Source organism: Cucurbita pepo, chromosome 10 (genome assembly GCF_057944985.1).
Source record: "Cucurbita pepo subsp. pepo isolate OVF chromosome 10, ASM5794498v1, whole genome shotgun sequence".
NCBI lineage: Eukaryota > Viridiplantae > Streptophyta > Magnoliopsida > Cucurbitales > Cucurbitaceae > Cucurbita > Cucurbita pepo.
This window is the reverse complement of record NC_141807.1, coordinates 8,557,393-8,629,481: the sequence shown is the minus strand read 5'-3', so window position 1 is coordinate 8,629,481 and position 72,089 is coordinate 8,557,393. Positions and strand designations below refer to the sequence as shown.

Here is a 72,089-nt window from a genome sequence, read left to right as displayed (position 1 = left end):
TATCTAATAAGACTTCTATTTAAGGAACTTTTCACTATAAAAGATGTAAGACTTGAGGTTTATTATTAAGGAATTTCAAATGAGTTATTTGATATATCATAGAGGACAAAATATTTATTTGTTTCAAATATCTTAAGTTGACCATTCTTTTTTGCCAAGTATTTTGAATATTATCATTGTGAATTACTAATGGCATTAGATTGAATCTCATTAATAACAATATCCCAAAACTCAGGTAAAGATTACATCAAAATTAATACTTTAATTTCATCTTCAAAATTTATTTCCACTTAACTCAGTTGACTAATAATCATAATAGTCACCCGTGCACAAATATTTACAACCTTAAAAGGTAAAATTATAAGGAGTACAAGAAAAAAGTGTTTAAAATAGTTTCAAAATATAGAAAAAAAAAATAGTAGGAATTGGTCAAAGTCAACATCCATTGATCACTTATGGCACAACACTAACACATATGAGGGTAACATTTTTTCATTTCTCTACTATATTAGGCCCTTTGGTTTATTGGCTTTACAAGATGGAGACATGATTGTTTTCTGGTTAGCATTGGTACCATCAAAACTTGTTTATTTCTTTGAAATGTTTGAGTTTACAATTTACATGTTTTCATTTTTCTACTTTGTTTGCTTGCATTTAGAAATGAAGCAAAATTAGTCTGAGGGTTTTAGGCAGATTGTTATAATTCTAATTTTTAACTAAAAAAAAAAATTAGTCTCGTTGTCACGCTTAAAACTACCCTATAGGTATAATCGACCTATTATCCTTCCACCAATAGGAGAAAAAGGCAACGTTACTATGTGAAACTAGTTTCATGTCATTTATTCAACAATAAGGGTGTTAGCATGCATTTGGAAATGAACCCATCTTTAAAAAATTTATATAAAATAGAAAAGAATTGGTATCTCAAAGACAATGATACTATGTGAAACTAGCCTCAAGATGCTTCCTTAACTCTTAAGGGCGGTAAACCAACGGTTCCTTCACCCAAGACCCATGGCCCGACTCCAAACATAGAAGGGATAATCTAGAGAATCATTCCAAGAACCCTAACAGATGGGTTACAAACTCACATTTCGGTGGGTTCTCCAACCACGGATTGCAAGTTAAAAGAGGTTGAAAACAAAGTAAAATGATAAAAGAAACCAACCAAATTCGAATGGGTGACCTCTTGATCTGCCGTCAAATGCTTTACCACTGAGCTATGGACCCATTTTGCATGATTTCAACCTTAATGACCCCTTCTACAGAGTGTCAGTCTAAAAGTGTAAAAAGTGTCTCTCCAAAATAAAAGGGCCCAACCAAGTTCAAACGAGTGACCGGTCAAATTCTCTACCACTGAGCCATAGATCCATTTTGTAGGATTTTAACCTTAGTGACCCCTTAGGCATAGTGTCGGTCCAAAAAGTGTAACAAATTTCTATCCAAGATAGAAGGGCCTGTTAGGATCGCACAACAACGCACACGCTCGATCTAGATGAACACAAAGAACAGGATAGAGAAAAGTGCAAGGAGAACTCTGGCTAAAAGGATTTTTCTACTGATGACTTCACATATGTACAGTAAGAGAGAATTACAGAGAATAGAAAGTACTTTTCAAAGCTCTGGCGGACGGTATATATATATAGTTCAGTTTACTATATATAGGTTTACCACATTTAATCATCTACTATATATAGCCATTTACTATATATAGCTTTACCCGATTTAACCATCTACTATATATATCTATTTACCATATATAGGTTTACGGGATATAGTTTTACCAAATATAGTTGTACCGGATATAGCTTTACCAAATATAGCTTTACCAAATATAGCTTCACCATAACCTAACAATTCTCCCACTTGGAGACTGATCTAGTCAACCAAGAATTTCATTCTCAAACGACCATGAGCATCTTCATGGTCTTCATGGCACCATATCAATTGAGGCTTTGCACAACCTCAATATTCCAACATCAACACATTTTGTCAACATGTTTGCTGGATTCTTTGCACCCTCTATCTTCTCCAAACACATCACCATCTTTCACTAACCTGCAAGTGAAATGGTATCGTCTTATGTGTTTTCTCTTTAAATGATAGACCGGGTTCCTTCGCCAACTGTATGACACTATGACTATTTATGTTAAGAATCTTCGTGCTGCTTCTTGCCCATTCTTCCAGATAGTCAGTCATCCATATCATCTTCTTTCCAGCTTCAACTATTGCCACGTACTCAATGTCAGTACAATGCATTTTTGAAGTCTAGACGTCCCATCATCCATGGCTTGCTCCTACTTGGTTGTATCCTCCAACTGTAGGGTCTCATCAAAGGGTTGTGGTTCTCTTTCATCAGCAACCGATAGTGTAATGAAGGTACATACATATCTGGTACTTTGATAGTACAGGATGATCTTCTCAACACCAGTTCAAGTGTCAGTTGCTCCACTGCTGATTCCTCCGCAATAACCTCAGGAGTTTGTTGAGTATCTTCTACAAGATCACTTGGTGATTTTCTCCGCAACTCAACCTCAACTCCCACTTGTTTTGTTGTCTTGGAACCTTGCTCCACATCTGGTTCCTCAGCAGTAGTCTCAGGAGTTTCTTGAGTATCTGCTACAACATCACTAGGTGAGTTTCCCTGCAACTCAAGCTCAACTCCCACTGTCTTCGTGGTCTTGGAACCTTGCTCCACAGCAACAGCAGCTATGTTCATACACCCTGCAGTTGTAGACTTGAATTTGAAGCACTCTCAGCAACAGCAGCTATGTTCATACACCCTGCAGTTGTGTATAAGGTTCCAGATTGTGAGCCACGTGCTACCACCGTAGCACCCTTCATAATTTTCCACGAACTCTTCCCTAACTTTGTTGCATAACCTGTGCTGTCCAACTGACCAATAGAGATCACGTTCCTTCAGAGACTAGAAATATATCTGACATCCTTTAATGTCCACTGATTTTCTGCTGGAGTTTTTATGCAGACATCTCCTTTTCCTTTAATCTCCAAATCTTTGTTGTCGGCAAGATACACCTTCTCGAAATTTCCAGACTTGAAATTTCAGAACAACTCTTTATTTGGAGACGAAAGAAAAGATGCACCTGAATCCAAAATCCAGGATTCAATCGAACTGTCCACGCTAAGGATTATAGCATCCCCAATGTCTTCTGCTGAATTTATAGAATCATCACATCTCCAGATTTGTGATTCTGCTTTCTCTTTGGTCTTGTACAACCTGTCCGAAAGTGACCTTTTTCTCCACAATTCCAACACGTTACGTTTGGTCAATTTGGAGATTTTTCTCGGTTCTTTGATTTTGATCGCCCTTTGTTTGGGCCCTTCGGTTTACTTCTTCCCCTTCGATCAACACTGAGAGCATTGCCTGGTGAATCTCCAGTTTCCCGTTTGCAAATACTATCGCTGAGAACTACATCTCAAATTTCATAAAACCTCAGTTTATCAGATCTTCGGGAACTGCTAGTTGCGGCAACAACAGTATCCCATGACTCGGGTAAGGATGACATCAAAATCAACGCTTTCATTTCATCTTCGAAATTAATTTCAACCGAACTCAGTTGACTTAGGATCATATTGAATTCATTTATATGATCAGCAACAGGTCCACCTTCAGACATCTGTAGATTGAACAATCTCCTTATCAAATACACCTTGTTCATAGCCGATGGTTTTTCATACATATTTGACAGCGCCTTCAATAGATCTGACGTTGTCTTCTACTTGATAATGTTGAACGCCACGTTTCTAGATAGCATCAACCGAATCAGCCCCAAGGCTTGTCGATCCTTGAGCTTCAACTGTTCCATGGTCATGGATTCCGACTTCACTCCCAACAGAGGTTCGTGAAGATCTTTCTGGTACAGATCATCTTCAATCTGCATCATCCAGAAACCGAAATCGGATCCATCGAACTTCTCAATTCCAATCTTTGAACTTTCCATCTTCACAGATCGTGGTGAATTTCGCCTAGCTCTAATACCAGTTGTTGGGACCGCACAACAACGCACACGCTCGATCTAGATGAACACAAAGAACATAATAGAGAAAAGTGCAAGGAGAACTCTGGCTAAAAGAATTTTTCTATTGATGACTTCACAGTATTTAGTGTTCGATGCTTTTTGACTTAACCCTAGGGTTCTATTTAAAGTGAACTTGTGATAATTTTTGTCAAATTATATATTTGAATACCTAATACATTAAGATATAATATCTTATTTCAATAATATTAAAATGTCGTAGAATATCATAATATATGTTTAATTAATATGAATCTCATTCAAATTTCAAATATATATTTTTATTTAATGTTTATGATACACATCAATTATTTTAATATTTAACATATCAAATACGCTAATATGTTTTGATATTATACTTCAAGACTATAGGAACTTGCTCAGAGGACATGAGAGTTACATTGGCCTACAATGCATCTCATGGACGATGCAAAACTATGGTGGCGCTTGAAGGTGAATTGTATAAAAAACTTGTCATGCACCAAAAAATCATGGGAAGACCATTGATGGAATTGACGCTCCCCTGTATGGGTTTCCAATCAAAGACCTAATGTTTGATGTTGACTCTTTTGAATAAAGAGCCACATGATCAAACAACAAGAAACGTGGCGGTATCTCTGAGAACTCTATCACACACATAAAAAAAAACGTGTCGAAGAGTTAGACATTACACAGAAGATCTGGCTTTCATCGAGGAGACCCGAGTTTGATTCTCGAAAATGAAATTTTATGTTCTTATTTCGTTTATTTTATAGTTTCATCTTTTGTCACCAATTATATTTAAACTTTACCTAGGTTTGAGAAGCACTATAATGGATGAGTTCAATAGTATCTTAAATTCAAAAAACTTTTATGAACTTGGTTTGAGAGGCACTATAGTGGTCAAGTTCAATAGTATCTTAGATTAAAAAGACTTTTATGAACTTTGAACCTTTAATAGTGTTATGTCATAGATATTTGGTTCAATTTAAACAAGTGAGGTTGAGGTCATTCAAATGGTTAATGTGATAATCCGGTCATTTTCAAGGTCTCTTTTGTTGAACGCCATCATTGGTGAGATGACTGAGATGAGCACCAGAGTGAGTTTGACAAGGAGGGTCGTAGAGAACCACACCCCGAGCCAAGCTCATGTTGGGCTTAACAAACTAAAAATCCAAAAACACAAACCCTTAAATGGAACCAGGATGCTAAGGAATTAAAAAACTTTATTTTTGACGTAGAACAATACTTGAAGGTTACAGGAACTTGCTCATAGAACCTAAGAGTTACGTTGGCCACAATGCATCTCATGGACGGTGGCGCTCGAAGGTGGATGATATAAAAAATGGGTCATGCACCATAAACTCATGGGAAGACCGTTGATGGAATCGATGCAATCGACGCTCCCCTTCATGGGTTGCCAATTAAAGACCTGACGTTTGATGTTGACTCTTTTGAAGAAAAAGCCACACGATCGAACACCTCGAAATGTCGCGGTAGCTCTAAGAACTCTATCATACGACCTGAGAGTTGAGGGCTACAGGAACTTTCTCATACGACCTGAGAGTTACGTTAGCCGCAATGCATCTCATGGACGATGCAAAACTATGGTAGTTCTCGAAGGTGAATGGTATAAAAAATGGGTCATGAACCATAAACTCATGGGAAGATCGTTGATGGAATCGATGCAATCGACACTCCCCTGGATGGGTTGCCAATCAAAGACCTAACATTTTATATTGACTCTTTTGAAGAAAGAGCCACACAATCGAACAGCTTGAAACGTCGCGGTAGCCCTGAGAACTCTAACACACACAGGGAAGGGTGTGTTGAAGAGTTAGACATTAAGCAAAAGATCATGCTAAAACTCTTCAGCGATATGAGAAAAGACTTCAGGACATCTACACCAAAAATCCATTGTTGTCCAGCGGTAAGGATATCTGGCTTTCACCCAGGAGACCCGGGTTCGATTCTTGGCAATGAAATATTATTTTCTTATTTCATTTTATTTTACAGTTTCTATCTTAGACTAAAAAGACTTTTATGAACTTCGTACCTTTGTTAGAAGTTATGTTATAGATATTTTGTTTAATTTTAAATGGTTAATGCGATAATCCAGTCGTTTTCGAGGTCTCTCTTGTTGAACGACATCATGGTTGAGATGAGCAGGTAATTCAAATGGTTAATGCGATAATCCAGTCATTTTCGAGGTCTCTCTTGTTGAACGACGTCATGGTTGAGATGAGCAGGTGATTCAAATGGTTAATGCGATAATCCAGTCGTTTTCGAGGTATCTCTTGTTGAATGACATCGTGGTTGATGAGCACCCGAGTGAGTTTGACAAGTTGGGCTGTAGAGAACCACACCTCAAGCCACGTTCATGTGGGCTTAAGAAACTTAAAATCCAAGAACACAACCCCTTAAATGGAAACCGGGATGCTAAGGAATTAAAAAGCTTTATTTTTGACGTAGAAAAATACTTGAAGGTTACAAGAACTTACTCATAGGACCTAAGAGTTACGTTGGTCGCAATGCATCTCATGGACGATGCAAAACTATGGTGGCGCTAGAAGGTGAATGGTATAAAAAATGGGTCATGCACCATAAACTCATGGGAAGACTGTTGATAGAATCGATGCAATCGACGCTTCTTCTTATACAAAATTTGGATCAACCAAGAGATAAAGCTAGAATTAGATTATGGAACCTTTTTCTAAATCGAGTAACTCCACAATCGAACTTCATCGAGGCTTGATTGAATGACTCAGATGCAATCTACCACAAGAATTGCATAAAACTTAGAAATGACAAAGATATGCTCGAATTTCTACATGAGGGGTCATCTCAACTTGAGAGATCAATTTCATTGATCACAAATATGCTTTTACATAATAATGTGTGGGTATTTATAGTCTCCCCACAAAAGAAGTTAGTGGCCGTGATTTAATCTCGATCCCTTTAGATCTCCACAGAAGACGAAGTCAATTTGAGCATTACAAACTTTATGAAATTAAAATAAGAAATAAAGTTTTCTAACCACTCATGAAATGATGCTTGCAACTTCATCCGCTACTTCAACCATGCAAATATTTACTTTTGAATCTCCAAATGGTCTTGACTCAAACGACTCAACTTGTCACACATGAAATGATGGTTGAACCTAGCCTATCCAATTTTGTAGATGAAGTATGAATGCTTGTTGAATCTTCTTGGCCTTGGGTTGTGTAATAGGTCTAGTTGGAACACCGTGATTCTTATCATCATCCCCCTATTCAAAAGGATTTTTCCTCGAATCAGAAAAATCATCACCTACATCAAAAGGACTCAACTCAGCAACATTGAAAGTAGAATGTACACTGTGATTCTTATCATCATCCCCCTCTTTAGGATTCGTCCTCGAATAAGAAAAATCATCACCTACATTAGAAGGACTCAACTTAGCAACATTGAAAGTAGAATGTATTGACAATTCTAAGGGAAGATCAATTTTATTGTTCCATGCAATAAAATGAGTCATTTTACTAAATGTCTTATAGAGCATTTATAGTCAAATAAAGAATTAGGAATCCACGCTATCTACAAACGCACTCCCAATTGAGCTATCCACGCTAACGTTAAAATGAAAATTCATCAGTAAAATTATTTACGCTAACTCATTGAAATTTTAAAAAGAAATCATCTTTAAATTTAGATAAGATAGTAAGTTATATTACTTGAATCAGGTGTGGTGAAGGTCCAACAACAACCTGACCTTCAAATCTTCAATATTAAGCTCTCCCAACTAAGCTATCCCCTATAACATTGAAAATGAAAATTCCGAAATTTTAAAAAGAAATAATCACTAAATGTAGATTAAATAGTCAAGTAATTTTAAAAAGAAATAATCACTAATTTTAGATTGAATATTTAGGTTATGCAAGTTAGTCAACTTGAATTAGGTGCGGTGAACGTGGATCAAACACGTGACTTTCAGATCTTTAGTGATGCTCTAACGTGACTTTCAGATCTTCAGTGACGCTCTCCAAACTGAGCTATCCCCGCTAACATTAAAAATAAAAATTCATCGGTTAAGATGTTTTCACTACTTCATTGAGATTTTAAAAAGAAATAATCACTAATTTTAGATTGAATAGCCAGGTTATGCAACTTAGTCAACTTGAACGCTCTCCAAACTGAGCTATCCTCGCTAACATTAAAAATAAAAATTCATCGGGTAACAAGATATTTTCACTACTTCATTGAGATTTTAAAAAGAAATAATCACTAATTTTAGATTGAATAGCGAGGTTATACAACTTAGTCAACTTGAATCAGGTGTAGTGAACGTGGATCAAACACGTGACCTAATCACTAATTTTAGATTGAATATTTAGGTTATGCAAGTTAGTCAACTTGAATTAGGTGCGGTGAACGTGGATCAACCACGTGACTTTCAGATCTTTAGTAATGCTCTCACTTGACTTTCAGATCTTCAGTGACGCTCTCCAAACTGAGCTATCCCCACTAACATTAAAAATAAAAATTCATCGGTTAAGATATTTTCACTACTTCATTGAGATTTTAAATAGAAATAATCACTAATTTTAGATTTTATAGCCACGTTATGCAACATAGTCAACTTGAACGCTCTCCAAACTGAGCTATCCCCGCTAACATTAAAAATAAAAATTCATCGGTTAATAAGATATTTTCACTACTTCATTGAGATTTTAAAAAGAAATAATCACTAATTTTAGATTGAATAGCCAGGTTATGCAACTTAGTCAACTTGAATGAGGTGCAGTGAACGTGGATCAAACACGTGACCTTGAGATCTTTAGTGACGCTCTCCCAACGAAGCTATCCCGGCTAACATTAAAAATGAAAACTCATTAGTAAAGTATTTAGCTAATTCATTGATATTTTAGGAAATAATCACTAATTTTAAATTGAATAGTCACGAGTGAAGTTATGTGACTTGAATCAGGTGCGGTGAACGTGGATCGAACACGTGACCTTCACATTTTCAGTCTGACGCTCTCAAAACTAAGTTATCTTCGCTAATATTTGAAAAAAAAAATCCTAAGTAAAGGTATTTCCGCTAATTCATTATATTTTAAAAAGAAATAATCACTAATTTTAGATTGAATAAAGTTATGCAACTTAATGAACTTATTCAACGTAAACCAAGTGCGGTGAACGTGGATTAAACATGTAACCTTCAGATATTCAGTCCGAACTAAGCTATCCCCGCTAACACTAAAAATCAAAATTCATGTGTAAAGGTATTTCTGCTAATTCATTATTCGTTGAAATTTTAAAAATAAATAATAACTAGTTTATTTTTTATGCAACGTAAACCAAGTGCGGTGAACGTGGATTAAACATGTAACCTTCCGATATTCAGTCCGAACTAAGCTATCCCCGCTAATATTAAAAATCAAAATTCATGTGTAAAGGTATTTCCGCTAATTCATTATTCATTGAAATTTTAAAAATAAATAATAACTAGTTTATTTTTTATTGAATAGTCAGCTTATGCAAATGGAAACAGGTGCAGTGAACGTGGAGATTAAACGCGACCTTCAAATCTTAAGTTTGACACTCTCCCAACTGAGGTATCCCCGCTAACATTAAAAATAAAAATTCATAAAACTATAAGGTGCAATGGATGCAAATTGAACACAAGACCTTCCAATACTCAATCGGATGCTCTCCCAACTAAGCCATCCTAGATAACATAAAAAATAAATAATCACATGTTTTAGATTGAATAGTAAAGATATGCAACTTAGTCAACTTATGCCAGTTGGATAAAAAACGTGACAGATCTTCTGCTAATTCATTGAGATTTTAAAAAGAAATAATCGATCTTCTGCTAATTCATTGAGATTGAGATTTTAAAAAGAAATAATCGCTAATGCAGTGAACGTGGATCAAACGTTACCTTTAAATCTTCCTTCTACTAATTCATTGAGATTGAGATTTTAAAAAGAAATAATCGCTAATGCAGTGAAAGTGGATCAAACGTTACCTTTAAATCTTTAATATGTCGCTCTCCCTGAGCTATCCACGCTAATATTAAAATTAAAAATTCAAAAAGAAATAATCGCTAATGCAGTGAACGTGGATCAAACGTTACCTTTAAATCTTCAATATGATGCTCTTCCTGAGCTATCCACGCTAATATTAAAATTAAAAATTCAAAAAGAAATAATCGCTAATGCAGTGAACGTGGATCAAACGTTACCTTTAAATCTTCAATATGACACTCTCCCTGAGCTATCCACGCTAATATTAAAATTAAAAATTCAAAAAGAAATAATTGCTAATGCAATGAACGTGGATCAAGCGTTACCTTTAAATCTTCAATATGACGCTCTCCCTGAGCTATCCACGCTAATATTAAAATTGAAAATTCATAAGTAAAGGTATTTCCACTAATTCATTATATTTTAAACATAAATAATCACTAATTTTTGAAAGAATAGTCAAATTATACAACATGAACAAAGTGCGGTGAACGTGGATTGAACACGTGACTTTCACAGATCTTCAGTCTGACGCTCTCCCAACTGAGCTATCCCTGCAATCATTGGAAATGAAAATTCATCAGTAAAGGTATTTTCGCCGATTCATTGAGATTTTAAAAAGAAATAATGACTAATTTTTTATTGAATAGTCAGGTTATGCAAAAAGAAACAGGTGCGGTGAACGTGGAGATCGAACACGTGACCTTCAAATCTTAAATCTAACGTTCTCCAAACTGAGCTATCTTTGCTAACATTAAAAATGAAAGTTTTTAAGTTTTAAGTAAAGGTATTTCCACTAATTAATTGAAATGTTAGAAAGAAATAATCACTAATTTTAGATTGAATAGTCAAATTATGCACCGTGAACCATGTGTGGTGAACATGGATCGAACATGAGACCTTCAGATCTTCAATCTAGCGTTATCTCAACTGAGCTATTCACACTAACATTAAAAATGAAAATTCATCAGTAAAGGTATTTTCGCTAATTCATTGAAATTTTAAATAGAAATAATCACTAATTTTTAATAAGATATTCAAGTTATCCAACTTGTATAAGGTGCGGTGAACTAGAACACGTTAGGAATTTCCGATAATTCATTGAGATTTCAGAAAGGAATAATGTCTAATTTTAGATTGAATAGTTGGGTTATGCAACTAGAATCAGGTGCGGTGAACGTGGAGATCAAACACGTGACCTTAAAATCTTCAGTCTGAAGCTCTCCCAACAGAGTTATCCCTGCTAATATTATAAATGAAAATTCATAAGTAAAGGTATTTCCGCTAATTCATTATATTTAAAAAAGAAATAATCACTAATTTTAGATTGAATAAGCAAGTTATGTTTTTAGATTGTATAGTCAGGTAATAAACTTGTATTAGGTGCGTTGAACGTGGATAAAACACGTGTGACCTTTAAATCTTCAGTCTAACAATCTCCTAACTGAGATACTCTTGCTAACATTAAAAATGAATATTTATCAGTAAAGGTATTGGGTACGCTTCTGCTAATTCATTGAGATTTTAAAATGAATAATTACCTACCCCTTATGAAATTCACTTATAGTAATACTTGCCAAGCCACCATACAAATGGCCACATACGAGGTTCTTTATGGACGAAGATTTTGATCCCTTATCTTTTGTGAAGAAGGTGGGCAAACGACAACTATTGGGCCACAGTTGGTGCAAAGTACCACGCCGCAGTCCAAAAGATTATAGCTAGGATACAAACCACACAAAGCTGAGAGAAAAGCTATGCAGACCTAAGGCGCAAGAACATGGAATTGTAGGCAGGGGATCATATATTCCTAAAGGTAGCACCCCATGAGAGGGGTGCTCAGGTAGGGTAAAAAGGGGAAGCTAAGCCCTAGGTTTATCCGTCCCTTTGAGATATTAGAAAGGATTGGATCTGTGGCCTATAGAATCGGGCAATGCCCAAACTTGTCTGCAGTACATAATATCTTTCATGTATCCAAACTACGGAAGTATACCCTAGATCGTTCGCACGTACTGGCTCATGAAACTCTCTTCTTGAGAGATGACCTAACGTATAAAGAAGACCCGATTCAAATAATAGACAAGAAAGTCAAATGATTGAGAAACAAGGAAATCTCTCTTGTTAAGGTCATATGGAAGAATCATAGAGTAAAAGAAGCCACTTGGGAAACAGAAAGCAAATAAGAACCTTGTACCTTGACCTATTTTAGAATAAACACTTTCGATGACTGAAAGTTTTCAAAGGAGAGGAGAATTTGCAACACACAAGGTCTCCAATAAGAGACAGTGTATAATCCCTACTAGGTTGTATCTAGAAGTAAAGAACAAGTAAAATTGAAAAAATATTGAGAAAACTGTACTTTTTCTAATTTGTATAAACTTCCCGAATCATTAAATTTTTTATAGAATAAGAATTACAAGTTGCTTAAAAAAGGAAGGCTCCGATCGGAGAAGACTTTTCTAGTAGAAGATTCAAAAAAATCAAGAATGAAATTATAGAAATTCTAGACGTTTCATTGATAGTGGAAAATCCGTCTATAAATTATGAATAAGGGTAGACTATTAGGGGCAAGAAGCAAGCTTAATCGAGTACCCAATCGAGAGATACAAGTTTTTTGTTTTGGGGTATCGTGTTCATGGGTTTACCTAGAATTCGAGAACTATAGTCCACTATTCATGTCCAAACTTGTTCCTGCATCTTCTAAATAAGTTTACCCATAAGTTTGGTGAAGGAAAGAGGTCCTCAAAGTGCTAGTAGGTTTTCACACGAATTAGTCCACGTTAGGTTACCCTTTAATGTTTTCCTAAGCTAAAACCTCAACTCCTAAAGCCTAATCCATTACATTATGTATAAACCTAGGTTCATCAATAATCCATGTATCAAGTACCTAGAACTATGTGAATAACATGCTAAATAAGTTGCTAGGATCCATACCCATAAGTAACCATTATCTGCATTACGATGTGTACTAAAAGGCTCCTATTCCTCTTTAGGTAGGATGTCGTACAATATGTACCAGGAGCTTAATGTTATGATAGGCCTACCTTTCCCATCAGCTAAACGAGATGCCCTGCACCACGATTTACCAGTAGGATTACATGATTATGACGACACCACTCATGTGTTCATGGGGAGAAAATTGAAGGTTATTTTAGCGGAAGGTTTTCAGGATCAGTATATGATACATGACACGATGACCTCTAAGTTCTAAGATCCTGAAAACATAACAAGAAGTAATATCCTAGCTTAAGGTCGCGATTAAGCACCTACGAGTAGGCTACTTACTAAGTTTTACTCACTCCATGTTTATCATTTTTTTTCAAGTAACTAAGAGTTGGTCGTGGATGAGAGTGGACTTTGGAGTGTGGTCCATGGACTAACCTCTATTTTTAAAGTATTTTTTGTTCTTCTCTAGATTCAAAATAAGTGGAAAATGATAAAAAAGCGATGAGGAATTTGTAGAAAAATTATGGATTTTTCGAGAAAAATAATAATAAAATATTCGGAAAGTGGCAAATTACACAAATACCCTAGAAGAATGGATAATTACAGAAATGCCACTCTAATTAGAATCAGAGCATCTACCGTGACCATCCGAGCAAAATCCTTCGAACACAAATTTCAACTGTCGGATCTCCTCTAAAATTTGATATGATCTAGAACGAACACACATGGATCATCACATCCAATGACTAGTATTCAAAGCCAAGGTCGGTAAGGCTATGATCGGAGTTGATATCTCTAAAAAATTATCCAGAAAGTTCGATCTCTAAATAACGAAGATTCTAGAGCTCTCAATGTCTGTTTAAGCTCCTCCTATAAAGTCTGAAGTAGGAGCAACAATACGGAATAAGAATCGAGAAAGGTCGATCCCCCAATCGAAGGCAATAAGCGTTTAGATTGTGGGTCTCTTACTCTCAGATTTCTTCCAAATTCGAGAGAAATCCTCCACCATTTCTCTTCAAACTTCTAAATAACGAAGAATCTGGAGCTCTCAATGTCGGTTTAAGCTCCTCCTATAAAATCTTAAGTAGGAGCAACAATACGGAATAAGAATCGAGAAAGGTTGATCCCCCAATCGAGGGCAATAAGCGTTTAGATTATAGGTCTCCTACTCTCAGATTTCTTCCAAATTTGAGAACAATCCTCCACCATTTCTCTTCAAACTTATTCCTACCGTTTCTAAACAAGATTACCCACAAGTTCTATGAAGGAATATAGTGCTGAAAGAGCCTAGAAACCATTCCTCCAATTCAATCAACCATTGAAGAACTTCAAGAAAAACTTGAAAATCCAATCTAAGGATACATGATGATTCGTCGAGCAAGAATGATTCCAATCAGTTTCTACACCTCCAAGGAATGCTTCCATAGAAGACCACAAAGAAAAGTAACCTCGAGAGCGTGTCGAATTGAAGGAAATAGGTTTCGAAATTAAATTGGGGATAAGAGTCGAATTCCTATCTACGATCTCTTTTCCTTCAAATTAAGGATCCTCTAGCTTCAGAGGAAGAAGTTGAGTAAACTTGATGAAGGAATCGAGAGAGGAAACATCGTAAAACAAGCTACCCAAGAGATCGAAAAATCTGGCGTTTCGAGTGAGTTGCATACTGAGAACGATTTTTGAAAATTAACATCTTACATTCAAAGACATTCCTCCAAACCAATTCCTTTAGCCTGAAGAAAGGATATGGAAGAGGTTCGATAAAGAAATAGGGCCTTGAAACCCCTAGAATCGGCTACCCAATAAGAAATCCTTTGTTTTATCTCCAGCGATAAATCAGATTTTGGATGAACTTTGGAAGCGAATATCTTAGGCTACGATCCACGAGAAGGTATCAAATCAATCACTAGCCCTTCCTTGTAATACCCATCTTTAAGTTTCACGAAGAAATCGAGGAGAGAAACGCTGTAAATGTGGCTGTACAGGCCGAGTTTCAGATGGCGGCGACGCGAAAAATGCGCATCTTCTTCCTGTTCAGAGGAAGAAAACGATGATATGGCCAGTTCAACTGAACTGTCCAAGTCAACTCAAAATTTGACCTTTTCTCGGGTTTTCTCAATTTTAACCCCATTCCAGACCGATTCTCATAGAAAATCTTATGGTTTCAGAAACTAGACACAATAAGGAGTACGTGGAAGGAAATTTTGAAGTAATTTAGATATTGGAAGCTCAAGAATGGACGTCCCAAACGTCGATGACGAGGCAAGTAGCCACCTTGGACTTTTTGTTAAGAAACACTTGTAGAAATCGCTTGGATTTTCATATGAACCCTAAACCAAGTATGAATTAAGGATATATGAAAGAAAAACCCAAAGAACCGTGAGTGAAGACCCTGAACTGATCAAATAGCTCTAGATTTAAGTAACGTTAAAATAACCCACTATATGAGCTCCGCTGCCTATCAAATTTTAATACAGAGCATATTATAGTATGTTGAGGTCAGAAGTGAAATTTGGTGGTCATTGGATAAGGATAAGTAGGTAAACGAAGAAACGGTGTAAAATGACCATAGTGCCCCTAAGGTAATTTACCTTCGGTTCATGACCTAGATGACCTTCAAATGCTATGAAATTCATCAGTAGATCTTATTTTATGAAATGTTACATGAATCCTTATCCCAAGAGGTTATATAACGTAATGAAGTTTGGGAGTTATTGGAAAACTTTAGTTAGCGAAACTAAGATATGGGATAAAATGCTCATCACGATCCATATGACCTTTGCCATGAAGCACGATGTTTATAAGTTTTGTAGTCAATGTTGCCAATGTTTGCTGCACACAAAAAAAAGATAGGGATGTTAAATTTTTAAGCCACTTTTGGAATATTAAGTCATAAATTGGGTAAAGAAAATTTATTATTTTAAAGAAAATTTCTTTCTCCATCTTATTCCTAAAAACTTTGCAACTAAATTCATATGATGCCAAGAAACAAATTTTTTACTGCAAGAAGTAAAATATGCAACTTTAACTAAAATTTCATCTAAACAAATTTTATTGCCATACAACATAGATGACAATTATAGCCTTCAAACAAAAACTAGAATAGTTGTGGTGAACGGGATAGAAACTCTAGTGTTCATCCATAATATACAACCACTACCTAAATTATGACCTAAAAATTTGAAAACATAAGTTGGAGTTGAAAATTACATAAAACAATCCCCTAAATTCAAGAACTCTGTCCAATTAGTAAATCCTAAAGATAGTAGCTAACATAGAGTAATTGAAGCTCCACATGAAGTAATTTAAAGTTCCAGTTACTTAACTAAAGTTTATCTTGTCTTTAATGAAGCATGAGTTGCACTTATGTTCATGAAATGTTTATAGACTCCAACTATTAGTACTATTAATGCAATTATATTTCATATGAGTTTGTCATAAATCAAACTATGGTACATTCAATACAACTTTATTTTCTTGTCATACGAAGCAAAATAGAAGAATTAAATCAAACAAACTGATGAACTGAGCCGAATAAATCCAACCCAACCCAAACTGATTAGTTTGATTCATTTGGTGGGTTGTAGTTTATTTGATAACACTTGCATATTAGAACAATTCAATATTACAAGCCTTACTTACAAGTAAAATACTAGACCATCAACTTTTTGTTTTATAGTCCAACAACAGCTCAAGAAAATAGATTTCAAACTTGAGAGAAAAAAATATATTGAGTAGGAGTTAAAAATGTTGCATTGTTTTTTGAAAGGTCATTTGGTCTAGTGGTATGATTCTCGCTTAGGGTGCAAGAGGTCCCAAGTTTAATTCTCGAAATGCCCCTATTTTTATTAATATCATTTACTTGTGTACTCCACGATATATATCTCAACCTGTGTATTATCATTTAATGATAATGCTCTTTTAATATCATTTACTTGCGTAATATATGTCTCAAATGTAACTATCAAACTAAAACTTACACGAGAAAATAAAAAAGAAAATAAAAAATAAAAAATAAGAACTCCAAAATAACTTCTATTCTTTTTTCTTCTCTCTAGTAATTCTATTCTTTTTTCTTCTATCCCTACCGTAATTAACTTCTAGAAAATAAAAATAACTTCTATTATTTTTTCTTCTCTCTACAGTAATTAACTTCTATTCTTTAATTAACTTCTATTCTTTAATGAACTTTTATTCTTTAAATAACTTCTATTCTTTTTTCTTCTCTCTACAACACTAATTATCGCAAACCCTATGTCAATAATTTAACAGCGGTCTAGATCTAAAAGATATAATAATAATTGCTCATGGATTTAATTAACAAAGAAAATAAATGAAATAATGATGATACATTCCATAAACAACTTAATATATAGTCATTAATAAGGGCATTTGGTCTAGTGGTATGATTCTTGCTTTGGGTGCAAGAGGTCTCGAGTTCGATTCTCAAAATGCCCCTCCAAAAGAAAAAAAGCACATTTTTGAAAGAAAAAAAAAACAAAAAAAACAAAATAGTTATCAATGGGGCCCAACCCAAAGGAATGCGTGGCAAAAAACTACAATTTTGAAAGACAAAAAAAATAAAATAGTTATCAATGGGACAAAAAAATGGGGCCTAACCCAAAGGAATGTGTGGCAATGCACCTTCAACTTCTATAAATTTTTCATATATTGAGGCACGGAAAATATATAGACTAGCAACTAAGAATTATAAATCTACTACAAAGGCATTTGGCATTTGGTCTAAGTGGTATGATTATCATTTTGGGTGTGAGAGTTCTCAAGTTCGATTCTCAAAATGCCCCCAACAATATTATATCAAAATGAATTATGCAAGATAATATGATTTAAAATGTTGTTTTTAAACATTGAACCAAGAAGATGAGAATGCAGAATGAAACATATTCTTGGAAGGGACGGACTTCAAAAAGAGCATTACAGAAATTGTTCTATTGTATTCTTTCTAGGAACTTTTCATTATGTTGTCCGCTTCGTCAAATAGATCATCTGTTGTCACAATCCTTTTAAAGAAGATGCGCTCAAATAACCGATAAAGAAGTTTCAAAGAGCCATAGGTTCGAATCCTGTCACCTTGATGTGGTATTCTCAGGGGCCGAAGTGCAAAGCCCCGTAGTCTATCCGTTGTCAGGAAGGCAGGCATGTTGTCCGCTGTCGTCACATAGGTCATCTGTCGTCACAATCCTTTTAAGAAAGATGCGCCCAAATAACCGATGAAGAAGTTTCAGAGAGCCATAGGTTCGAATCCTGTCACCTTGATGTGGTATATTCTCAGGGGCCGAAGTGTAAAGCCCCGTAGTCCATCCGTGTTCAGGAAGGCAGACATGTTGTCTGCTGTCGTCACATAGGTCATCTGTCGTCACAATCCTTTTAAGAAAGATGCGCCCAAATAACCGATGAAGAAGTTTCAAAGAGTCATAGGTTCGAATCCTATCACCTTGATGTGGTATTCTCAAGGGCCAACGTGCAAAGCCCCGTAGTCTATCTGTGGTCAGGAAGGCAGGCATGTTTTCCGCTGTCGTCACAATCTATTTAAGAAAGATGAGCCAAAATAACCGATGAAGAAGTTTCAGAGAGCCATATGTTCGAATCCTGTCACCTTGATGTGGTATTCTAAGGGGCCGAAGTGCAAATCCCCAAAGCCTATCCGTGGTCAGGAAGGCAGGCGAACCACGCACACTGAAAAAAAAAAAGATCTCCTTTTCTATCACACGTAGAATTGTCATTCTTTTGTCTTTTGAAACCCCTTACCTTATCAGTCATCAGGCAGGTTTTTGGTATCATATATCGAGATAATTATTATGAAAAATCTATTCCACTAGTGTGACTTAGATACCCTTTCTTTGTGGTATCAGCCATGCTATTTGAATAGCCTGAAGTCATCATAGCCTCTCCACCGGTTCCGAAGACTCCTTCGGCATCAATGTGCTCCAATGAAAGAGATGAGACCCTTTCCTGAACCAGAACCAGGCATAAAACGCCGAGGAGAAAGTCGAAAGCGAGCTCTTTTCGCGTATACGCAATCTCAAAACCCAATTAGCTCACGGACTGTCTCCTCAACCCTGGCGAGTATGAGTGCTTGGTAAGAGAGAATGTCGAATGAGAAAGACATTCGATTACGGCAACATTCGCAACTACCAAAGTGCACTAAACCTTGTAGAGATCTTCGACCTAACGACAATGGATCTTCAAGCCCATTTTATCAATCCGCTTTGTACCTTATTGTTGACCGAATCGGATGCATGCCAGGCCTAAATTCTCTCTCAGTCACCCGGAGACGAAAGAATGATCAGATCCGAAGTTTACGAATCGAAGAGAAAGTGGATCTGAGTTCTACACGCTTTCATTTTCAAAAGCTTCGCTTGCCTACGGTACTTTATTCAAGATGTGCAACAATACGATCATCTCTCAGCCGTGTATAGAGAATTCCTTGATCATTTCCTTGGCAGATAACACAAATGAAATCGTTTCCCTGACCGCCCATCTTATGAGTCCATTCTTGTCTTGTTGGTTTGTTGTACTATTCTATACCTCTCTCGATTGATAGAAAGATGTTCAGGAGCTGGGAGGGCCTATCGTGAGGGAACTTTCCTTTTCACGGTAGGCAAAGGTAAAGCGGGAGCTGCATATATCCACGGTGATCAAGGCAGAGCGACTCCTTTAAAAGAGGTTGGTTTTATCGAAATTGTTAGATCCGCTTTCGTTAAAGAAAAAATGGTAGCTCTTGGTTTGACCGATGTTGATTCGTATGGCAATGCGGACTTGACTCAGGATGAGGATTTCGCTTTTCATACTGCTGCTATGAGCCGAAAGAGCTGGTAAGCTATCTCGCTAAACGAAAGGAAAAAGCACGTATGCGTTGACCTCTTTAGGACCGGTTGCTTCCTCTTTTTGTTTAAACGTTTGGAGAAACCTGCTAAGCCCGCCTTTCTTACCAGGTGTGATTCAATCTTTCCGCTCAAACATTTCTATCGTCCGACGGAAAAGGTAGGAGTACCACTACCTTTTCCTTTTCTTGCCCGAGCCAAGGGATCATTCAGTTTCTACCAAAAAGTTCGCTATCTAATAGTTGCCGTAATCGAATGTATTTCTCATTTCATGTTAGCTCCTCCAAGAGCTTCCAGGTCCGTAGTAGACAAAATCTTGGACTTCTATCGGACTTATAGCATTGCCTGGTTTGCTCGCCGTTGAGGGTGTGCCTTACAGGAGATCGAGCAGCCTTTCTTTCCCTACCTGGTATGCTTTTCCGCTTATCGTGCAACTGGACTAGCCAAAGAGAGAGGGAGAGGGATCATGTCAATCAATTTATATGTGCATTTTGTCTGTCCTTTACTTGCTTGCTTAGATTTCTTAACCAACATCTCCGGTTTCCCTCGAACCAAGATGTCCTGCTTATCTATACCCAACAGTCACACTTTCAGCCGAAATACTGATTTTTTTCATAAAGTCGGTTCATAGATCAAGAAAGAATGAAGCTGCTTACAGGGACGGTTATGCGATACGTCTTTTCATACTCGCCTTTTCTTTAACCCTGCTATCAACCTAGCCATTCTCGCTTGTTGCTTTAAGGGGTCTCCCCACTGTAGATTACTGGGATTGGTTCTCGCGTCCCTGTGCCAAAAAGGATGGGCGAGTTTGATTTGAGTGTTCATCGATTGGGTGGATCCATTTGCTCCGGGAGGGGGGGGGTGAGACGAGATGTAGCGCAGTCTGGTCAACGCATCTGTTTTGGGTATGTTATCCGCTAAATATTTTAGGAAATGGGGTACAAATTTTCTACATAAGTCATCTGTGGTCACAATGCTTTGAAGGAAGATGCTCCCAAATAATCGGTGAACAATAGCCTTAAAAGAAGTTCCAGAGAGCAAGAAGAGGAAAAACAGAGAATAGAGTTGATCAAATTAATTTAAAATCTGTATAATTTAAAATCTGGCGGCTCTAATACCAATCTGTCACAACCCAACTTTTAAGGGTTCAAAACTCAAATAGAAACTAAAATTGAGAGTGAAAACAAATAAAAATAAAAGTAAATTAATATAAAATAAGAAAATGTTGTAAAATTAAAATGAGATTGAGAAAACAACACAACATTAAATATAAAATTAAATTAAATTATAAGACGATGTTGATCAAATTTATCCAAACAAAAAAAAAAGTGTTTGGGATACAATTACAAAAAAAAAAAAAAAAAAAAATACAAAAAAACTCAAACACAAAGACAGACTAACACTACATAACAATACCATCTGTGAGTGCACAACCTTTGAATGCTCCCTCATCTCAACGGTAAGTTCTATTACGAACCCATCCAAAATAATCACACCTGTGACCGCATCTCCTGACTTTAAACTGCTAGTCTGAACATGGTTTGGTCACGAAAGCTTTAGAGATAAATCTATCTTTACAAAAATATTTTTCTCTTAATTTATAATTAGTCATAAAAGAAATAATTAGGTACAAATTTGGTCTAGAATTCAAAACTTTCAAAATCTTACTTTACTTAACCCGATTCAAATCTAGATTCTTGAACTCCTAGTACCATAAATAAAGGTTGTATCCTCTAATAAAACCGGAATTTCTCTTAACATAAATTAAACTTATTTTTGTGAAGATATCTATTTATAAAAGCAAAATATCTCAGAGTCACAAAAATAAAAATGAGATATAGATACGAGACATAAATATTATACCAAATAGATATGATAACTGTAAGGATTAGATTTGATCCAGTTATTTGGATTAGATTTTATCTAGTTATTTGAATTAGATTTGATTTAGTCATTCTTCAATTGGATGAGAGATTTCTCCCGATTCTTCTGATCTTTCCAGTTTTCTTTTTTTGTTCCTAACATTTTGGTATCAGAGTCATGCCCTAAACTAGTTAAAACTAAAAGCAGAAGTCTTCTACGTGTGTCATAATAAAAGTATGTCGATGGAGAGTCCACTTGTGCAGTCTGCTGGAGGAAGGAGACAAGGTCGTGGAAGCTTTAGAGACAGAGGAAGGGGACGAGGCAGACAAACCTTCAACAAGGCCATAGTGGAGTGCTATAACTGTCACAAGCTAGGACATTTTCAATGGGAATGTCAAAGCAATACCACACGAGGCAGACAAACCTTCAACAAGGCCACAGTGGAGTGCTATAACTGTCACAAGCTAGGACATTTTCAATGGGAATGTCAAAGCAAGGAGAAGAAGACAAACTATGCAGAGAGTCAAGAAGAGATGTCGCTGAGGCTTACGTGAATATGAATAAGGCCAATAGAGAAGATATGTGGTTCCTTGACTCGGGATGTAGCAATCATAAGTGTGGGAAGAAGGAATATTTTTCAGATTTTGATGGAAGTTTCAGAGATTCAGTGAAGCTGGGCAACAACTCAAGCATGGTTGTAACTGGAAAGGGTAATGTACTGCTGGAAGTGAATGGAATGATAATGATAATCACAGGAGTGTTTTATGTGCCAGACCTGAGGAACAATTTGTTGAGTATTGGTAAATTGCAAGCAAAGACGTTACCTTTTTGTTTCAAAATGGAACATGCAAGGTGTTTCATCCTGAGAGAGGCTTAATCATGGAGACAAAGATGTCTTTGAATTGAATGTTCGTATTGCATGCTATATCTCAGCCTGTAGCAGCCGTTCAAACTCAATTGAAACTTATGGGGAAAAGTGGTTCAAGGTCTCTGTCGTACACTCACCGCTCCAATTCCTATCGCCATAGTCAGAGAAGCAGAAGGGACCCAAGTTCTTCCCCCTATCATTCCACTACCAATTCTAGGAGAAGCAGTCGTTCAAGTTCCCTCAGCCGCCAACGCAGAAGTAGGTCTTCCTCGTTATCTCCTTTTCCCAAATCGTCCAGTTCCAGTCCTAGTCGTGCATCCACTGATCGGAATCATTCCATAGAGAAGCTTAAGAAAGAGGAAGAAGAGAAGAAAAGGCGTGAAACAAAGTTGAAGAAGTTAGAAGAAGATGCAACTAGGAGGATGGAAGAACTAATTCAGAAGAATGTTGAAGAAAGGCTAAACTCTAAAGAGACTAAATTAGAAATACAGAGGCGAATAGAGGAAGGTCGCACGAAGTTGTTTGATGATGTTGATGTGCAGCTTGAGAAAGAGAAAGAAGCCGCTCTTACGGCTACAAGACAAAAAGAAGAACAAGCACGAAAAGAGAGAGAAGAGCTAGATAAAATGCTGGAAGAGAATAGAAGAAGGGTAGAAAAAGCACAGCGACGATTAGTTTTGGAGCTGCAGCGGAAGGAAGAAGAACATTATTGTGAGCTCGAGTTGATTCAGAGATAAAAAGAGGAGGCAGCTCAGAGAACTAAGCTAGATGATAAGAGTTTGAGTTAAGTTTTGCTGGGAGTTAGTGAAGAGTCAAAAGCTTACAGACTCTATGATATAGAAACGGCAGATGAAAATAAGGATATAGAAGCGGCAGATGAAAATATTGCAGAGGAAAATATTTCATCTGGCTCTTTGGCTGAAGCAAGCTCTCCTAGCTCGAATAAGGCAAGGAATAAGAGACCACCAGTCTGGATGAGAGACTATGCAATAGGAGAAGTTCTTTTTTTGTAAAGAAGATGATGAAGCTCTACCATGTTTACCCAACCTACAAACTTTGTAAACTTTAGAGAAGTATTGAAGAGTGAGAAATAGAGGCAAGCCAGGGATCTGGAGCAATAAACAGAAATGGCACATGGAAATTGATGAAGTTACCTGGTGGAAGTTTGGTATGAGGTCGTAGATATAAACTGATTACTATTCGTGTTCAGTTTAAGGGAGGGATTGTTAGGATTAGATTTGATTGAGTTATTTGGATTAGATTTGATCTAGTTATTTGAATTAGATTTGATTTAGTCATTCTTCAATTGGATGAGAGATTTCTCCCAATTCTTCTGATCTTACCGTTTTCTTTTTCTGTTACTAACAGTAACATGTCATTCTTAAAAAACTAGGATACCGATGTGACAATGATACATTAATTAAAAAGAATTATTTCTAAAAATTTATCAATTTTATATTAGAAATAAATTCATATAAATAAGTTTATATATTTGTATACTTAAAAAAAAGCTTAACGTATGTTTCACTCTCAAAATATATTCAAAGTCAAGTGTCTGATACGATGGATTATAAATTTGTAATGTATCCATTGTATTAACAAGTGTTCAGTACATGCCCAACAAGTGTTCAGTACATTTAAAGTAGTTTGAAAACTAGCACGTCAAATATTATAATTGACTAACTACAACTTCAATTTTGTGCTTTAAGGATGGTTTTGATCCAAAAGAAATAAAATCCTTAATTTAGTACAGGGTAGCAAAGATGAACATGAGAATGAGTTATTCTCATATGGAAAGAGATTTAACCTTAAGTTATATCTCATATCCTCTCGTAACCAATTATTTAGTTTGATTTAATTCTAAATAGATCCATCAATAGCAATAAAATAAAATAAAATAAAATAAATAAATAGAATAGATTAAATTAGCCAAAAGTAATGACTAACATAATTTAAAAAAAAAAAAAAAAAAAAAAAAAACATAAAGGATGAATTGATTAAATTGGCTAATTGCTAACATAATTAAAAAAGAATGTAACAAACACACCCAAATAAGATTAGGAACACAAGTAAAAAAAAAAAAAAAAAAAAAAAAAAAAAAAAACTCATACAGCCAAAAAATCAAGATTTGGAAAGTGTTAAACAATTTTGATATATAGACATTTCAAGACCTTACTCGTGCAATTTTCCTATGAAATCTAACACTAGAGCATCATAAAATTTAGAGAAAGGATTGAAATTGATGTCATGTTCATATAGGTTGACTTTAATACAAAAGACAAATCGAACTTTCTTAAGGATAAATTGGGGACACCAGCCTAAGCTAATCAGGTAGATGGCCTTACCATCCGTATGGCTATATTTGATGTTGACTGTGCTCGTGGTTCTGCAAGTGTCATATATATTGATATATGTGAAATGTTTGTGAATCGATATGCTTATGATATGTTATAATATGTGAATTGTATGATAATACTTACGGTACCATGTGTTCAATGGTATATTTGAGATAGGATACGAGAAGGATGCACTAAACGTAATGTAACGATAGGAGTAAGACATGTTCATGAAACGTTATGGTTTGGTTACGTATCGAAGTGTTATGGGTATGACAGATCGATAACAACGATATGGTCACGATGGATTCATAAAACAATACGATTAGGTTATGGGTAGAAAGGGATAGGATTATGATAGATTGATAGAACGATAGCGTTAGGATACGTTCCTGTAACGTTAAGACTAAGGTACGTTCCGGTAACGACACAACTATGATATGTCTAAGGACGTTAAGGCTATGATAAATTAGGGAAGGATATAATCATGAAGTTTTTACGACATGATATGATTATGATACGACATGTGAAGGACGGATATATATCCAACAAGTGTCTAAGAGGGACGTGAGAATAAATTATTCTCGAGCTTTCTTTACATCGGTCAAAGAGTATTTGATAAGCTATCAAAATGAAGGGTTTTCTCTTTTCTTCTTCCTTCTTTCTCCCTTTTCACGTTTATTTATTTATTTTTTTAAATACAAAAAAGTTTAATGTGAGAATGAAGAAATTAGAAAAGAGAAAGAAATGAATGTAATAAAACTTTTCCGTCGGTAGGAATGGAAATGGTGAATGGGTTCTTGACGATAGTCGACCGCTATACTCTTGTTTTGGATGTAAGTGATGATTATCAGCAATATGAGTTGTGTCAATACCACACCGTTATCAAGAGGAAGTAAAGTAGAGTAGAATAGATCAAGCGATCCATTTGTTGAGAGTACTGTAAGAGGCACACAATTAAGAATGTTGGATATAACTACTCTTCCACATCTGAGGGATGAGTCTCAAAGATCCAACTACAATATCAAAGAAACTTCTGGTGGTAGCGATTGCTTGCATTGGTGTCTCCGTGGTATCCCAGACACATGTAACATGATTTTTCTTGCTTAAATATAGCTTCATTTGTCTTAAAAGTTCACTTTTGAGTAATCCAGGAAGGCTTCTTAATTTGCGCTTCTGGTGAAGATGATCACTCCGAGGTGGGTTTGTTAGTGATGATGCAATTATATAATCAGGGTTTTATATCAATGGTTCCATTTATATCTATAAATGAAATTTGTGGTGTATTTTTTAGAAATTCAACAATAATCATCGGTTATTTGGTTACCATTCTACAGAAATTCAACTTTCGACCTTTTGTGAATGCTTAAAGCTACTTGCAAAGTACTGTTGATTATGATCAATAATACTCACCGACTCGAAATTGAGGTTTGTTCATGTTTGAAAATGTGACAAACCAAAAGACAAGATGCTAATTAATATTGTTTGTGATTGTTGTTGTGAATTCTTCATCTTTGAATACATATTTTGGTTGGCTCATGAATTTTTCCATCTTTTAAAAATTTTATTTTTTTTAGTTCCCCTAATTTCATAATAGGCTATTGAATCACAATATTGCAATATTTTAAGTTACTTTTAAGATTAAAGGTCCATGAATAAAGTAATTACGGCAAGTTCTTTTTATGCATCTTATTTTAATCTAGCACATAAATGCTTCCTAATTATTTTATTTATTTTTTTATGAATTAGGTTATGAAGATCATTTGAATTATAAACGCTTTAATTTATACAATTTTTAATAACTAATCATTTTAATATTTATACTCAAATATACTAATAAGTACTAGTAACATTAGTCTCAATGACTTAAAGAATACAACTATTATCTCGAACTATAAAGAATTTAATTCTAACCTATTCTAATGGACAAACGCTTTATTAGACTCTATTGTAAGATTTCACTTCATCAATTTAAGTAGCGTTCAACTACAACTATAAATATCAAATTCTTAAGTATTCATGAACAAAATCGGCCTAACAATGTCTCTTGGAACTATTTACCAAAGGTGTTAGAATGAGCCGTGTGGAAGGGTTGCCTTTAGATGCTTTAGTACCAATTAAGGATGTCAATATCCTAGTAGTGCAGAATGCAGGAAGGTTCGTAGTTGAAAAGAATAACGAGAATAGTGGACATCGTTTCATCTACAAGCGTGTGGTGAACGGTCTGTTGGTATGACTAGAGAACGTCGTCCTCGCATAATTTATATTATTGTGATAGAAGTTATAAATAACGATGATATTCCTTGGTCTTTTATTACAAAGGTGCATAACTTTTAAAGAAGTTCTCGAGTTCCTTGTCCCCAAGTAGCAATACAACTACTAAAATGCTATCTCTACTTATAATAAAGCCCTCTCTCTCTAAATATATATGTGTGTGTTTGTGGATGTATTACTCTCTTTTATTAATGAAATATGGCATAGTCATAATGATATTATGAGTATCTTTTCTATCCCTCCCTTCCTTATCGCTATATAAAGAATATGAAGATTATAAAGAATATGAAGATTATAAAGAATATGAAGATTATAAGTAAAAGATGTACAAGTAATTTGTTACTTTTGAACTTAAAATGCTTATAATTTTATCAACAATAATTATCAAACGGTACATAATTTTGTCCAAGTAAGGTCGCTTCTCATTCCCTGTATGATATCATAACACAAAATCGAGCGGAAAGGTTAACGATAAAATGATAACAAAAACCCATTCGTCGAACTAACTATAAAGGAAGGGTTGGTTGGAAACCATGTCTATACTTCTTTGCTTTAATCACAGGTAACTAAAGATATATAAGAACAACAGAATATGGCATGCCCAGTCAAAATATAAAAAATTTCTTGCCATGTTATAGTTAATGAATATGGTATGCACAAAGATCCGATGTCACACTTCATGATTGGAGACCAATACAGTGAGCTATGGTCGTCCATAACGTCCTTTGGTCCAATTATGTCAAGCAAATGTTGTAGCAAGCAAAGAGTTTTTAATAAGTTTGCTATTGCAAAGAGCTCGGTTTAAGGCACAAATGTCTCTGATGTGAAAGGCGCACCAATTCAACGAGATTTAAGTAACCATGAATAAGACACATGATACAGCTTGTAAACAAAACGATGTCCATGACTCTTGTTATTTTCTTCCACTACAAACCTTCTAAACTCTTGCACTTTTTTGTCATTGACATCCTTAATTGAAATTAGAATTGAAGGAAACACTTCTCCACAACTCATTGTGGAACACCTTTGATAGATAGTTTCAACAGATTTACTTTGTCGAGGAATACTTTAAAATTCGATATTTATAGTTGAACGCTACTTAAATTGATGAAGTGAAATTTTACAAAAGATGTTAATAAATCGTTTGTCTATTAGAAGAGAGATTGGAATTAAATTCTTTATAGTTGGGATAAGGGAGGTTTTAGTCAAATTAAGTATACTTTTAGTTTTAAAATAAATTAATTTTTTAGTTTAAAATAAATTGATTTTTAGTTTTAATTTTATTCCTAATAAATTAATTTTGATGTGGTGTTATGTATTTTAATAAAATTAATATTAACTTAATCAACAAAAATTTGTATTTTTTTTAAATTATAAGCTAAATTAATAAAAATACCATTGAACTTTGCACTTTATCTAAAAAAATACTCAAAATTTTTTTAGAAGTTTCAATAATACACTTAATCTTTAAAAAAAAATCTATAGAAACTATTAATTTGTTTTTTACAAAAATACCGTTGAATTTTCAAAAAAAAAAAAAAAAAAAAAACTTCAAAACTACTATGTTAACTTTCAAAAGTGTTTAAAAAAAGATAGATGGGAGAAAATTGTGTTCATGGGGGATAAAATTGAAGGTTATTTTAGGAGAAGATTTTCAAGATCAGTATAAGATCCTGAAAAACATAACCAGAAGTAATATCCTAGCTTAAGGTAGCCATTAAGAACCTACTAGTAGGCTACTTACTAAGTTTTACTCACTCCATGTTTATCATTTTTTTTTTCGAAGTAACTAAGAGTTGGTCGGGATGAGAGCGGACTTTGGAGTGTGGGCCATGGACTAACCCCCGTTTTTAATCTAGTATTTTTTTGTTCTTCTTTTAAGTCTGCTTCTTATTTTGTGTTTGTAAGGAGTATGTATGTGTAACACACAAAAAATGAAGGAAATTATCTCCCATAAGAATAAGCCACTCATGAAAGACCCAATGGATAGAAAGGAAAAAAATTAAAGGATTAAGCAAGAACAAAGGACTTAGTCAAGTCACTCGTGTACCCTAACAAGTGATTTCAAGGAGTTAAAGGCCTTTTGAAAAGAATTGAAAACGAAAAAGTAAATCAAAAGGGCAAAAAAGTCATTTTATCAATTATCAAAAATCTTTCCCGATTTGTAATTCCTTATCTAAAAGGAATCTCAAGATTCAAAAAAAAGGGAAAAATGATAAAAAAGCGATGAGAAATTTGTAGAATTTTTTTTGATTTTTCAAGAAAAATAATAATAAAATATTCGGAAAGTGGTAAATGACCAAAATACCCCTAGAAGAATGGATAATTACAGAAATGTCACTCCAATTAGAATCAGAGCATCTACCGTGACCATCCGAACAAAATCTTTCGAACTCAAATCTCAATCGTCGGATGTCCTCAAAAATTTGATATGATCTAGAACGAACACGCACGGATCATCACATCCAACGACTAGTATGCAAAGCCAAGGTCGATAAGGCCATGATCGAAGTTGATATCACCAAAAAATTATCCAGAAAGATCGATCTCTAAATAACGAAGATTCTGGAGCTCTCAATGTCGGTTTAAGCTCCTCCTATAAAGTCGAAAGTAGGAGCAACAATATGGAATAAGAATCGAGAAAGGTCGATCCCCCAATTGAAGGCAATAAACGTTTAGATTGTGTTTCTCCTACTCTCAGATTTCTTCCAAATTCGAGAGCAATCCTCCACCATTTCTCTTCAAACTTCTAAATAACGAAGAATCTGGAGCTCTCAATGTCGGTTTAAGCTCCTCCTATAAAGTCTAAAGTAGGAGCAACAATATGGAATAAGAATCGAGAAAGGTCGATCCCCCATCGAAGGCAATAAGCGTTTAGATTATGGGTCTCCTACTCTCAGATTTCTTCCAAATTCGAGAGCAATCCTCCACCATTTCTCTTCAAACTTATTCCTACCGTTTCTCAACAAGATTACCCACAAGTTCTATGAAGGAATAGAGTGCTGAAAGTGCCTAGAAACCATTCCCCCAATTCAATCCGCCATTGAAGAACTTCAAGAAAAACTTGAAAATCCAACCCGAGGATACATGATGACTCGTCGAGCAAGAATGATTCCAATCAGTTTCTGTACCTCCAAGGAATGCTTCCATAGAAGACCACGAAGAACCCCTTGTTTCCTAAGAACCCCTTGGTCTCGCACAATATCATGTTGGGCTTATTTCCTAAGAAAGAACCCCTTGGTCTCGCACAATATCATGTTGGGCTTATTTCCTAAGAACCCCTTGGTCTCGCACAATATCATGTTGGGCTTATTTCCTAAGAAAGAACCCCTTGGTCTCGCACAATATCATGTTGGGCTTATTTCCTAAGAACCCCTTGGTCTCGCACAATATCATGTTGGGCTTATTTCCTAAGAAAGAACCCCTTGGTCTCGCACAATATCATGTTGGGCTTATTTCCTAAGAACCCCTTGGTCTCGCACAATATCATGTTGGGCTTATTTCCTAAGAACCCCTTGGTCTCTAATAAATACTACGTGCACAATATCATGTTGGGCATGTTGGGCTTATTTCCTAAGAACCCCTTGGTCTCTAATAAATACTACGTGCACAATATCATGTTGGGCATGTTGGGCTTATTTCCTAAGAACCCCTTGGTCTCTAATAAATACTACGTGCACAATATCATGTTGGGCATGTTGGGCTTATTTCCTAAGAACCCCTTGGTCTCTAATAAATACTACGTGCACAATATCATGTTGGGCTTATTTCCTAAGAACCCCTTGGTCTCTAATAAATACTACGTGCACAATATCATGTTGGGCTTATTTCCTAAGAACCCCTTGGGCTTATTTCCTAAGAACCCCTTGGTCTCTAATAAATACTACGTGCACAATATCATGTTGGGCTTATTTCCTAAGAACCCCTTGGTCTCTAATAAATACTACGTGCACAATATCATGTTGGGCTTATTTCCTAAGAACCCCTTGGTCTCTAATAAATACTACGTGCACAATATCATGTTGGGCTTATTTCCTAAGAACCCCTTGGTCTCTAATAAATACTACGTGCACAATATCATGTTGGGCTTATTTCCTAAGAACCCCTTGGTCTCTAATAAATACTACGTGCACAATATCATGTTGGGCTTATTTCCTAAGAACCCCTTGGTCTCTAATAAATACTACGTGCACAATATCATGTTGGGCTTATTTCCTAAGAACCCCTTGGTCTCTAATAAATACTACGTGCACAATATCATGTTGGGCTTATTTCCTAAGAACCCCTTGGTCTCTAATAAATACTACGTGCACAATATCATGTTGGGCTTATTTCCTAAGAACCCCTTGGTCTCTAATAAATACTACGTGCACAATATCATGTTGGGCCCCTTGGTCTCGGGCTTATTTCCTAAGAACCCCTTGGTCTCTAATAAATACTACGTGCACAATATCATGTTGGGCCCCTTGGTCTCGGGCTTATTTCCTAAGAACCCCTTGGTCTCGGGCTTATTTCCTAAGAACCCCTTGGTCTCGGGCTTATTTCCTAAGAACCCCTTGGTCTCGGGCGGGCTTATTTCCTAAGAACCCCTTGGTCTCTAATAAATACTACGTGCACAATATCATGTTGGGCCCCTTGGTCTCGGGCTTATTTCCTAAGAACCCCTTGGTCTCGGGCTTATTTCCTAAGAACCCCTTGGTCTCGGGCTTATTTCCTAAGAACCCCTTGGTCTCGGGCTTATTTCCTAAGAACCCCTTGGTCTCGGGCTTATTTCCTAAGAACCCCTTGGTCTCGGGCTTATTTCCTAAGAACCCCTTGGTCTCGGGCTTATTTCCTAAGAACCCCTTGGTCTCGGGCTTATTTCCTAAGAACCCCTTGGTCTCGGGAAGTGGTAACAACGTTTTGTTTTAAAATGTCTTGTGTTGTCGTTCCTTATTCTGTGTCTAATAAATACTACGTGCACAATATCCCCTTGGTCTCGCACAATATCATGTTGGGCTTATTTCCTAAGAACCACGATTATGACAACGCCACCTATGCACTCATGGGAAGTGGTAACAACGTTTTGTTTTAAAATGTCTTGTGTTGTCGTTCCTTATTCTGTGTTTTCACATCAAGGTCATTTCATAAAGGTCCTATCGGGAGTTGAACCCAGGTCGTTGGATTCAAAGTCCAAAGTGCTAACCACTACACCATAGAACCCCTTGTAAAAATTTATTTTGGAATGGTTTTCCTATTTTATGCCGATTCCACAAGAAGGGAGATCTTATCATGAGTCAAACTCAAGTTATTGGATTCAAAGTTATAGAGCTGTTTTATCCAATTCGTTGTGTTCTTGAGCACCTTTAGAGTGGTTGCAGAAGTAACCCTCCGGTGTTGATTGAAGCTCTTGGAGAACATGTAATTTTATATATTTCTTATAGTTAATTTATATATTGTTGTATATTACAAACAAATTGAAATAATACATTACATCCCCGTCTTTGTTTCTTCCGTGCAAAACTTAACATGAAAACTATATTATTTCAATATTCACTCGAGAAACAAGGGGTGAAAACTATATTATTTCAAACCCTCCATTATTGCTTGTACTTTGCGTGAAAATGCTTCCACTAAATCATGTTACTAACTAGTTGGTTTGGTTTGATTCAATTCTTGGGTCCACTAGATTGAATTGACGTAGCTCAATTAAACTCTTGATAATATAAAAATCATAAGTTTCTTAAATTAAGTTAACTTAAAAGTTTAACCCCTAATCTTTTTTAGAATGTTTGGCTTTGTGTCTAGTTGATCTCTAAATGCTTAGAAGTATCTAATAAGACTTCTATTTAAGGAACTTTTCACTATAAAAGATGTAAGACTTCAGGTTTATTATTATGGAATTTCAAATGAGTGATTTGATATATCTCAGAGGACAAAATATTTATTTGTTTCAAATATCTTACGTTGACCATTATTTTTTGTCAAGTATTCTGAATATTATCATTGTGAATTACTAATGGCATTAGATTGAATCTCATTAATAACAATATCCCAAAACTCAGGTAAAGATGACATCAAAATTAATACTTTAATTTCATCTTCAAATTTTATTTCCATTTAATTCAGTTGACTAATAATCATAATAGTCACAGGTTCACAAATATTTACAACCTTAAAAGGTAAAATTATAAGGAGTACAAGAAAAAAGTGTTTAAAATAGTTTCAAAATATAGAAAAAAAAAATAGTAGGAATTGGTCAAAGTCAACATCCATCAATCACTTATGAAACAACACAACACAGATGAGGGTAACATTTTTTTATTTCTCTACGCCCTTTGGTTTATTAGCTTTACAAGATGGAGACATGAAGTTTTCTATGTTCTAAATAAATTTGGTTGATTGTTTTCTGGTTAGCATTAGTACCATCAAACCTTATTTATTTCTTTGAAATGTTTGAGTTTACAATTTACATGTTTTTATTTTTCTACTTTGTCTGCTTGCATTTAGAAATGAAGCAAAATTAGTCCGAGGGTTTTAGGCAGATTGTTATAATTCTAATTTTTAACTAAAAAAAAAATTAGTCTCGTTGTCACGCTTAAAACTACCCTAGAGGTATAATCGACCTATTATCCTTCCACCAATAGGAGCAAAAGGCAACGTTACTATGTGAAACTAGTTTCATGTCATTTATTCAACAATAAGGGTGTTAGCATGCATTTGGAAATGAACCCATATTTAAAAAATTTATATAAAATAGAAAAGAATTGTTATCTCAAAGACAATGAGAAAACCAACGGTTCCTTCACCCAAGACCTATGGCCCGACTCCCAACATGGAAGGGATAATCTAGAGAATCATTCCAAGAACCCTACCGGATGGGTTACTAACTCACATTTCGGTGGGTTCTGCAAGCACGGATTGCAAGTTAAAAGAGGTTGAAAACAAAGTAAAATGATAAAAGGGCCCAACAAAATTCGAACGGGTGACCTCTTGATCTGCAGTCAAATGCTTTACCACTGAGCTATGGACCCATTTTGCATGATTTCAACCTGAGTGACCCCTTCTATAGAGTGTCAGTCTAAAAGTGGAAAAAGTGTCTCTCCAAAATAAAATGGCCCAACCAAGTTCAAAAACGGGTGACCGGTCAAATTCTCTACCACTGAGCCATGGATCTATTTTGTAGGATTTTAACCTTAGTGACCCCTTAGACATAGTGTCGGTCCAAAAAGTGTAACAAATTTCTATCCAAGATAGAAGAGCCTGTTAGGATCGCACAACAACGCACACACTCGATCTAGATGAACACAAAGAACAGGATAGAGAAAAGTGTAAGAAGAACTCTGGCTAAAAAGTTTTTTCTATTGATGACTTCACGTATGTACAGTAAGAGAGAATTACAGAGAATAGAAAGTACTTTTCAAAGCTCTAGTGGACCGGATATATGTATAGTTCAGTTTACTATATATAGGTTTACCAGATTTAACCATCTACTATATATTGCCATTTACTATATATAGCTTTACCCGATTTAACCATCTACTATATATAGCTATTTACCATATATAGGTTTACCGGATATAGTTTTACCAAATATAGCTGTACCAGATATAGCTTTACCAAATATAGCTTTATCGGATATAACCGTTGACCCAGCTATAAGTAAGCTGCAGGCTCCATAACCTAACAATTCTCCCACTTGGAGACCGATCTAGTCAACCAAAAATTTCATTCTCAAACGAACATGAGCATCTTCATGGTCTTCATGGCACCATATCAATTGAGGCTTTGCACAACCTCAATATTCCAACATCAACACATTTTGTCAACATGTTTGCTGGATTCTTTGCACCCTCTATCTTCTCCAAACACATCACCATCTTTCATTAACCTACAAGTGAAATGGTATCGTCTTATGTGTTTTCTCTTTAAATGATAGACCGGGTTCCTTCGCCAACTGTATGACACTCTGACTATTTCTGTTAAGAATTTTCGTGCTGCTTCTTGCCCATTCTTCCAGATAGTCAGTCATCCATATCGTCTTCTTTCCAGCTTCAACTATTGCCACGTACTCCATCTCAGTACAACACATTTTTTAAGCCTAGACGTTCCATCATCCATGGCTTGCTCCTACTTGGTTGAATCCTCCAACTGTAGGGTCTCATCAAAGGGTTGTGGTTCCCTTTCATCAGCAACAGATAGTGTAATGACGGTACATACATATCTGGTACTCTGATAGTACATGATGATCTTCTCAACACCAGTTCAGGTGTCAGTTACTCCACTACTTATTCCTCCGCAACAACCTTAGGAGTTTGTTGAGTATCTGCTACAAGATCACTTGGTGATTTTCTCCGCAACTCAACCTCAACTCCCACTTGCTTTGTTGTCTTGGAACCTTGCTCCACATCTGGTTCCTCAGCAGTAGTCTCAGGAGTTTCTTGAGTATCTGCTACAACATCACTAGGTGAGTTTCCCTGCAACTCAAGCTCAACTCCCACTGTCTTCGTGGTCTTGGAACCTTTCTCCACATCTGGTTTCATTTCCAATCGCACTTTCTTCAATTCTCTAGCGGTCCTTGTGAAGCTAACTCGTTTCTGCTTGCTCATAATGTAGTTCTCACAATGACCCACACCAACAGATTTCAGACTTTCTAAAACTCCTTTCGCAACCAGCCTCTTCATTCCTTTCGCGCTCATAGGTTCAAGTCTATTGTGCTGTAGACTTGAATTTGAAGCACTCTCAGCAGCAGCAGCTATGTTCATACACCCTACAGTGGTGTATAAGGTTCTAGATTTTGAGCCACGTGCTACCACTGTAGCACCCTTCATAATTTTCCACGAACTCTTCCCTAACCTTGTTGCATAACTTGTGTTGTCCAACTAACCTATAGAGATCAGGTTCCTTCAGAGACCAGGAATATATCTGACATCCTTTAATGTCCACTGATTTCCTGCTGAAGTTTTTATGCACACATCTCCTTTTCCTTTAATCTCTAAATCTTTGTTGTCGGCAAGATACACCTTCTCGAAATTTCCAGACTTGAAATTCCAAAACAACTCTTTATTTGGAGACGAATGAAAAGATGCACCTGAATCCAAAATCCAGGATTCAGTCAAACTGTCCACGCTGAGGATTAATAAATCATCACATCTCCAGATTTGTGATTCTGCTTTCTCTTTGGTCTTGTACAACCTGTCTGAAAGTGACCTTTTTCTCCACAATTCCAACACGTTACGTTTGGTCTATTTGGAGATTTTTCTCGGTTCTTTGATTTTGATCGCCCTTTGTTTGGGCCCTTCGGTTTACTTCTTCCCCTTCGATCAACACTGAGAGCATTGCCTGATGAATCTCCAGTTTCCCGTTTGCGAATACTATCGCTGAGAACTACATCTCAAATTTCACAAAACTTCAGTTTATAAGATCCTCGAGAACTGCTGATTGCGACAACAACAGTATCCCATGACTCGGGTAAGGATGACATCAAAATCAACGCTTTAATTTCATCTTCGAAATTAATTTCCACCGAACTCAGTTGACTCATGATCATATTGAATTCATTTATATGATCAGCAACAGGTCCACCTTCAGACATCTGTAGATTGAACAATCTCCACATCAAATACACCTTGTTCATAGCCGATGGTTTTTCATACATATTTGACAGCGTCTTCAATAGATCAAACGTTGTCTTCTACTTGATAATGTTGAACGCCACGTTTCTGGATAGAGTCACCCGAATCAGCCCCAAGGCTTGTCGATCCTTGAGCTTCCACTGTTCCATGGTCATGGATTCCGGCTTCACTCCCAACAGAGGTTCGTGAAGATCTTTCTGGTACAGATAATCTTCAATCTGCATCATCCAGAAACCGAAATCGGATCCATCGAACTTCTCAATTCCAATCTTTGAACTTTCCATCTTCACAGATCGTGGTGAATTTCGCCTAGCTCTGATACCAGTTGTTGGGATCGCACAACAACGCAAACGCTCGATCTAGATGAACACAAAGAACAGGATTGAGAAAAGTGCAAGGAGAACTCTGGCTAAAAGGATTTTTCTATTGATGACTTCACGTATGTATAGTAAGAGAGAATTACCGAGAATAGAAAGTACTTTTCAATGCTCTAGGGGATGGTATAAATTGGTGGATTACCTATCTGGAATTAAACACAGGTCGTTAGATTCAAAGTCGAAAGTGCTAACCACTACACCATAGAACCACTTGTTAAACTTTATTTTGGCAGCGATTTTGATAAGCGCCAACAACGCTGGATTTTGCAAAGCTAGAGGTCATAGTATCCTTAGATACTTTCACAAGGTGTTTTCAACTTCTTTTATAGGTAATTGAACTTTTGAGTCCATGTAAATGATTGGTTGGATTAGTATCAGTTTAAGAAGACAGAGGAGAGAAGAGAGACTTTGTTAGAAATTCTCCCAAGTATTCCCCCAAGGTGTTTTCAACTTCTTTTATAGGTCGAATTTTAAAATTAAACCACAACAAAATTTACTTCTATCTAGCAAAATTATTTTTCAGTTTGAAACAAGATTATTCCCTTCTTTTTCTAAAACTAAATTTGACTCTCGAATAGATTTTAATAGTTTTGTTATTTAAATTTTCTTTAAAATTTTTGTACACAGAGTACAATGGAAATAATATATATATATATATATTTTACTATTTTGTAATTTGTATGGTATTATTGGAGGCTTTTGAATGAAATATGATAATTGATTCTCTGTCCTCTTTGACAATTTTAGATACCTCCATATCCGATATTTGATGCGTCACGTTTCATTATGAGATCTGCCCTTGGGTCAATAAGACTTAAGCAGAGAGTTTATTTGACTAATGAATTTATTTTTTTGTGTAGTAGAGATATCCCTTATAAATCAAGACTTTGTATTATTTTGAAGACACTCATCAAGACATTTGTAAATGTGCCTGATATCTTGAAGGATATAAGACACGTAATTGAGAGAACCTAAATTTTTTTTGAAGTTTACTTTTCTAGGATACGTCATCACCAAAGTTTGAGACAAAGACCATTGGATGGGTTTTAATAAGGCTCAAATAAATTTAAAATCCAAGAAAACGTATCTGAGTTTGATATTATTTGATTTTGGGTATGGACACAACTAGCTGATTTCTTTTGATTACATTAATGAATGTATGTAGATGTTTAAAGGATTGAACATATCATTCATAATCTTCTGAAATTCGGATGGAGCGTTATTTAGCCTAAATGGCATGACGTTCCTCTCATATTTTCTAAATTGGACATTAAATGCTATTTTATATTTGTCCTTTTAGGAAACTAGAATTTTCCGAAATCACAATTTCATGTCGAATTTTATAAAAACATTTGACTCTAAATTATTTTTATCAAATCATTTTTGTTTTGGATTGGATATCTTATTTATTCTAAAACCTTATTCAAAGGTTTGTAGTTAATTACCAGTATCAGAATTTCTGGTTTCTTTTCACCATGTTGTTAACCTAAAATGCCAGACATGACCACATGCTCTTTGAAGACCTTATCAGCTTCCTCTGCAAAATATCACCTAAAATGTCACAGTATTTAGTGTCCGATGCTTTTTGACTTAACCCTAGGGTTCTATTTAAAGTGAACTTGTGATAATTTTTGTCAAATACCTAATACATTAAGATATAATATCTTATTTCAATAATATTAAAATGTCGTAGAATATCATAATATATGTTTAATTAATATGAATCTCATTCAAATTTCATATATATATTTTTATTTAATGTTTATGATACACATCAATTATTTTAATATTTAACATATCAAATACGTTAATATGTTTTGATATTATACTTCAAGACTATAGGAACTTGCTCAGAGGACCTGAGAGTTACGTTGGCCTACAATGCATCTCATGGACGATGCAAAACTATGGTGGCGCTTGAAGGTGAATTGTATAAAAAACTGGTCATGCACCAAAAAATCATGGGAAGACCATTGATGGAATTGAAGCAATCGACGCTCCCCTGTATGGGTTTCCAATCAAAGACCTAATGTTTGATGTTGACTCTTTTGAAGAAAGAGCCACATGATCAAACAACAAAAAAACGCGGCGGTATCTTTGAGAACTCTATCACACACATAAAAAAAACATGTCGAAGAGTTAGACATTACACAGAAGATCTAGCTTTCATCGAGGAGACCCGAGTTCGATTCTCGAAAATGAAATTTTATTTTCTTATTTCGTTTATTTTATAGTTTCATCTTTTGTCACCAATTATATTTAAACTTTACCTCGGTTTGAGAAGCACTATATTCGATAAGTTCAATAGTATCTTAAATTCAAAAGACTTTTATGAACTTGGTTTGAGAGGCACTATAATGGTCAAGTTCAATAGTATCTTAGATTAAAAGGACTTTTATAAACTTTGAACCTTTAATAGTGTTATGTCATAGATATTTAGTTCAATTTCAACAAGTGAGGTTGCGGTCATTCAAATGGTTAATGTGATAATCCGGTCATTTTCAAGGTCTCTTTTGTTGAACGCCATCATGGCTGAGATGACTGAGATGAGCACCAGATGTGAGTTTGACAAGGAGGGTCGTAGAGAACCACACCTCAAGCCAAGCTCATGTTGGGCTTAACAAACTGAAAATCCAAAAACACAAACCCTTAAATGGGAACCAGGATGCTAAGGAATTAAAAAGCTTTATTTTTGACGTAGAACAATACTTGAAGGTTACAGGAACTTGCTCATAGAACCTAAGAGTTACGTTGGCCACAATGCCTCTCATGGACGGTGGAGCTCGAAGGTGGATGATATAGAAAATGGGTCATGCACCATAAACTCATGGGAAGACCGTTGATGGAATCGATGCAATCCACGCTCCCCTTGATGGGTTGCCAATTAAAGACCTGACGTTTGATGTTGACTCTTTTGAAGAAAAAGCCACACGATCAAACACCTCGAAATGTCGCGGTAGCTCTAAGAACTCTATCATACGACTTGAGAGTTGAGGGCTACAGGAACTTTCTCATACGACCTGAGAGTTACGTTAGCCACAATGCATCTCATGGACGGTGCAAAACTATGGTAGTTCACGAAGGTGAATGGTATAAAAAATGGGTCATGAACTATAAACTCATGGGAAGATCATTGATGGAATCGATGTAATCGACACTCCCCTGGATGGGTTGCCAATCAAAGACCTAACATTTTATATTTACTCTTTTGAAGAAAGAGCCACACAATCGAACAGCTTGAAACGTCGCGGTAGCCCTGAGAACTCTAACACACACAGGGAAGGACGTGTCGAAGAGTTAGACATTAAGCAAAAGATCATGCTAAAACTCTTCAGCGATCTGACAAAAGACTTCAGGACATTTACACCAAAAATCCATTATCGTCAAGCGATAAGGATATCTGGCTTTCACCCAGGAGACCCGGGTTCGATTCCATTATTTTTTTATTTCATTTTATTTTACAATTTCTATCTTAGACTAAAAAGACTTTTATGAACTTCGTACCTTTGTTAGAGTTATGTTATAGATATTTTGTTCAATTTCAAATGGTTAATGCGATAATTCAGTTGTTTTCGAGGTCTCTCTTGTTGAACGACATCATGGTTGAGATGAGCAGGTAATTCAAATGGTTAATGCGATAATCCAGTCATTTTCGAGGTCTCTCTTGTTGAACGACATCATGGTTGAGATGAGCAGGTGATTCAAATGGTTAATGCGATAATCCAGTCGTTTTCGAGGTCTCTCTTGTTGAACGACATCATGGTTGATGAGCACCCGAGTGAGTTTGACAAGTTGGGCTGTAGAGAACCACACCTCAAGCCAAGTTCATGTGGGCTTAACAAACTTAAAATCCAAGAACACAACCCCTTAAATGAAAACCGGGATGCTAAGGAATTAAAAAGCTTTATTTTTTACGTAAAACAATACTTGAAGGTTACTTGAACTTGCTCATAGGACCTAAGAGTTACATTGGTCCCAATGCATCTCATGGACGATGCAAAACTATGGTGGCGCTCGAAGGTGAATGGTATAAAAAATGGGTCATGCACCATAAACTCATGGGAAGACTTTTGATGGAATCGATGCAATCGACGCTCCTTCTTATACAAAATTTGGATCAACCAAGAGATAAAATAGAATTAGATTATGGAACCTTTTTCTAAATTGAGTCACTCCACAATCGAACTTGATCAAGGCTTGATTGAATGACTCAGATGCAATGTACCACAAGAATTGCATAAAACTTAGAAATGACAAAGATATACTCGAATTTCTACACGAGGGATCATCTCAACTTGAGAGATCAATTTCATTGATCACAAATATGCTTTTACATAATAATGTGTGGGTATTTATAGTCTCCCCACAAAAGAAGTTAGTGGCCGTGATTTAATCTCGATCCCTTTAGATCTCCGCAGAAGACGAAGTCAATTTGAGCATTACAAACTTTATGAAATTAAAATAAGAAATAAAGTTTTCTAACCACTCATGAAATGATGCTTGCAACTTCATCCGCTACTTCAACCATGCAAATATTTACTTTTGAATCTCCAAATGGTCTTGACTCAAACGAATCAGCTTGTCACACATGAAATGATGGTTGAACCTAGCCCATCCAATTTTGTAGATGAAGTATGAATGCTTGTTGAATCTTCTTGGCCTTGGGTTGTGTAATAGGTCTAGTTGGAACACCGTGATTCTTATCATCATCCCCATCTTCAAAAGGATTCGTCCTCGAATCAGAAAAATCATCACCTACATCAAAAGGACTCAACTCAGCAACATTGAAAGTAGAATGTACACTGTGATTCTTATCATCATCCCCCTCTTTAAGATTCGTCCTCGAATAAGAAAAATCATCACCTACATTAGAAGGACTCAACTTAGCAACATTGAAAGTAGAATGTATTGACAATTCTAAGGGAAGATCAATTTTATTGTTCCATGCAATAAAATAAGTCATTTTACTAAATGTCTTATAGAACATTTATAGTAAAATAAAGAATTAGGAATCCACGCTATCTACAAACGCACTCCCAATTGAGCTATCCACGCTAACATTAAAATGAAAATTCATCAGTAAAATTATTTACGCTAACTCATTGAAATTTTAAAAAGAAATCATCTCTAAATTTAGATAAGATAGTAAGTTATATTACTTGAATCAGGTGTGGTGAAGGTCGAACAACACCTAACCTTCAAATCTTCAATATTAAGCTCTCCCAACTAAGCTATCCCCTATAACATTGAAAAATGAAAATTCTGAAATCTTAAAAAGAAATAATCACTAAATTTAGATTAAATAATCAAGAATTTTAAAAAGAAATAATCACTAATTTTAGATTGAATATTTAGGTTATGCAAGTTAGTCAACTTGAATTAGGTGCGGTGAACGTGGATCAAATACGTGACTTTCAGATCTTCAGTGATGCTCTCACGTGACTTTCAGATCTTAAGTGATGCTCTCACGTGACTTTCAGATCTTCAGTGACGCTCTCCAAACTAAGCTATCCCCACTAACATTAAAAATAAAAATTCATCGGTTAAGATATTTTCACTACTTCATTGAGATTTTAAAAAGAAATATCATTAATTTTAGATTGAATAGCGAGGTTATGCAACTTAGTCAACTTGAACCCTCTCCAAACTGAGCTATCCCTGCTAACATGAAAAATAAAAATTCATCCGTTAATAAGATATTTTCACTACTTCATTTAGATTTTAAAAAGAAGTAATCACTAATTTTAGATTGAATAGCGAGGTTATGCAACTTAGTCAACTTGAATCAGGTGCAGTGAACGTGGATCAAACACGTGACCTAATCACTAATTTTTGATTGAATATTTAGGTTATGCAAGTTAGTCAACTTGAATTAGGTGCGGTGAACGTGGATCAAACACGTGTCGTTCAGATCTTCAGTGATGCTCTCACGTGACTTTTTCAGATCTTCAATGATGCTCTCCAAACTGAGCTATCCCCGCTAACATTAAAAATAAAAATTCATCGGTTAAGATCTTCAGTGATGCTCTCACGTGACTTTTTCAGATCTTCAATGACGCTCTCCAAACTGAGCTATCCCCGCTAACATTAAAAATAAAAATTCATCGGTTAATATATTTTCACTACTTGATTGAGATTTTAAAAAGAAATAATCACTAATTTTAGATTTTATAGCCAGGTTATGCAACTTAGTCAACTTGAACGCTCTCCAAACTGAGCTATCCCCGCTAACATTAAAAATAAAAATTCATCGGTTAATAAGATATTTTCACTACATCATTGAGATTTTAAAAAGAAATAATCACTAATTTTAGATTGAATAGGAAGATTATGCAACTTAGTCAACTTGAATCAGGTGCAGTGAACGTGGATCTAACACGTGACCTTGAGATCTTTAGTGATGCTCTCCCAACGAAGCTATCCGGGCTAACATTAAAAATGAAAACTCATTAGTAAAGTATTTAGCTAATTCATTGATATTTTAAAAGGAAATAATTAGTAATTTTGAATTGAATAGTCACGAGTGAAGTTATGTGACTTGAATCAGGTGCGGTGAGCGTGGATCGAACACGTGACCTTCACATTTTCAGTCTGACGCTCTCAAAACTAAGTTATCTTCGCTAATATTTGAAAAAAAAAATCATAAGTAAAGGTATTTTCGCTAATTCATTATATTTTTAAAAGAAATAATCACTAATTTTAGATTGAATAAAGTTATGCAACTTAAAGAACTTTTGCAACGTAAACCAAGTGCGGCGAACATGGATTAAACATGTAACCTTCAGATATTCAGTCCGAACTAAGCTATCCCCGCTAACACTAAAAATCAAAATTCATGTGTAAAGGTATTTCTGCTAATTCATTATTTTTTGAAATTTTAAAAATAAATAATAACTAGTTTATTTTTTATTGAATAGTCAGCTTATGCAAATGGAAACAGGTGCGGTGAACGTGGAGATTAAACATGCGACCTTCAAATCTTTAGTTTGACACTCTCCCAATTGAGCTATCCCCGCTAACATTAAAAATAAAAATTCATAAAACTATAAGGTGCGATAAATGCAAATTGAACACAAGACCTTCCAATAATCAATCTAATGCTCTCCCAACTAAGCCATCCTATATAACATAAAAAATAAATAATCACATGTTTTAGATTGAATAGTAAAGTTATGCAACTTAGTCAACTTATGCCAGTTGGATACAAAACGTGACAGATCTTCTGCTAATTCATTGAGAATTTAAAAAGAAATAATCGCTAATGTAGTGAACGTGGATCAAACGTTATCTTTAAATCTTCAATATGATGCTCTCCTTGAGCTATCCACGCTAATATTAAAATTAAAAATTCAAAAAGAAATAATCACTAATGCAGTGAACGTGGATCGATCACGTGACCTTCAAATCTTCAGTCTGAGGCTCTCCCAACTGAGCTATCCCCGCAATCATTGGAAATGAAAATTCATCAGTAAAGGTATTTTCGCTGATTCATTGAGATTTTAAAAAGAAACAATGACTAATTTTTTATTGAATAGTCAGGTTATGCAAAAAGAAACAGGTGTGGTGAACATGGGGATCGAACACGTGACCTTCAAATCTTAAATCTGACGCTCTCCTAACTGAGCTATTCCCGCTAACATTGAAAATGAAAGTTTTTAAGTTTTAAGTAAAGGTATTTCCACTGATTAATTGAAATGTTAGAAAGAAATAATCACTAATTTTATATTGAATAGTCAAATTATGCACCGTGAACCATGTGTGGTGAACATGGATCAAACACGAGACCTTCAAATCTTCAATCTAACGCTATCTCAACTGAGCTATCCACAATAACATGAAAAATGAAAATTCATCAGTAAAGGTTCGCTAATTCATTGAAATTTTAAATAGAAATAATCACTAATTTTTAATAAGATATTCAAGTTATCCAACTTGTTTAAGGTGCGGTGAACTAGAACACGTTAGGTATTTCCGATAATTCATTGAGATTTCAGAAAGGAATAATGACTAATTTTAGATTGAATAGTCGGGTTATACAACTAGAATCAGGTGCGGTGAACGTGGAGATCAAACACGTGACCTTCAAATCTTCAGTCTGACGCTCTCCCAACAGAGTTATCCGTGCTAATATTAAAAATGAAAATTCATAAGTAAAGGTATTTCCGCTAATTCATTATTTTTAAAAAAGAAATAATCACTCATTTTAGATTGAATAAGCAAGTTATGTTTTTAGATTGTATAGTCAGGTAATAAACTTGTATTAGGTGCGTTGAACGTGGATAAAACACGTGTGACCTTCAAATCTTCAGTCTAACAATCTCCCAACTGAGCTACTCTTGCTAACATTAAAAATGAATATTTATCAGTAAAGGTATTGGGTACGCTTCTGGAAATTCAACAAAAGGCAATAGTATTAGACCGAGATGCCAGATTTAAATCTCACTTCTGGAAAATTCAACTAAGGCATTGGGTACGCAGTTATAGTACGACATTCCACCCATAAACAGCTGGTCAAACAGAAATGCTCAAGCAAATATTGGAAGACATGTTGAGGGTATATGTGATGGATTTTGCAGGAAGCTCGGATAAGTACCTGCCCCTTATGAAATTCACTTATAATAATACTTGCCAAGCCACCATACAAATTGCCACATACGAGGTTCTCTATGGACGAAGATTTCGATCCCTTATCTTTTGGGAAGAAGGGGGGCAAACGACAACTATTGGGCCAGAGTTGGTGCAAAGTACCAACGCCGCAGTCTAGAAGATTAAAGCTAGGATACAAACCGCACAAAGCCGAGAGAAAAGCTATGCAGAACTAAGGCGCAAGGACATGGAATTGTAGGTAGGGGATCATATATTCCTAAAGGTAGCACCCCATGAGAGGGGTGCTCAGGTAGGGTAAAAAGGGGAAGCTAAGCCCTAGGTTTATCCGTCCCATTGAGATATTAGAAAGGATTGGATCTGTGGCCTATAGAATCGGGCAATGCCCAAACTTGTCTGCAGTACATAATATCTTTCATGTATCCATACTATGGAAGTATACCCTAGATCTTTCGCATGTACTGGCTCATGAAACTCTCTTCTTGAGAGATGACCTAACGTATAAAAAAGACCCGATTCAAATAATAGACAAGAAAGTCAAATGATTGAGAAACAAGGAAATCTCTCTTGTTAAGGTCCTATGGAAGAATCATAGAGTAAAAGAAGCCACTTGGGAAACAGAAGAAAAATAAGAACCTTATACCTTGACCTATTTTAGAATAAACACTTTCGATGACTGAAAGTTTTCAAAAGAGAGGAGAATTTGCAACACTCAAGGTCTCCAATAAGAGACGGTGTATAATCCCTACTAGGTTGTATCTAGAAGTAAAGAACAAGTAAAATTGAAAAAACATTGAGAAAATGGTACTTTTTCTAATTTGTATAAACTTCCCGAATCATTAAATTTTTTATAGAATAAGAATTACAAGTTGCTTAAAAAAGGAAGGCTCCGATCGGAGAAGACTTTTCTGGCAGAAGATTCAGAAAAATCAAGAATGAAATTATAGAAATTCTAGACGTTTCAATGGTAGTGGAAAATCCGTCTATAAATTATGAATAAGGGTAGACTATTAGGGGCAAGAAGCAAGCTTAATCGAGTACCCAATCGAGAGATACAAGTTTTTTGTTTTGGGGCATCGTGTTCATGGGTTTACCTAGAATTCGAGAACTATAGTCCACTATTCATTTCTAAACTTGTTCCTGCACCTTCTAAATAAGTTTACCCATAAGTTTGGTGGAGGAAAGAGGTCCTCAAAGTGCTAGTAGGTTTTCACACGAATTAGTCCACGTTAGGTTACCCTCTAATGTTTTACTAAGCTCAAACCTCAACTCCTAAAGCCTAACCCATGACATTATGTATAAACCTAGGTTCATCAATAATCCATTTACCAAGTATCTAGAACTATGTGAATAACATGCTAAATAAGTTGCTAGGATCCATACCCATAAGTAACCATTATCTGCATTACGATGTGTACTAAAAGGCCCCTATTTCTCTTTAGGTAGGATGTCCTGCAATATGTATCATGAGCTGGATGTTATGATAGGCCTACCTTTCCCATAAGCTAAACGAGATGTCCTGCACCACGATTTACCAGTAGGATTACATGATTATGACGACACCACTCATGTGTTCATGGGGAGAAAATTGAAGGTTATTTTAGCGGAAGGTTTTCAGGATCAGTATATGATACATGACATGATGACCTCTAAGTTCTAAGATCCTGAAAACATAACAAGAAGTAATATCCTAGCTTAAGGTCGCGATTAAGAACCTACGAGTAGGCTACTTACTAAGTTTTACTCACTCCATGTTTATCATTTTTTATCAAGTAACTAAGAGTTGGTCGTGGATGAGAGTGGACTTTGGAGTGTGGGCCATGGACTAACCTCTATTTTTAATCTAGTATTTTTTGTTCTTCTCTAGATTCAAAATAAGCCAAAAATGATAAAAAAAGAAGCGATGAGGAATTTGTAGAAAAATTATGGATTTTTCGAGAAAAATAATAATAAAATATTCTGAAAGTGGCAAATTACCAAAATACCCCTAGAAGAATGGATAATTATAGAAATGCCACTCTAATTAGAATCAGAGCATCTACCGTGACCATCCGAGCAAAATCCTTCGAACACAAATTTCAACCGTCGGATCTCCTCCAAAATTTGATATGATCTAGAACGAACACGCACGGATCATCACATCCAACGACTAGTATGCAAAGCCAAGGTGGGTAAGGCTATGATCGGAGTTGATATCTCCAAAAAATTATTTAGAAAGTTCGATATCTAAATAACGAATAATCTGGAGCTCTCAATGTTGGTTTAAGCTCCTCCTATAAAGTCTGAAGTAGGAGCAACAATACGGAATAAGAATCGAGAAAGGACGATCCCCCAATTGAAGGCAATAAGCGTTTAGATTGTGGGTCTCCTACTCTTAGATTTCTTCCAAATTCGAGAGTAATCCTCCACCATTTCTCTTCAAACTTCTAAATAACGAAGAATCTGGAGTTCTCAATGTCGGTTTAAGCTCCTCTTATAAATCTGAAGTAGGAGAAACAATACGGAATAAGAATCGAGAAAGGACGATCCCCCAATCGAGGGCAATAAGCGTTTAGATTATGGGTCTCCTACTTTCAGATTTCTTCGAAATTTGAGAGCAATCCTCCACCATTTCTCTTCAAACTTATTCCTACCGTTTCTCAACAAGATTACCCACAAGTTCTATGAAGGAATATAGTGCTGAAAGACCCTAGAAACCATTCCCCCAATTCAATCAACCATTGAAGAACTTCAAGAAAAACTTGAAAATCCAATCCGAGGATACATGATGATTCGTCGAGCAAGAATGATTCCAATTAGTTTCTACACCTCCAAGGAATGCTTCCATAGAATACCACAAAGAAAAGTAACCTCGAGAGCGTGTCGAATTGAAGGAAATAGGTTTCAAAATTAAAGACGTTCCTCCAAACCAATTCCTTTAGCTTGAAGAAAGGATATGGAAGAGGTTCGATGAAGAAATAGGGCCTTGAAACCCCTAGAATCGGCTACCCAATATGAAATCCTTTGTTTTATCTCCGGCGATAAATTAGATTTTGGATGAACTTTGGAAGCGAATATCTTAGGCTACGATCCACGAGAAGGTATCAAATCAATCACTAGCCCTTCCTTGTAATACCCATCTTTAAGTTTCACGAAGAAATCAAGGAGAGAAACGCTGTAAATGTGGCTATACAGGCCGAGTTTCAGATGGCGGCGACGCGAAAAATGCGCATCTTCTTCCTGTTCAGAGGAAGAAAACGATGATATGGCCAGTTCAACTGAACTGTCCAAGTCAACTCAAAATTTGACCTTTTCTCGGGTTTTCTCAATTTTAACCCCATTCCAGACCGATTCTCATAGAAAATCTTATGGTTTCAGAAACTAGACACAATAAGGAGTACGTGGAAGGAAATTTTGAAGTAATTTAGATACTGGAAGCTCAAGAATGGACGTCCCAAACGTCGACGACGAGGCAAGTAGCCACCTTGGACTTTTTGTTAAGAAATACTTGTAGAAATCGCTTGGATTTTCATATGAACCCTAAACCAAGTATGAATTAAGGATATATGAAAGAAAAACCCAAAGAACCGTGAGTTAAGACCCTGAACCGATCAAATAGCTCGAGATTTAAGTAACGTTAAAATAACCCACTATATGAGCTCCGCTGCCTATCAAATTTTAATACAGAGCATATTATAGTATGTTAAGGTCAGAAGTGAAATTTGGTGGTCATTTGATAAGGATAAGTAGGTAAACGAAGAAACGGTGTAAAATGACCATAGTGCCCCTAAGGTAATTTACCTTGTTTATGACCTAGATGACCTTCAAATGCTATGAAATTCATCGGTAGATCTTATTTTATGAAATGTTATATGAATCCTTATCCCAAGAGGTTATATAAGGTAATGAAGTTTGGGAGTTATTGGAAAACTTTAGTTAGCGAAACAAAGATATGGGAGAAAATGCTCATCACGATCCATATGACCTTTGCCATCATGCACGATGTTTATAAGTTTTGTAGTCAATGTTGCCAATGTTTGCTGCACAAAAAAAGATAGGGATGTTAAATTTTTAAGTCACTTTTGGAATATTAAGTCATAAATTGGGTAACAAAATATTAGGAGCATTGCTTAGGGCTATTATTTATAAGAATATTAAGTAATAAATTGGGTAACAAATTATTGTTTTCAACTACATGTCATCTTCAGATTAACGAGCAAACTAAGGTGGTTATAGAACGTTAGGAGCATTGCTTAGGGCTATTAACAACAACTCTTTAATAAACTAAAATCATACCGTCAACATACTTAAACTATATAAAACTCTCTCGCCTCCCCTATTAAGTTTAGCTCTCCATACAAACTAAATTAAACAGAGGAATCCGATTAGCCAACCCTAAATTTGTAATCATTGTGGAGTGATTGAAATTAGAATGGAAGTAGTTTAAACTCCTAGTACCTTAAATGAAGTTGGTCTCTTCTAATAAAACACGAATTTCTTTTTAATATCATTAATACAATTATGCTTTATCTTGAACCTACTAAACATGAAACTAAAACTGCGTTCAATTTAACTCAATTTTATTGTCATCTTGAATGACGTGTAGGATATATTCTTGATTTACCTCAATATTTCATATTAGTTAAGCTTTTTGCAAAATCACAATTAGACAACAACAAAGATGAACTTGGGTCTATTTATTATTTTAAAGAAAATTTCTAAAGATGAACTTGGGTCTTACTTACAAGTAAAATACTAGACCATCAACTTTTTGTTTTATAGTCCAACAACCGCTCAAAAAAATAGATTTCAAACTTGAGGGGAAAAAATATATTGAGTAGGAGCTAAAAATGTTGCATTTTTTTTAGAAAGGGCATTTGGTCTAGTGGTATGATTCTCGCTTAGGGTGCGAGAGGTCCCGAGTTCAATTCTCAAAATGCCCCTCCAAAAGAAAAAAAGAACAATTTTGAAAGAAAAAAAAAACGGAAGGGACGGACTTCAAAAAGAGCATTACAGAAATTGTTCTATTGTATTCTTTCTAGGACATAGATCATCTATTGTCACAATCCTTTTAAGGAAGATGAGCCCAAATAACCGATAAAGTTTCAGAGAGATCCTGTCACCTTGATTTGGTATTCTCAGGGGCCGAGGAGAAAGTCGAGCTCGAGCTCTTTTCGCGTATACGCAATCTCGAAACCAAATTAGCTCAGAGAGAATGTCGAATGAGAAAGACATTCGATTACGCTCTTTTCGCGTATACGCAATCTCGAAACCAAATTAGCTCAGAGAGAATGTCGAATGAGAAAGACATTCGATTACGGCAACATTCGCAACTACCAAAGTGCACTAAACCTAGTAGAGAAAGACATTCGATTACGGCAACATTCGCAACTACGAAAGTGCACTAAACCTAGTAGAGATCTTCGACCTAACGACAATGGATCTTCAAGCCCAGTAGAGATCTTCGACCTAACGACAACGGATCTTCAAGCCCATTTTATCAATCCGCTTTGTACCTTATTGTTGACCGAATCGGATGCACGCCAGGCCTAAATTCTCTCTCAGTCACCCGGAGACGAAAGAATGATCAGATCCGAAGTTTACGAATCGAAGAGAAAGTGGATCTGAGTTCTACACGCTTTCATTTTCAAAAGCTTCGCTTGCCTACGGTACTTTATTCAAGATGTGCAACAATACGATCATCTCTCAGCCGTGTATAGAGAATTCCTTGATCATTTCCTTGGCGGATAACACAAATGAAATCGTTTCCCTGACCGCCCATCTTATGAGTCCATTCTTGTCTTGTTGGTTTGTTGTACTATTCTATACCTCTCTCGATTGATAGAAAGACGTTCGGGAGCTGGGAGGGCCTATCGTGAGGGAACTTTCCTTTTCACGATAGGCAAAGGTAAAGCGGGAGCTGCATATATCCACGGTGATCAAGGCAGAGCGACTCCTTTAAAAGAGGTTGGTTTTATCGAAACTGTTAGATCCGCTTTTGTTAAAGAAAAAATAGTAGCTCTTGGTTTGGCCGATGTTGATTCGTATGGCAATGCGGACTCGACTCAGGATTAGGATTTCGCTTTTCATACTGCTGCTATGAGCCGAAAGAGCTGGTAAGCTATCTCGCTAAACGAAAGGAAAAAGCACGTATGCGTTGACCTCTTTAGGACCGGTTGCTTCCTCTTTTTGTTTATACGTTTGGAGAAACCTGCTAAGCGCGCCTTTCTTACCAGGTGTGATTCAATCTTTCAGCTCAAACTTTCCTATCGTCCGACGGAAAAGGTAGGAGTACGACTACCTTTTCCTTTTCTTGCCCGAGCAAAGGGATCATTCAGTTTCTACCAAAAAGTTCGCTATCTATTAGTTGCCGTAATCGAATGTATTTCTCATTTCATGTTAGCTCCTCCAAGAGCTTCCTGGTCCGTAGTAGACGAAATCTTGGACTTCTATCAGACTTATTGCATTTCCTGGTGAGCTCACCGTTGAGGGTGTGCCTTACAGGAGATCGAGCAGCCTTTCTTTCCCTACCTGGTATGCTTTTCCGCTTATCGTGCAACTAGCCAACTAGCCAAAGAGAGAGGGAGAGGGATCATGTCAATCAATTTGTATGTGCATTTTGTCTGTCCTGTACTTGCTTGCTTAGCTTTCTTAACCAACATCTCCGGTTTCCCTCGAACCAAGAGGTCCTGCTTATCTATACCCAACAGTCACACTTTCAGCCGAAAGACTGATTTTTTTCATAAAGTCGGTTCATAGATCAAGAAAGAATGAAGCTGCTTACAGGGACGGTTATGCGATACGTCTTTTCATACTCGCCTTTTCTTTAACCCTGCTATCAACCTAGCCATTCTCGCTTGTTGCTCTAAGGGGTCTCCCCACTGTAGATTACTCAGATTGTTTCTCGCTTCCCTGTGCCAAAAAGGATGGGCGAGTTTGGTTTGAGTGTTCATCGAATTGGTGGATCCATTTGCTCCGGGGGGGGGGGGGGGGGTGAGACGAGGTGTAGCGCAGTCTGGTCAGCGCATCTGTTTTGGGTATGTTATCCGCTAAATGTTTTAGGACAGGGGGTACAAATTTTCTACATAGGTCATCTGTGGTCACAATCCTTTTAAGGAAGATGCTCCCAAATAATCGGTGAACAATAGACTTTAAAGAAGTTTCAGAGAGCAAGAAGAGGCAGAACAGAGAATAGGAGTGAGTCGTGCAAGGAAGAAGGAACTAGTAGGTTTAATTTGGGTTCGTTTGAACTAAAAAACGAACCAAATTTTTTCAAACGAACCCAAATTCAAGACTCACTAGCCCATAGTCCATATGTGGTAAAAAAAAAAACCTTCCGTTGCCCAACCCTTATTTGCAATCAGCATCCAACCATTTCTTTTTCAACCTACACGTATGCTCCAGGCCAAACTCACGTAACTAGTCAGAAGATGCGGCCCACAACTGAACGGAAGACAAGTGTCACAATCGCACTCTTGCAGTAGTGAGACAATGATTATGTGACATTTGTTCTAATCCAATGAACAAGTCAACCATGCAAAATTTAGAAGAAATATTTTAGAAAACGTGAACGAGGAAATACGTTAAAAAAAATTTCAAATAAAGCAATGTTATAAGCTAAAAGTGAAGAAACAACAACTGGTAACGTTCTCCTATAGTACATTTTGGGACATTTTAGTTCTGATGGGTGTAGATATGATTTTGAGGGCTAATCATACACCCCGTATTGGCACAACAATAATAGTAAAAGCCTATCTAAGATGAAAGCAAGTAAAAGGTGTTTGGAATGAGCATGCCACCATGAACCACAAATCGTTTACAAGAATAGCTGAGACATCTAACATGCAGCCACAGGCAACATGCCTCGGCCAATCATGACCGCGACATCTGCCCTTACACAATTTGTCAATATCTCTATCAACCGGCTCTTCATAAACTCAACGTTGTAGGATGAGGCTGACTTTAGGTCTCCCGACGCACTTCTAGCCGATCTCAGTATTGAGGAGTCTTTTCCAACCTACTAGGAGCTATTGAAAATCACTTCTCGGTTTGTTAACTCATCATGTCTTCTATGTTGGTGTTTATTCTACTTTCTTCGCTTGAAACAATTTCTTCTTTGCATGATGTCATACCACCTTCTTTTACTTGATGTTTTCTTGGTCGGAATAATAACGTTTCAAGTTACTGACGTGGACAACAGGGTTAGTCTGTATCGATAGGAGCAATTGGATCCTATATGATGTCTTCCTCATCTTGTGGATAACTTCGACTAGTCCATATAATTTTCGCACCAGTCTTTGGTTCTTGTTGCTTTGAACTCAAAGTTGATCTGACCTTAACTTATCATAACTCTCTATTTGCTTTGAAATTATCGTGGTCGACCCTTCTCTACATCCGTCTGGATGGTATTTTTGCGTGAACATGTGTTGCTTTAGTGGTTTGTTTTTGTCTCCCTTCTTCAGTAGAGGTGTTGGCTTGGTGGCTTTGCCAAGCATTTGAGTGATCACTGACAAGAGCCTTTGCAGGTCAAATAAACCCGACTGTGAACATGACATTTTGCTATTTGTAGAATTCAACTAGCTCATGCTGAGCCGCATGACATCTATTTGTGGTAGGCGACATAAAACTAATCTTGTGATTTATCTCTCTTGGTGGGGTTAAAACCCAATATCTGACCTTCTTGTTTTGGGTCGTGGTGTTCATGTAGTGGCAATAAAGTTTTTGTTGAGGTTGGCACACTTGAGCTCCCCTTTTCAAATACAACAATGGCAGCAAGTGTAGATTCATCATGGCTAAGATTCTTTCTCAACTGTACTATCGTCATCATTTTCACCCCTCTTGGTTGATGGATGTTTGTCTGAATGATCGTTGGGTTAGACTTCGTTACTACTAGGCATTTTTCTAGGCGCATGTACATGACTTTGTGTTCTAGTAGGATGTCAATCCCTGACTATTTGGGCTCTAGAAAGTTCGATATGAAGGCTGACTATTTATAGTAAAAATCTGATAGAGATATATATACTAAATAATTATATATAGTAGGCGGTTACATGTAGTGAAGCTATATATAATAAACTGAAATCATATGTATACCCATTAGTCAGTGCTTCCTAAATGTACATTTCTCATTCTCCATATCCTCTCTTTGCATACCAGAAGTCATTAATACAAAACCATTAGTCAATATTTCTTCTTATATTTTCTCTATCACGTTCTTTGTGTTCATTTAGATCAAGTGTGTGCATTGTTGTGTGATTCTAATAACTGGTATCAGAGCGAAGAGAGATTCACCACGATCTGTGAAGATGGAAAGTTCAAAGACTGGAATTGAAAAGTTTGATGGATTCGATATCAATTTCTAGAAGATGCAAATTGAAGATTATCTGTACGAGAAAGATATTCAGGAACCCATTTTTGGGGTGAAGCTGGATACCATGACCACGGAGGAGTGGAAGCTCAAGGATTGTGACGCCGTAGGGTTAATCTGGTTGACGCTGCTAGGGAACCAAAGAAAGTGCGATTGGAAATGGTCCATACAGACGTTTGGGGACCATCTCCAGTTTCTTCATTTCTAGTACCAAAATTTCATGGATTAGAGGTCTCGCCCTTGCAACGACAACTCTCTGTTTTCGTAAGGCTAGTCAGATATCTCATGACCACTCTTTTCCTCCTCACCATATCTAGACACTATAACGTTGATCCAGTATTGTCTTATATAGTTAACGTTCACTCTTTAAATTCATACAAGTTTTACAACATATCATATACTGCTTACTTGGTTGTCATCGAGCTGAGTCATAGAGATATACGACTCTTTATCCTAAGAAAAAATCTATATAATTTAAAATCTGGCTGGTCTGATACCAATCTGTCACAACCCAACTTTTAAGGGTTCAAAACTCAAATAGAAACTAAAATTGAGAGTGAAAACAAATAAAAATAAAAGTAAATTAATATAAAATAAGAAAATGTTGTAAAATTAAAATGAGATTGAGAAAACAACACAACAATAAATATAAAATTAAATTAAATTATAAGACGGTGTTGATCAAATTTATCCAAACAAAAAAAAAAAAGTGTTTGGGATACAATTACAAAAAAAAAAAAAAATACAAAAAAACTCAAACACAAAAACAGACTAACGCTACATAACAACACCATCTGTGAGTGCACAACCTTTGAAGGCTCCCTCATCTCAACGGTAAGTTTTATTATTAACCCATCCAAAATAATCACACCTGTGACCGCATCTCTTGACTTTAAACTGCTAGTCTGAACATGGTTTCGTCACGAAAGCTTTAGAGATAAATCTATCTTTACAAAAATATTTTTCTCTTAATTTATAATTAGTCATAAAAAGAAATAATTAGGTACAAATTTGGTCTAGAATTCAAAACTTTCAAATCTTACTGTTTGTTAACCAGGTTCAAATCTAGATTCTTGAACTCCTAGTACCATAAATAAAGTTGGTATCCTCTAATAAAACAGGAATTTCTCTTAAGATCATTAAATTCTTATAGACTCCAGGCTCAATATCATTAATACAATTATGTTTTATCTTGAACACGCCAGACATGAAACTAAAGTGCGTTCAATTTAACTCCATTTTATTGCCATCTTGAATGATGTGTAGGGTATATTCTTGTGACATGATAGTTCATATTAGTTAAGTTTTTTGCAAAATCACAAGTTAAAAGACAACAACGATGAACCTAGGTCTATTAGTCAATTCGAAGACAATTTCTTTCTCCATCTTATTGATAATAATAGTTCAACTAAATCCATATTATGCAAAGAAACAAGTTTACGACTCATAAAAACAACTACCTAAATTATGTCCTAACAATTTGAAAATATAAGTTGTAGTTGATAATTACACAAAAATTTCCCTAAATCCATGAATTCGTGTTGAATTAGTCAATCCTAAAACTTATAACTAGCATATAGTAATTGAAGCTCCACATGAAGTAATTTAAAGTTCCCCTGAACTAACTAAAGTTTATCTCCTCTTTAATGAAGCATGAATTGCACTGAAGTTCATGAAATGCTTATAGACTCCAACTGTGAGTACTATTAATGCAATTATTTTTCATATGAGTTTGTCATAACTGAAACTAAGGTGCATTCAATACAACTTTATTTTCTTGTCATACGAGGCAAAATATAAAAATTAAATCAAACAAACTAATGAACTGAACCGAATCAATCCAACCAAAATTGATTAGTTTGTTTCTTTTGTTGGGTTGTTGGTTTATTTGATAACCCTTGTATATTATAACGATTCAACTTTTTGTTTTATAGCCCTCCAACTACTAAGAGAAAAATATATTTGAGTAGAAGCTAAAAATATTTGGTGTTCAAGAAAAGGCATTTGGTTTAGTAGTATGATTCTCACTTGGGGTGCAAGAGGTTTTGAGTTCAATTCTTGAAATGCCCCTATGTCTAAATCTTCACGTGTTTCCTGCAATACGACAAAATACAACCTTCATACCTAGGCCTAAGGCTTCATACATACGTTTCAAGTGGTATAATACCTAGGCCTAAGGCTTCATACATACGTTTCAAGTGGTATAACAAGAGCATTAGGCTTCATACATACGTTTCAAGTGGTATAACAAGGGCATAATACCTAGGCCTAAGGCTTCATACATACGTTTCAAGTGGTATAACAAGGGCATAATACCTAGGCCTAAGGCTTCATACATACGTTTCAAGTGGTATAACAAGGGCATAATACCTAGGCCTAAGGTTTCGTACATACGTTTCAAGTTGTATAACAAGGGCATTAGGCTTCATACATACGTTTCAAGTGGTATAACAAGGGCATTTGGTCTAGTGCTATGAAAGTTCGATTCTCAAAATGCCCCTTCAAGAGATTGTAGTATGAAAGACATTTACCAAGTAAATAAATACATTAAAATAACACAAGTGACACATATGTAAACTATGTTATTAATATTTTATTTCTATTACATCTTTCCTTATTTATGAAATAATGAGGGGAGATATTTTTCATTTTCACAATTACTGATGACGGGAGGTTTAGGATTTTTTAATGTAAGAATCGTGGGGATGTAGCTCAGATGGTAGAGCGCTCGCTTCCGATGTGGAAAGTACGAAGATCGATACCTTGCATCTCTAAATGAATCGATCACTAATATATTATTTCTTTTCAATTTTTTTTATTTACGACATAATGAGCAGGGATAGTTTTTCATGTCACTATTATTGATGACGAGACGTTTAGGATTTTGTGACGTGAGAATCGTGGGGATGTAGCTCAAATGGTAGACCGCTTGCTTTGCATGCGAGAGGTACGAGGATAGATACCACGCATCTCCAAAATAAAACTATCTATTGTTAAATATATTATTGAAAATTATTTCTTTTCAAATTTTCCTTATTCATGACAGGTTGAGTAGCGATATTTCTTCATTTTCACTATTATTGATGATGAAAAATTTAGGGTTTTGTGATGCAAGAATTGTGGGGATGTAGCTTCGCTTAGCATAAGAGAGGTACGACTTAGCATACGAGAGGTACGAGGATCGATACCTCGCATCTCCAAAAGAAACTATTTATTATTAATATTTTATTTCTATTCAATATTTCCTTATTTATGACATAATATGCAGAGATACTTTTTCATTTTCACAATTATTGATGAAGGAACGTTTAGGGTTTTCTGATGTAAGAATCGTAGGGATGTAGTTCAAATGGTAGAGCGTTCTTTTCCCATGTGGAAAGTACGGGGATCAATACCTTGCATCTCCAGTTGAATCGATTACTAAATATATTATTTCTTTTCAAATTTTTCTTATTTAGGACATAATGAGCTCGGATAATTTTTCATTTTCACTATTACTGATGACGAGATGTTTAAGACTTTGTGACATGAGAATTGTGGGGATATAGCTTAGATGGTAGAGCACTCGCTTTGCATGCGAGAGGTATGAGGATTGATACTCTGCATCTCTAGATTTTCTTCATTTTCACTATTATTGATGATGGGAATTTGAGTGTTTTATGATGCAACAATTGTGGGGATGTAGCTTATGATGGGAAATACGTTATTAATATTTTACTTCTATTCAACCTTTCCTTATTTATGACATAATTAGTGGAGATATTTTTTCATTTTCACTAGAATTGATGACCGGACATTTAGGGTTTTTTGATATAAGTATTGTGGGAATGTAGCTTAGATGGTAGATTGCTTGCTTAGCATGCAAGAGGTACGGGGATCGGATCGATACCCCATATCTCCAAAGAAATTATTCGTTATTACTATTTTATTTCTATTCAATTTTTCTTTATTTTTTATTTTCACTATTATTGATGACGAGATGTTTAGGATTTTGTGACGTAAGAATCTTGAGGATATAGCTTAGATGGTAGAGCGTTTGCATCCCATGTGACAATTACTGGGATCGATACCATGCATCAACAAAGGAAACGATTACTAAATATATTAGTTCTTTTAAATTTTTCCTTATTAATGACATAATGAGCGGGGATAGTTTTTCATTTTCAATATCATTGATGACGGGAAGTTTAGAGTTTTTTGATGTAAAATGTAAAATCGTGGGATTGTAGCATGCGAGAGATACGGAGATCGATACCTCGCATCTCCAAAAGAAACTATTCGTTATTACTATTTTATTTCTATTCAATATTTCCTTATTTATGACATAATGAGTAGCGATATTTTTCATTTTCACTATTATTCATGACGAGACGTTTAGAGTTTTGTGACGTAAAAATTGTGGAGATGTAGCTTAGATGGTAGAGTGCTCACTTTGCATGCGAGTTGTACGGGGATTGATAACCCGCATCTCCAAAAGAAAATATTTAATTTGTTATTATATTTTTTCATTTTCACAATTATCGAAGTAAGATTAGGAACACAAGTAAAAAAAAAAAAAAAAAAAAACACACAAACAGCCAAAAAATCAAGATTTGGAAAGTGTTAAACAGTTTTGATATATAGACATTTCAAGACCTTATTCGTGCAATTTTCCCATGAAATCTAACACTACAGCATCATAAAATTTAGAGAAATGATTGAAATTGATGTCATGTTCATATAGGTTGACTTTAATACAAAAGACAAATCGAACTTTGTTAAGGATAAATTGGGGACACCAGCCTAAGCTAATCAGGTAGGTTGCCTTACCATCCATATGGTGATATTTGATATTGACTGTGCTTGTGGTTCTGCAAGTGTCATATATATTGATATGTGTGAAATGTTTGTGAATCGATATGCTTATGATATGTTATAATATGTGAATTGTATGATAATACTTACGGTACCATGTGTTCAATGGTATATTTGAGATAGGATACGAGAAGGATGCACTAAACGTAATGTAACGATAGGAGTAAGACATGTTCATGAAACGTTATGGTTTGGTTACGTATCGAAGTGTTATGGGTATGATAGATTGATAACAACGATATGGTCATGATGGATTCATAAAACAATACGATTAGGTTATGGGTAGAAAGGGATAGGATTATGATAGATTGATAGAACGATAGCGTTAGGATACGTTCCTGTAACGTTAAGACTAAGGTACGTTCAGGTAACGACACAACTATGATATGTCTAAGGACGTTAAGGCTATGATAAATTAGGGAAGGATATAATCACGAAGTTTTTACGACATGATATGATTATGATACGACATGTGAAGGACGGATATATATCCAACAAGTGTCTAAGAGGGACGTGAGAATAAATTATTCTCGAGCTTTCTTTACATCGGTCAAAGAGTATTTGATAAGCTTTCAAAATGAAGGGTTTTCTCTTTTCTTCTTCCTTCTTTCTCCCTTTTTACGTTTATTGTTATTTTTTTTTAAATAAAAAAAAGTTTAATGTGAGAATGAAGAAGTTAGAAAGGAGAAAGAAATGAATGTAATAAAACTTTTCCATCGGTAGGAATGGAAATGGTGAATGGGTCCTTGACGATAGTCGACCGCTATACTCTTGTTTTGGATGTAAGTGATGATTATCAGCAATATGAGTTGTGTCAATACCACACCATTATCAAGAGGAAGTAAAGTAGAGTAGAATAGATCAAGCGATCCATTTGTTGAGAGTACTGTAAGAGGCACACAATTAAGAATGTTGGATATAACTACTCTTTCACATCTGAGGGATAAGTCTCAAAGATCCAACTACAATATCAAAGAAACTTCGGGTGGTAGCGATTGCTTGCATTGGTGTCTCCGTGGTATCCCAGACACATGTAACATGATTATTTGTAGCCTCTGGTGAAGATGATCACTCCAAGGTGGGTTTGTTAGTGATGATGCAATTATATACTCAGGGTTTTATATCAATGGTTCCATTTATATCTATAAATGAAATTTGTGGTGTATTTTTTGGAAATTCAACAATAATCATTGGTTATTTGGTTACCATTCTAAAGAAATTCAACTTTCGACCTTTTGTGAATGCTCAAAGCTACTTGCAAAGTACTGTTGATTATGATCCATAATACTCACCGACTCGAAATTGAGGTTTGTTCATGTTTGAAAATGTGACAAACCAAAAGACAAGATGCTAATTAATATTGTTTGTGATTGTTGTTGTGAATTCTTCCCTCTTTGAATACATATTTTGGTTGGCTCATGAATTTTTCCATCTTTTAAAAATATTATATTTTTAGTTCGTGCCTAATTTCGCTATTGAATCACTATATTGCAATATTTTAAGTTACTTTTAAGATTAAAGGTCCATGAATAAAGTAATTACGGCAAGTTCTTTTTATGCATCTTATTTTGATCTAGCACATAAATGCTTCCTAATTATTTTATTTATTTTTTTATGAATTAGGTTATGAAGATCATTTGAATTATAAACCCTTTAATTCAAACAATATTTAATAACTAATCATTTTAATATTTATACTCAAATATACTAACAAGTACTAGTAACACTAATCTCAATGACTTAAAGAATACAACTATTATCTCGAACTATAAAGAATTTAATTCCAACCTATTCTAATGGACAAACGCTTTATTAGACTCTATTGTAAGATTTCACTTCATCAATTTAAGTAGCGTTCAACTACAATTATAAATATCAAATTCTTAAGTATTCAAGAACAAAATCGGCCTAACAATGTCTCTTGAAACTATTTACCAAAGGTGTTAGAATGAGCCGTGTGGAAGGGTTGCCTTTAGATGCTTTAGTACCAATTAAGGATGTCAATATCCTAGTAGTGCAGAATGCAGGAAGGTTCGTAATTGAAAAGAATAACGAGAATAGTGGACATCGTTTCATCTACAAGCGTGTGGTGAACGGTCTGGTTGGTATGACTAGAGAACGTCGTCCTCATAGAATTTATATTATTGTGATAGAAGTTATAAATAACAATGATATTCCTTGGTCTTTTATTACAAAGGTGCAGAACTTTTAAAGAAGTTCTCGAGTTCCTTGTCCCTAAGTAGCAATACAACTACTAGAATGCTATCTCTACTTATAATAAAGCCCTCTCTCTCTCGAAATATATATGTTTGTGTTTATGGATGTATTACTCTCTTTTATTAATGAAATATGGCATAGTCATAATGATATTATGAGTATCTTTTCTATCCCTCCCTTCGCTATATAAAGAATATGAAGATTATAAGTAAAAGATGTACAAGTAATTTGTTACTTTTGAACTTAAAATGCTTATAATTCAATATATCTTTGTTATCAACAATAATTATCAAACGGTATATAATTTTGTCCAAGTAAGGTCGCTTCTCATTCCCTGTATGATATCATAACACAAAATCAAGCGGAAGGGTTAACGATAAAATGATAACAAAAACTCATTCGTCGAACTAACTATAAAGGAAGGGTTGGTTGGAAACCATGTCTATACTTCTTTGCTTTAATCACACGTAACTAAAGATATATAAGAACAACAGAATATGGCATGCCCAGTCAAAACATAAAAAATTTCTTGCCATGTTATAGTTACTGAATATGGTATGCACAAAGATCCAATGTCACACTTCATGATTGGAGACCAATACAGTGAGCTATGGTCGTCCATAACGTCCTTTGGTCCAATTATGTCAAGCAAATGTTGTAGCAAGCAAAGAGTTTTTAATAAGTTTGCTATTGCAAAGAGCTCGGTTTAAGGCACAAATGTCTCTGATGTGAAAGGCGCACCAATTCAACGAGATTTAAGTAACCATGAATAAGACACATGATACAGCTTGTAAACAAAACGATGTCCATGACTCTTGTTATTTTCTTCCACTACAAACCTTCTAGCCTCTTGCACTTTTTTGTCATTGACATCCTTAATTGAAATTAGAATTGAAGGAAACACTTCTCCACAACTCATTTGTCTATTGGAAGAGAGCTTGGAATTAAATTCTTTATAGTTGGGATAAGGGATGTTTTAGTCAAATTTAGTATACTTTTTAGTTTTAAAATAAATTAATTTTTTAGTTTAAAATAAATTGATTTTTTAGTTTTAATTTTATTCCTAATAAATTAATTTTGATGTGGTGTTATGTATTTTAATAAAATTAATATTAACTTAAACAACAAAAATTTGTATTTTTTTTTTTAATTATAAGCTAAATTAATAAAAATACCATTGAACTTTGAACTTTATCTAAAAAAATACTCGTAATTTTTTTAGAAGTTTCAATAATACACTTAATCTTTAAAAAAAAAAAAAATCTATAGAAACTATTAATTTGTTTTTTAAAAAAATACAGTTGAATTTTCAAAAAAAAAAAAAAAAAAAAACTTCAAAACTACTAGTTAACTTTCAAAAGTGTTTAAAAAAAGATAGATGGGGAGAAAATTGTGTTCATGGGGAGAAAATTGAAGGTTATTTTAGGAGAAGGTTTTCAAGAAGTAATATCCTAGCTGAAAACATAACTAGTAGGCTACTTACTAAGTTTTACTCGCTCCATGTTTATCATTTTTTTTCAAGTAACTAAGAGTTGGTCGTGGATGAGAGTGGACTTTGGAGTGTGGGCCATGGACTAACCTCTATTTTTAATCTAGTATTTTTTGTTCTTCTTTTAAGTCTGCTTCTTATTTTGTGTTTGTAACGAGTATGTATATGTAACACCCAAAAAATGAAGGAAATTATCTCCCATAAGAATAAGCCACTCATAAAAGACCCAATGGATAAAAAGGAAAAAAATATTAAAGGATTAAGCAAGAACAAAGGACTTAGTCAAGTCACTCGTGTACCCTAACAAGTGATTTCACGGAGTTAAAGGCCTTTTGAAAAGGATGAAAACGAAAAAGTAAATCAAAAGGGCAAAAAAGTCATTTTATCAATTATCAAAAAAATTTCCCGATTTGTAATTCCTTATCCAGAAGGAATCTCAAGATTCATAAAAAAAAGGGAAAAATGATAAAAAAGCTGATGAGAAATTTGTAGAAAAATTTTGGATTTTTCAAGAAAAATAATAATAAAATATTCGAAAAGTGGTAAATTACCAAAAATCCCCTAGAAGAATGGATAATTACAGAAATGCCACTCTAATTAGAATCAGAGCATCTACCGTGACCATCCGAGCAAAATCTTTCGAACTCAAATCTCAACCGTCGGATGTCCTCCAAAAGTTGTTATGATCTAGAACGAACACGCACGGATCATCTCATCCAACGACTAGTATGCAAAGCCAAGGTCGAAAGGCCATGATCGGAGTTGATATCACTAAAAAATTATCCAGAAAGATCGATCTCTAAATAACAAAGATTCTGGAGCTCTCAATGTCGGTTTAATCTCCTCCTATAAATTTGGAAGTAGGAGCAACAATACGGAATAAAAATCGAGAAAGGTCGATCCCCCAATTGAAGGCAATAAACGTTTAGATTGTGTTTCTCCTACTCTCAAATTTCTTCCAAATTCGAGAGCAATCCTCCACCATTTCTCATCAAACTTCTAAATAACGAAGAATCTGGAGCTCTCAATGTCGGTTTAAGCTCCGCCTATAAAGTCTAAAGTAGGAGCAACAATATGGAATAAGAATCGAGAAAGGTCGATCCCCCAATCGAAGGCAATAGGCGTTTAGATTATGGGTCTCCTACTCTCAGATTTCTTCCAAATTCGAGTCTCCACCATTTCTCTTCAAACTTATTCCTACCGTTTCTCAACAAGATTACCCACAAGTTCTATGAAGGAATAGAGTGCTGAAAGTGCCTAGAAACCATTCCCCCAATTCAATCCGCCATTGAAGAACTTCAAGAAAAACTTGAAAATCAAACCCTAGGATACATGATGACTCGTCGAGAAAGAATGATTCCAATCAGTTTCTGTACCTCCAAGGAATGCTTCCATAGAAGACCACGAAGAAAAATAACCCCGAGAGCGTGCCAAATTGAAGGAAATAGGTTTCAAAATTAAATTGGGGATAAGAGTCAAAATTCCTATATACGATCTCTGTTCCTTCAAATTAAGGATTCCTCTAGCTTCAAAGGATAAAGTTGAGTAAACTTGATGAAGGAATCCAGAGCTAAAACGTCGTAGAATAAGCAACCCACGAGATTGAAAATCTGGCGTTTCGAGTGAGTTGCATACCGAGTACGATTTCTGGAAATTAAGGTCCTACACTCAAAGACGTTCCTCCAAACCAATTCCTTTAGCCTGAAGATAGGATATGGAAGAGGTTTAATGAAGAAATAGAGCCTTGAAACCCCTAGAATCGGCTACCCAATAAGAAATCTTTTGTTTTATCTCCAGCGATAAATCAGATTTTGGATGAACTTTGGTAGCGAATATCTTAGGCTACGATCCAGAGAAGTTATCAAATAAATCCCAAGTCCTTTCTTGTAACATCCATCTTTAAGTTTCATGAAGAAATCGAGGAGAGAAAAACTGTAAATGTGGTTGTACAGGCCGAGTTTCAGATGGCGGCGATGCGAAAAATGTGCATCTTATTTCTTTTCAGAGGAAGAAAACGATGATACAGCCAGTTCAACTGAACTGTCCAAGTCAACTCAAAAGTTGACCTTTTCTCGGGTTTTCTCAGTAGATCTTATTTTATGAAATGTTGTATGAATCCTATGAATCCTTTTCCCGAGAGGTTATATAAGGTAATGAAGTTTAGGAGTTATTGGAAAACTTTAGTTAGCGAAACCAAGATATGGGAGAAAATGCTCATCACGATCCATATGACTTTACCTCCTAGGATAACTAAAGTGGTATCCCTAAAGTAATAGATTCCCCGGGCTCCTAGGATAACTAAAGTGGTATCCCTAAAGTAATAGATTCCCAAGATGTACCCTTGGTCGCTATTCCTAAGAACTTATAAGTTCAAAGCTTGACCCAAGAAGTAATAGATTCCCCAGATGTACCCTTGGTCGCTATTCCTAAGAACTTATAAGTTCAAAGCTTGACCCAATACCCTTGGTCGCTATTCCTAAGAACTTATAAGTTCAACCAATACCCTTGGTCGCTATTCCTAAGAACTTATAAGTTCAAAGCTTGACCCAAGACATTATGCATAGAGGCCCCTATTTCTCTTTAGGTGGGATGCTATGGTATATGTACCATGAGCAATAAGTTCAAAGCTTGACCCAAGACATTATGCATAGAGGCCCCTATTTCTCTTTAGGTGGGATGCTATGGTATATGTACCATGAGCAGCCTGCACCACGAGCTCCTAGGATAACTAAAGTGGTATCCCTAAAGTAATAGATTCCCCAGATGTACCCTTGGTCGCTATTCCTAAGAACTTATAAGTTCAAAGCTTGACCCAAGACATTATGCATAGAGGCCCCTATTTCTCTTTAGGTGGGATGCTATTGTATATGTACCATGAGCAGCCTGCACCACGATTTTTGCTAGCAGGATGCCACGATTATGACAACGCCACCTATGCACTCATGGGAAGTGGTAACACCGTTTTGTTTTAAAATGTCTTGTGTTGTCAAAGGTCCTACCGGGAGTAGAACCCAAGTTGTTGGATTCAAAGTCCAAAGTGCTAACCACTACACCATAGAACCCCTTGTAAAATTTTATTTTGGAATGGGTTTCCTATTTTATGCGGATTCCACAAGAAGGGAGATCCTATCATGAGTCAAACTCAAGTTATTGGATTCAAAGTTCTAGAGCTGTTTTATCTAACTCGTTGTGATCTTGAGCATCTTTAGAGTGGTTGCAGAAGTAACCCTCCGGTGTTGATTGAAGCTCTTGGAGAACATGTAATTTTATATATTTCTTATAGTTAATTTATATAATGTTGTATATTACAAACAAATTGAAATAATACTTTACATCCCGTCTTTCTTTCTTCCGTGCAAAACTTAACATGAAAACTATATTATTTCAATATTCACTCGAGAAACATGGGGTGAAAACTATATTATTTCAAACCCTCCATTATTGCTTCTACTTTGCGTGAAAATGCTTCCACTAAATCATGTTACTAACTAGTTGGTTTGGTTTGGTTTGGTTTGGTTCAATTCTTGGGTCCACTAGATTGAATTGACGTAGCTCAATTAAACTCTTGATAATATAAAAATCATAAGTTTCTTAAATTAAGTTAACTTAAAAGTTTAACCCCTAATTTTTTTTAGAATGTTTAGCTTTGTGTCTAGTTGATCACTAAATGCTTAGAAGTATCTAATAAGACTTCTATTTAAGGAACTTTTCACTATAAAAGATGTAAGACTTTAGGTTTTTAAGGAATTTCAAATGAGTGATTTGATATATCATAGAGGACAAAATATTTATTTGTTTCAAATATCTTACATTGACCATTCTTTTTTGTCAAGTATTTTGAATATTATCATTGTGAATTACTAATGACATTAGATTGAATCTCATTAATAACAATATCCCAAAACTCAGGTAAAGATGACATCAAAATTAATACTTTAATTTTATCTTCAAAATTTATTTCCACTTAACTCAGTTGACTAATAATCATAATAGTCACTCGTGCACAAATATTTACAACCTTAAAAGGTAAAATTATAAGGAGTACAGGAAAAAAGTGTTTAAAATAGTTTCAAAATATAGAAAAAAAAAAATAGTAGGAATTGGTCAAAGTCAACATCCATTGATCACTTATGACACAACACGTAACATTTTTTCATTTCTCTACTATATTAGGCCCTTTGGTTTATTGGCTTTACAAGATGGAGACATGAAGTTTTCTATGTTCGAAATCAATTTGGTTGATTGTTTTCTGGTTAGCATTGGTACCATCAAAACTTGTTTATTTCTTTCAAATGTTTGAGTTTACAATTTACATGTTTTCATTTTTCTACTTTGTCTGCTTGCATTTAGAAATGAAGCAAAATTAGTCTGAGGGTTTTAGGCAGATTGTTATAAATCTAATTTTTAACTTAAAAAAAAAATAGTCTCGTTGTCACGCTTAAACCTACCCTATAGGTATAATCGACCTATTATCCTTCCACCAATAGGAGAAAAAGGCAACGTTACTATGTGAAACTAGTTTCATGTCATTTATTCAACAATAAGGGTGTTAGCATGCATTTGGAAATGAACCCATATTTAAAAATTTTATATAAAATAGAAAAGAATTGTTATCTCAAAGACAATGATACTATGTGAAACTAGCCTCAAGATGCTTCCTTAACTCTTAGGGGTGGTAAACCAACGGTTCTTTCACCCAAGACCCATGGCCCGACTCCCAACATGGAAGGGATAATCTAGAGAATCATTCCAAGAACCCTAACGGATGGGTTACAAACTCACATTTCGGTTTCCTTAACTCTTAGGGGTGGTAAACCAACGGTTCTTTCACCCAAGACCCATGGCCCGACTCCCAACATGGAAGGGATAATCTAGAGAATCATTCCAAGAACCCTAACGGATGGGTTACAAACTCACATTTCGGTGGGTTCTCCAAGCACGGATTGCAAGTTAAAAGAGGTTGAAAACAAAGTAAAATGATAAAAGGAACCAACCAAATTCGAATGGGTGACCTCTTGATCTATCGTCAAATGCTTTACCACTGAGCTATGGACTCATTTTGCATGATTTCAACCTTAATGACCCCTTCTACAGAGTGTCAGTCTAAAAGTGTAAAAAGTGTCTCTCCAAAATAAAAGGGCCCAACCAAGTTCAAACGGGTGACCGATCAAATTCTCTACCACTGAGCCATGGATCCATTTTGTAGGATTTTAACCTTAGTGACCCCTTAGACATAGTGTCGGTCCAAAAAGTGTAACAAATTTCTATCCAAGATAGAAGAGCCTGTTATGATCGCACAACAACGCACACGCTCGATCTAGATGAACACAAAGAACAAGATAGAGAAAACTACAAGGAGAACTCTGGCTAAAAGAATTTTTCTATTGATGACTTCACGTATGTACAGTAAGAGAGAATTACAGAGAATAGAAAGTACTTTTCAAAGCTCTAGCAGACGGGATATATATATAGTTCAGTTTACTATATATAGGTTTACAAGATTTAATCATCTACTATATATAGCCATTTACTATATATAACTTTACCCGATTTAACCATCTACTATATATAGCTATTTACCATATATAGGTTTACCAGATATAGTTTTACCAAATATAGCTGTACCGGATATAGCTTTACCAAATATAGCTTTAACGGATATAACCGTTGACCAAGCTATAAATAAGCCGCAGGCACCATAACCTAACAATTCTCCCACTTGGAGACTGATCTAGTCAACCAAGAATTTCATTCTCAAACGACTATGAGCATCTTCATGGTCTTCATGGCACCATATCAATTGAGGCTTTGCACAACCTCAATATTCCAACATCAACACATTTTGTCAACATGTTTACTGGATTCTTTGCACCCTCTATCTTCTCCAAACACATCACCATGTTTCATTAACCTGCAAGTGAAATGGTATCGTCTTATGTGTTTTCTCTTTAAATGATAGACCGGGTTTCTTCGCCAACTGTATGACACTATGACTATTTCTGTTAAGAATCTTCGTGCTGCTTCTTGCCCATTCTTCCAGATAGTTAGTCATCCACATCGTCTTCTTTCCAGCTTCCACTATTGCCACGTACTCAATCTCAGTACAACGCATTTTTTAAGCCTAGATGTCCCATCATCCATGGCTTGCTCCTACTTGGTTGTATCCTCCAACTGTAGGGTCTCATCAAAGGGTTGTGGTTCCCTTTCATCAACAACAGATAGTGTAATGAAGGTACATACATATCTGGTACTCTGATAGTACAGGATGATCTTCTCAACACCAGTTCAAGTGTCAGTTGCTCCACTGGTGATTCCTCCGCAACAACCTCAAGAGTTTGTTGAGTATCTTCTACAAGATCACTTGGTGATTTTCTCCGCAACTCAACCTCAACTCCCACTTGCTTTGTTGTCTTGGAACCTTGCTCCACATCTGGTTCCTCAGCAGTAGTCTCAGGAGTTTCTTGAGTATCTGCTACAACATCACTAGGTGAGTTTCCCTGCAACTCAAGCTCAACTCCCACTGTCTTCGTGGTCTTGGAACCGTGCTCCACATTTGGTTCTATTTCCAATCGTACTTTCTTCAATTCTCTGGCGGTTCTTGTGAAGCTAACTCGTTTCTGCTTGCTCATAACGTAGTTCTCACAATGACCCACATCAACAAATTTCAGACCTTCTAAAACTCCTTTCGCAGCCAGCCTCTTCATTCCTTTCGCGCTCATAGGTTCAAGTCTATTGTGCTGTAGACTTGAATTTGAAGCACTCTCAGCAACAGCAGCTATGTTCATACACCCTGCAGTGGTGTATAAGATTCCAGATTTTGAGCCACGTGCTACCACCGTAGCACCCTTCATAATTTTCCACGAACTCTACCCTAAGTTTGTTGCATAACCTGTGCTGTCCAACTGACCAATAGAGATCAGGTTTCTTCAGAGACCAGAAATATATCTGACATCCTTTAATGTCCACTGATTTTCTGCTGGAGTTTTTATGCAGACATCTCCTTTTCCTTTAATCTCCAAATCTTTGTTGTCGGCAAGATACACCTTCTCGAAATTTCAAGACTTGAAATTCCAGAACAACTCTTTATTTGGAGACGAATGAAAAGATGCACCTGAATCCAAAATCCATGATTCAATCGAACTGTCCACGCTGAGGATTAGAGCATCCCCAATGTCTTCTGCTGAATTTATAGAATCATCACATCTCCAGATTTGTGATACTGCTTTCTCTTTGGCCTTGTACAACCTGTCCGAAAGTGACCTTTTTCTCCACAATTCCAACACGTTACGTTTGGTCTATTTGGAGATTTTTCTCGGTTCTTTAATTTTGATCGCCCTTTGTTTGGGCCCTTCGGTTTACTTCTTCCCCTTCGATCAACACTGAGAGCATTGCCTGGTGAATCTCCAGTTTCCCGTTTGCGAATACTTTCGCTGAGAACTACATCTCGAATTTCACAAAACTTCAGTTTATCAGATCCTCGGGAACTGCTGATTGCGGCAACAACAGTATCCCATGACTCAGGTAAGGATGACATCAAAATCAACGCTTTCATTTCACCCAACTCAGTTGACTTATGATCATATTGAATTCATTTATATGATCAGCAACAGGTCCACCTTCAGACATCTGTAGATTGAACAATCTCCACATCAAATACACCTTGTTCATAGCCAATGATTTTTCATACATATTTGACAGCGCCTTCAATAGATCTGACGTTGTCTTCTACTTGATAATGTTGAACGCCACGTTTCTGGATAGCGTCAACCGAATCAGCCCCAAGGCTTGTCGATCCTTGAGCTTCAACTGTTCCATGGCCATGGATTCCGACTTCACTCCCAACAGAGGTTCGTGAAGATCTTTCTGGTACAGATCATCTTCAATCTACATCATCCAGAAACCGAAATTGGATCCATCGAACTTCTCAATTCCAATCTTTGAACTTTCCATCTTCACAGATCGTGGTGAATTTCGCCTAGCTCTGATACCAGTTGTTGGGATCGCACAACAACGCACACGCTCGATCTAGATGAACACAAAGAACAGGATAGAGAAAAGTGCAAGGAGAACTCTAACTAATAGGATTTTTCTATTGATGACTTCACGTATGTACAGTAAGAGAGAATTACAGAGAATAAAAGTACTTTTCAAAGCTGATGGTATATATATAGTTAAGTTTATTATATATAGGTTCACCAGATTTAACCATCTACTATATATAGCTATCTTTTCAAAGCTGATGGTATCTATATATATAGTTAAGTTTATTATATATAGGTTCACCAGATTTAACCATCTACTATATATAGCTATCTTTTCAAAGCTGATGGTATATATATATAGTTAAGTTTATTATATATAGGTTCACCAGATTTAACCATCTACTATATATAGCTATTTAATATATAGCTTTATAAGATATAGCTTTACAA

General features: G+C 35.7%; 2 non-coding genes and 1 pseudogene across 2 annotated transcripts; 2 read left to right on the top strand and 1 right to left on the bottom strand.

The window, feature by feature from the left end:
- The first annotated feature begins 17,356 nt into the window (after positions 1–17,356).
- On the top strand, positions 17,357–17,428 carry TRNAP-UGG (transfer RNA proline (anticodon UGG)). Its single transcript has one exon. It is a non-coding gene; the product is annotated as a tRNA-Pro (tRNA).
- Positions 17,429–22,156: 4,728 nt separating this feature from the next.
- On the top strand, positions 22,157–23,334 carry LOC147790583 (uncharacterized; annotated as a pseudogene).
- An 8,952-nt stretch (positions 23,335–32,286) lies between these two features.
- On the bottom strand, positions 32,287–32,358 carry TRNAQ-UUG (transfer RNA glutamine (anticodon UUG)). Its single transcript has one exon. It is a non-coding gene; the product is annotated as a tRNA-Gln (tRNA).
- Between the last annotated feature and the right edge of the window lie 39,731 nt (positions 32,359–72,089).